General features: G+C 38.2%; 2 protein-coding genes and 1 non-coding gene across 6 annotated transcripts; 1 reads left to right on the plus strand and 2 right to left on the minus strand.

The window, feature by feature from the left end:
* Window positions 1–13,821: 13,821 nt before the first annotated feature.
* Window positions 13,822–13,925, minus strand: LOC111762911 (U6 spliceosomal RNA). Its single transcript, XR_002795907.2, has one exon. It is a non-coding gene; the product is annotated as a U6 spliceosomal RNA (small nuclear RNA).
* A 9,319-nt stretch (window positions 13,926–23,244) lies between these two features.
* Window positions 23,245–35,958, minus strand: ANKRA2 (ankyrin repeat family A member 2). Of its 3 annotated transcripts, none has more exons than XM_023587253.3 (9): window positions 35,458–35,958; window positions 32,023–32,417; window positions 31,255–31,413; window positions 28,765–28,830; window positions 25,920–26,017; window positions 25,296–25,421; window positions 24,964–25,030; window positions 24,345–24,425; window positions 23,245–23,763 (listed from the first exon to the last, which is right to left on the minus strand). In XM_023587253.3, exons 2-9 carry the CDS (start codon window positions 32,309–32,311, stop codon window positions 23,708–23,710), a joined length of 942 nt encoding a protein of 313 aa, XP_023443021.2. In that variant the 5' UTR covers window positions 32,312–32,417; window positions 35,458–35,958; the 3' UTR covers window positions 23,245–23,707. The 3 variants fall into 3 exon arrangements, with proteins under 3 accessions (XP_023443021.2, XP_004447139.2, XP_004447138.2); XM_004447082.5 differs by having other exon boundaries at window positions 35,083–35,476; XM_004447081.5 differs by having other exon boundaries at window positions 34,934–35,476.
* Window positions 35,479–57,452, plus strand: UTP15 (UTP15 small subunit processome component). 2 transcript variants are annotated; one of them, XM_004447079.5, is made up of 14 exons: window positions 35,512–35,668; window positions 37,009–37,099; window positions 42,550–42,722; window positions 44,098–44,190; window positions 44,293–44,477; window positions 47,677–47,855; window positions 48,474–48,599; window positions 50,135–50,270; window positions 51,660–51,744; window positions 52,591–52,740; window positions 53,840–53,941; window positions 54,125–54,258; window positions 54,429–54,487; window positions 54,874–57,452. In XM_004447079.5, the coding sequence occupies exons 3-14, from the start codon at window positions 42,633–42,635 to the stop codon at window positions 55,089–55,091; spliced, it is 1,557 nt and encodes a 518-aa protein (XP_004447136.1). In that variant the 5' UTR covers window positions 35,512–35,668; window positions 37,009–37,099; window positions 42,550–42,632; the 3' UTR covers window positions 55,092–57,452. The 2 variants fall into 2 exon arrangements, with proteins under 2 accessions (XP_004447137.1, XP_004447136.1); XM_004447080.4 differs by lacking the exon at window positions 37,009–37,099 and having other exon boundaries at window positions 35,479–35,668.
* The last annotated feature ends 7,248 nt before the right edge of the window (window positions 57,453–64,700 follow it).

Here is a 64,700-nt window from a genome sequence, read left to right on the forward strand (position 1 = left end):
CTACAACTACCCTCCAGATAAGGCTCTCCGTGAGCGAGAGTCTGGGAAATCCCTACTGATACTTTTTGTTGTCCTTCAGCCATAGATTGAAACAGAGAAGAGGGTATCGGGTGGTTTGTGGAACATGATGAATGATTCCTGTTTGTCAGGGCCCTTTTATTAATTTCTGAAAATGGTAGAAATGTCACCTTTTTCACGATTCAGATCTGAAGGCATTTTCTTTGCAGTGGAAAGAGAAGAGACTCCTGTCACCTACAAGAGAAAGGACAGTGACTCATTTTGGGTAACAGGACACATTGGAGTCAGTATGCCTTATCAGTGAGAGTTCTCTGAGGGCCAGTTGACCTGAGGGTCATGGGGTCTAGTTCTTAAGAGGTGCTCAGTGAATGCTTGTGGAATGCAGGGAGGGAGGGAGGGAGGAAGAAGCAGAGGAGGGAGCATTGGAAGAAGAAAATTGGCAGGGTCCAAGCCTTTGGGAAGCAAGTGTCAGGCTTAGTAGGAATAATTTATCTGGAAAGATCTTTCTTGAAAGTGATTGAAAGGACAATTTAACCCCCAAAGTAACTCATTTTGAAGTGTTTAGGTGATTCTAAGCTAGGCACAAGTTGTGTTCTAGCCTGGCAGTCAGGGCATGATGGATGAATTAGTGGAACATGGGGTTCCTGAGGTCTGTAAGAGGAACTGTGCTGTATGCTGTGGCAGTCTGAAGCTTTTATGGACCCCAGAAAATCGTGTCCTTAGGGTTAATTTATTCCTGTGCATGTAAACCTCTTGCAGGTGGGAGCTTCTGATTAAATCACTTCAGTTAAAGGCATTTGATTGGATTGCATGACCTAGGGTGGGTCTTAATCCTCTTACTGGAGTATTTTATGAATGGAGGAACAAAAAGCTGCAGGTAGAGAAACAAGCTGCAGAGACAGAGAGGAACTCAGAAGCTGAGACAGAGTCCCCAGGAACCAGAAGCTGAAATCAATGAAACATAGAAGCTGAGAGGAAGCCACTTTAGCCAGCAGCTGAAAGCAACATGGCCCAGAGGAGCAGGGCAGAGATGAGCAGATACTGCCATGTGCCTGATTGCCCAAAGCTGGAGCTCGGGGAGAAAGGATCTCCTGATGATGCCTTAATTTGGGCACTTTCATGGTCTCAGAACTGCACACTTTTAACCTAATAAATCCCATTGTAAAAGCCAACCCATTTCTGGTATAGTGCTCCTAGCAGCTTTATAACCTAAAGCATATGCATATGCAGAGGAGGCTCTTCCCGGGGAAGTTGAGTAGGTGAAGGAGGGGGAGAAAGTGTGGTGAATGGCTATGATGTAGGCCCATCAACTGGGCTCCTGGAACATGGCTTCACACCTGAGTGGCTGAGAGAGAAAGAGAAAGAAAGGGAAAGAAAGAAAGAGAGACTGAATTAAGAAGCTTTTTTCATGAAAGTCTCTTACTGCTCAGGGGGCAAAGTGGTACTCAGAGGCTGGGAAAGGCAACTGTCAAAATTCTTAGCATCAGAAACCAATTCTGGTTAAACAGAAAAGGAACTGACAGAAAAGATACAGAAAAGATACTCACAGAAACACCAGGAAATCTTGAGAAGGAGTCTCAAGGAACAGCTAGGAAAAAGGGAGAACTGGCTGCTCAGGGCACAGCCCAAATCTCACCAGAGAGGACACAGCCATTGCCACTACTGATCGCCACAATTTGTCCAGCACCGATGCTCTCCCAATCTGGATAACACTGTGGTCTCTGCTGGCACTGCTGTGACCATCACTGGTCTTACTGCTTTGGGTAGGTAGATACTAATGAAAATTCTGGGGCAAGTGCATCTGATAGTGTAAGTCTACATCATACACTTGCTCTGTAGCTACACGGGAGGCTGGGAAGGGAGAAGATGAAGAGGCTAGGAAAGGGAGCAGCTGGTCTTTTTGCTTCTTCCAATGTAGGTGAAGAGTTAGGAAAACCCTCCAATGTCCACCACTTCCTTTTCAGAACACTGTGGTTCTCCAAGGACAATTTGAGAAATTGTTTTGGGAGCACTAGGGAACTGGTAAATTCAACTATGCAAAAATTTCAAATGCCTGCTCTGAAAATATAACAAAGTCAAAAGGCAAATGCCAATTGGTTGTAGTTGCTGGAATAAACTTCCTGGAACACATTGTTTTATGATGAATCACTAAGCTATTTACTTGTCTTTAGGTACAAAAGGAGAAGAGAGAAAGATGGAGTTTTAAGACTATTCTTTTTAACAAAAAAGAATCTCAGTTTACATCTTCTAGAGTTACAGATATCAACTTGAATAGTTATCCATGACTACCATTTAGCATACAAGGATTTTAGAGATTAAATGCTACATGTCACAGGAATGAAAAAAAAAAGTTACACATCAAACTTTTGAAATCAGATATCTCAGAAAAGTATTTTTATAGACAATCTTACAAGGAAACTTTTTAAAAAATTGTGTTGTGATAAAATATATATAATGTAACATTTGTCATTTTAACCATTTTTAAGTGCAGAATTCATTGGCATTAATTACATTCACGATGTTACACAACTGTCATCACAATCTATTTCCAAAACTTTTTTTAATCGGTCCCAACAGAAACTCTCCCACTAAGCCATAGCTCCCTATTCCCCTTCCCACAGTCCCTCATAACCTCTAATCTACTTTCTTTCTCTAAAAATTTACCTATTCTAGATAATCCAGATAATTGGAATCATGCAATATGTGACTGTTTTGTGTCTGGCTTATTTCAGTTAGCCTAATGTTGTCATGGTTCATTCATGTTGTAGCATGTATCAGAACTTCATTTCTTTTTTTATGGCTGAATTGTATTTAGTTGTATGGATATACCACATTTTGTTTATCCACTCATCTGTTGATGGATGCTTGGATTGTTTCCACCCTTTGGCTATTGCTAATAATGCTGCTATGAACATGAGTATGCAAGGAGACTTTTATGGTTACTATATAAAACAGAATTTCCTTTTTGTAAATGTTTCAGTCTCCAAAGTTATTTAAAATTATTTTCCTAATTATGGCTTAGAATGGCATCTCCTTTGCTGACATCAACAGCTCTTTTCTCTTTTAAAACCATAAGAATTCTATTTGTCACAACTGAGCACAAAAGTGCAGGAGTTAAACCAATCTAAGACTTGATAAAATTATAGGAGTCTCTGAGGCTGTACTATTCTGCTTTTATTTACTGGACGTCCATAACCTCTTCCCCCTGAAATTAACAGTTGTTGATATTCCTTTGGGGATTTTTCTATCTCCTATATATTTATATACTTTGGGTGTAGGGTGGATTCTAATTAACTTAAACTTCCTTCTTCCTTGTGTAAAAGGATCAGATCAGGAATGGGCCCTAGTCAATATAAGAGAGAGTGAGAAAAAGCCCAGGACTTAGGTAGGAAAACTACTAGAGGAGACAATCTCTCGCCTTCTGGAAAACAGAGAGTGAGGATGTGAGGTTTGAAAATTGCTAGAACCCATGTATGAAGCCAACCCTGTGGAAGGCAAAAGAAAGAGAAGGAAATCATAACCTTTTTGATATTGTTCGGCTGCTGGATCAGCCTGTACCTAAAGTTGTGACTACATATGGACTTGTTGATTATGTGAGCCAATAAATGTCCTCTATTATATAAATGAGTTGAGTTCTATTCTTGCAACAGAATGATTTCTAATTAACAGACCAGGAAAAACACTTAAAGCATTTCTTAATCTAAAGAGAATTAAATATTCTTTAGTACATCAACTATTCCTTAGTATATATATTTTCTTAATATAGAAAGAATTTTTAAAATTAATAAGAAAAAGAACACTAGTCTAATGGAAAAGTGAACAAAGAACCCAAATGAGCTATTCACTTAAAAAGAAATGCCAATGGCTTATGAACATGTGAAAAGGTCTTCAACCTTGTTTGAGATTAAAGAAACTGTAAATAACAACAGAAATGAGCTGCCATTTTTATCATCATAATGATGAAGATAAAAAGTTAGACACTGCACAGTATTAGTGAAGATGTACTCAGAGTGCTGGTGGGGGCAGGGGTGTGGGATAATAAATTGGAGGGCAAATGGCAGTATCTGTCAAGATTATCGTTAATCATTTTCTTTGATCCAGCAATTCTGCTGCTGGGAATTTATCCCATAGATAAATTCTTACAAGTGTACAAACATATATATAAAGAGTTCATACAGCATTGCATGGGATAATAAGATACAGAAAACAACTAAATGTCCATCGATAGGAGTCTGGGTCACTAGATTATGAGACAGTCACTTAGTGCCATTCCCTTAGGCACCCATAGCAGCACTGGGAATGCAAGCTCTGCATACTAGCTGGTCTCTCTTGACTCTGCCAGAGAGAAAATCACTAACCATTGTTAAATAAATATATTCTCATACTACTCCACTGGAGCATACTACAAAAGATTTACCCACATAAAAAGTAGCTCCATTACAAATGTGCTTCTCTATATCCCTCAGTTCTAGGCACAAACCTGAAGTATAAAGCTTGATATATTTTTACATTTATATGTACCCATGTAACTACCACCCAGAGCAAGATCAAGAACATATTCAGGAGTCAGAAGTCTCCCTCATGCTCCTTCCCAGTTCCTGAACTAACAGGTAACCACTATTTCTGATTTTTATCACCATATATTAATTTTGTCTTTTCTTGGACTTTATGTAAGTGGGATCATATGACATGTAGATTTTGTGGTGATATCTAAGACTTATCCATGTTGTGAAGAATAGGAATAGTTCCTTCTTGATATCTGTTTTACTGTTGATGGTTAGTTAGGTTGCTTCCAGTTCTTAGTTATCATGAATGAAACTGCTATGATTGTTTTTAATATATGTCTTTTGGTGGATGTATGTACTCATTTCTCTTAGATACATATGCAGAAATTGAATTATGGAGCCATAGCATAGGCAAATGTTTAACTAGACTCTTTCTCACAAGACAATACTGGTTGATATGTTTAATTTCTTCCCAAGTAGGATGCATTCTCTTTGGGAGAGCCCTATAGCATCTCAATAGAGACAAGGCAATATCTTCCAAAGAAGTGAATTGTTTTCTAGAGAGGGCAGTGAGGCCAAATCCTGGCTCAGCTGGTTGGTGGGATCTTCCTTACTACTGACAACCTGTTCCTGAAATGGCTGAAGAAATTCTGGGGCAAGGCCTCATTGAGACAGGGACACAAGGCAACTGACCTCATTCCTTGGGAGAAGGCTTGTGACATTTTGAAGCTGAGTGGATCCCAGAAGATCATGTTCTTAAAAGTAATCCATTCCTACGGGTGTAAAACCTATTGTAAATGGGACCTTTTGATTAGATTCGGTTAAGGGACCTTCCTTTTAGTTAGCTCACTTCAGTAGGTTATGAGCCAGGGTGGGTCTTAATCCTCTTACTGGAGTCCTTTATAAATGGAGGAATAAAGAACTGCAGATAGAGGAAAAAAGCCGCAGAGACAGAAAGAAGCCAGGAGAGGCAAGCTGATGCTGCCGTTGTGCCCTGCTATAACCTGATAATGCAAGCTGAACTCTGGGAGATAGTGAGCCTGGAGGAGAAGGAGAAGCCAGCAGGCTGCCCTTGTGCCTTGTCACACGGCCGGAGCCCAGGATCACCAGCAGCTGAACTTCAGGGAGAGAACTTTGCCCGATGCCTGAACATTTTTCCCACCCTTGGAACTGTAAGCTTTTAACCTAATAAATTCCCATTAAAAGGCCAACACATTTCTGATCTATTGATCCCAGCAGCTTTTAGCAAGCTAAAACAGGGCCTAACACCAGGCTGTGCAAGTAAGAGGAGAAAGGAAATTTCAAAATGGGCATGAATCATGGAGGAGGAGGGGTTACTTGGCTATGCGGATGAACCCTGCGAGCTGGCATGTGTTCTGCAGGGTTAGCCAAGACTTGTGTCCCAAAGGAAATCCTAGAATGAAAGAATACCAACGCAATCTCCTTAGCTTTTGTTGGTACAAACTGTACTCCTTTTTATCCAAAAGGTAAGCAATGTAAGTAAACAAACTTGCAGCCTGAGAAGTGGATTTCTGTCCTTCAGAAACTGGATTAATAAAGACTGTTCAATCACAACTAACAACTCATTGAGTGACAAAAGGCGAATTACTCACAAAAGGTAGGTTTTGAAATTTTTTATCACATAGGCTTAAAGTGGAATGTGTTTATCTTTATAAAAGAATTAAAGCAGGTATCAGCAGGTCAGAGACAAAGACTCAATGACGAAATTCTTTCTTAGGCAGAAGGCAAGAGGCCAATGTCAACATGTGGTTGGGATTCAACTGGTTCCTCCTGCTGGAGCTAATTGCCCCCAGAGCAGTGGTTCTCAATCTTGGCTGCACATTACAATCATGGGGGAGCAATTACAAGTCCCCAGGCAGTACCCCAAACTAATTAAGTCATATTCTCTACGGGTGAGACCCAGGCCTCAGTTTATTTTAAATCTCCCAGATGATTCCACTGTGCATCCCAGTTAGAGAACCAGTTGCCCTGGGAGTGGAACTTGCTTCCACCACTCTGAATCCACTTAGGAGATTGAGGGTTCTGCTGTGTCAGTCCAGAGCACTGATGGTGACAGCAGAACAGTTAGCATATGGCAAATCCAGTAATAAGCATATTGAAGCTTCGAACATACTTCAGTCAGTACAGGGCATGTTTAGCTGGTTCTTAGGATATATGGGGCCAGGGGAGACACTTCTGAGCAAAATAGCCATGGCCTCAGCTGGGAGCAGATTCATTCTTAGATTATAGCATCCCAGGGCAGGGAACCATGTATGTGTTGAGCCCCAGTCTAACCCCAGGGCTCAGCTGGTATCTAGCACTGAGTATAGGTTCACTCAATGTGGGTTGAATGACTGAAAGACTTTAGGTGACATGTCCTGTTTCAACCTTTAAACTTTTGGCTAAGAGATGGTGAACAGAAGATCAAAGGAGCAACAGGAAGGCATTTATGTCACACCCCACAAATTGTTTCTGAGATATGGAATATACTAGACATATCTCACTGGATTTGATGAAAGAAAATGACAGAAACACTTGAAAGGTTTAGGATGTCTCCCAGGCTTATGAAATCAACATGAGTGAAGCTGTCTGAATGGAAAACGATTTCATTGTAATAAAAATTAGGGGAGTGATGTGCCTCAAGCAATTGGGCACGCACCTCCCACATACGAGGTCCTGGATTCGGCTCCCAGTGCATCCTGAAGAAGATGAGCCGACAGACGAGGGAGCTAAGGGGGAAGGGGGGAATAAATTTTTTTAGAAATTCTTCAAAAAAAAATTAAAGCATGGCACAAATTTATCATGCCCCTGGCCTGTGCTGCATTTCGTCGAGATGGGAATCCAGCAGACAATGCATTTGCTGTGGTCTATCCTCAGTATGATAATTATACATCTGATTGTAATTTCAATTCCATAGAACAAAAATCACCAATAATAGAATTTCTTGCTTCAAGTCACTGCCATGGTAGTGATGCAGTCAGACTGTTTTCCCATGCCCTCAGCTAGTATCCCACAGCTCTCCCTGCAACAGAAAGGGCTTTACTGCCTGTGGCAGTTTGATATTATTGACGAATTCCAAAAAGAAATATTGGATTGTGTTTGTAAAGTGGTCTTTTCCTCTGGGCATATGAGATTATATTGGATTTACTTAATCAAGTGAATGTCTTGTGTCAGTAGGGGGTTGAGTACCTGCCCCTCGGTGGGTGGGGACTCCCGGATAACAGGCATGGCCAAGGACAGAGCTGAGGGGTTTTGATGTTGGAGTTTTGATGCTGGAGTTTGATGCTGAAGCCTTAAGCTGAAGCCCCAGGAAGAGAGGAATCCTGAACCCAGAGAGAAGCAAGACCCTGGAAGGGAGGAACCCAGGAAGCCTGAACCCTCACAGGCATCAGCAGCCATCTTGCTCCAACACATGAAAATAGACTTTGGTGAGGGAAGTAACTTATGCTTTATGGCTTGGTATCTGTAAGCTCCTACCCCAAAAAATACCCTTTATAAAAACCAGCTGATTTCTGGTATTTTGCATCAGCACCCCTTTGGCTAACTAATACACTGCCTGAAGAGGAAAACTTATACAAAAAATCAGAATAAACCTCTGCAGTTTATTTAATCAAAGAATATTTATACAAGTCTCTTTGGATTGCACCTTCTTTCTTAAATGAATATTTCCTGTCTAGAAGCACACCTAAAAGAGCTGTACTCAAGTTAGTCTTTTTTATTCTCTACTGTTATTTTTTTTATTATGAAATCAATACCACATATTGTAAACATTTCTAAAACAATACAAAAATACAAAAAGTTACTGCCACCCTTTTTAATTTTATCAAGAGTATCCACTCCACAGGAGTCAGGTGGTGAAATTTGGAAGCTCTCATTAGCAATGTAAATGAGAATAAATATCCAGACTTTTAAGAATGAATCAGGAAAATCTCTTTTATATTGATCATGTTTAGAACATATTAGTGTTTCATTTAAATCCATTAGCCATACTTCTTTTGCCTTAATAAATCATTTATAGAGTAAATTATTCCAAGCATGAAAATTTTAAATGTTAGAGAGAAAAGAACATTTAAGAATTTTGTATAGCCAGAGTTTATTCTGCCTTTCATTCTTTTCTTTTTTATTCAATTCATAAATATCAGATTTGTAAAACATTTTCTTTATCACACAGCAAATCATTTAACAGATAAGAATCCATAGGAATGTAATCTACTGGAAATAAAAATATTCAATTATTTAGTTTGCATAAAACATCTATATAAAATGTGTGCATCTATAGCCCAGTTTTGTCTAGCAAAAGAATTTAAGTATTAGCTTTTTGTATATTTAAATATAAAAAAAGCTATGGTAATAAAATCATTGAGAGTGTTTTCTAAAAATCAGTAGGCTAACTGACATTTTAAAGAAAACATCAAAGCTACAAAACTTTAATTTAAAAATCTATAGTCTAGTGGTTAAAATCATTAATTATATTTTCCTTAAAAACTTATACATTTATTTAAGCTATTGTAAATATTTTTTAAGGTTCAAGAATATTAAAATTATTAACCTTTTCCACTGAGATCTCTAATCCACAGCTTCTTTCACTGTAGATAATGCTTTGGTGAACTATGCAGTCTAGTCAGAAAGGTAGTGTCACAGAAGTGCTGTCACCAACACTTTGGGACACCTTTATTAGTTGGCCTCTCAGCTGATGAAAGAAGAGTAATTACAAGAACAATTCCCCTTAATCCCAGCAGGCTTTGGCTCAAGGGCTGAAAGTCTGAAAAGGCCACTGTACCCACCCTCCTCTCAAAGGGGTTTATTTCTTCTTGATGTGTTTTAGCAACCAAATATTTCAAATAGTGGGCAGTTGTCCAGTGAAGGGTGATCACTATTTACTACAGTTGATGTAGTTTTTCCTTTTCATCATTTTCTATTTTTGTGTCTTAACCATATTTGCCAGGCTGTGGACCCAAGCACAAGCTGGTGCCTAATCTTCTAAAAAATATTTTCTTTTTACTGTGTTTAATTTAAAAATTACAAATTGTCTTTGTACCTGTGGTAGTTTGAGACTGTAAGTACCCCCAGAAAAGATCATGTTCCTAGAGCTAACCCATTCCTGTGGGTGTGAACCTACTGTAGGCGGGACCTTGGCCTCACTAGTTTTTGTTTGTTTGTTTTTAGTAGGTACTAGGGATTGAACTAGGAACCTCGTATATGTGAAGCAGGAGCTCAACCACTGAGTTACACCTGCTCCAGGTGAGAACCCTTTTAATTAGATCACTTGCGTTAAGGACTTTTGATTAAATTACTTCAGTAGGGCAGGGAGTGACCCAGATTGGGCCTGAGTCCTTTATAATATGGGATGTAGGAGACATAGAGACAGAGAGAACCACTCTCCACTGCCACCCAGAAGCTGACAGAGGCAGTCCTGTAAGCCAGAAGCTGAAATCAATGCAACCTGGGAGAGACGAAGCCACAGGAGCAGAGAGAAAGCTGGAGGAAGCTAGAAACTGAAAGCAGCTGAGCTTGGAGTTGAAGGCAGTCCAGCAGACACCACCATTGTGCTCCGCCATGTGACAAGAGACCAGGATTGCTTGCAGCTGGTCTTTGGGGAAAGAGCTTCACCTAAAGCTTTAATTTAGACTTTTTTCTGAGCCTTGGAACTGTAAGTTTATAAGTTAATAAATCTCCATTATAAAGCCATCCCTTTTCTGGTATATTGCCTTGGCAGCCTTTAGCAAACTAAAATAGTACCCATACATTTTTCCTTCAAAATATTTTTTTTATTCTGGAGATTAAAGACACTAAATCTTTTAAGTTTGAAGGGAGGGCAAAAGGTAGGTTATGCTGTCAACATTGAATACAGGGACCATTTTTTTCTTACACATGCAGTTGCTTTCCAGATTACTCTTCAGTTCCTCCTAGGGGAAGAGTCCAGTGGCAGTCGGTATGGTCTTCAAGACTACAAGGGATATCTGTGTCCAGCTGGTCTCCCACCATGGCAGTGCACTCCCGGTTGATGTGTATACCTGGAACATGCCATCAAAGATGACGTATCTGGGCTTGTCTTTGATGTCAGCATGACACTGGGTGGCCCAGCCATGTACTCATACTTTTAATTTAAAATTCCGAAAGGTTTTTTTAAGTACATTAAGTTCATCTTTTTGTAATTTACAAATATTATTCAACACAATAACAAATTATCATTAAAAAGAAATGGATTATCATTTTTACAAAGGGTTATAGAAAGTAACAGATCAAAAAGTATATTAGTCAGCCAAAGGGGTGCTGATGCAAAATACCAGAAATTGGTTGGTTTTTATAAAGGGTGTTTATTTGGGGTAGGAGCTTACAGATACCAGGCCATAAAGCTTAAGTTACTTCCCTCACCAAAGTCTGTTTGGAGCAAGATGGCTGCTGACATCTGGGAGGGTTCAGGCTTCCTGGGTTCCTATGTTCCTGGGGTTTACTTTTCTCTGTGTTCAAGGTTCCTCTCTTCCTGGAGCTGACTTCTCTTTCCTCTGGGAGCTTACTTCCCGGGGCTCCAGCTTAAGACTTCAGAATCAAACTCCAACATCAAAACTCCAACATCAGAAACCCTCAACTCTGTTCTTTGCCATGGCTTTTATCTGCGAGTCTCCACCCACCAAGGGGTAGGCACTCAATGCCCTAATCATAACTCAATCATGCCCAGGTACAGATCAGATTACAAGCATAATCCAGCATCTATTTTTGGAATTCATAACCATATCAAACAGCTACAAAAAGTAAGGACCAAAATTATATTAAAATGGACTTGCTTTCATTTTGTTAAGATTATGATTGAAACATTGATGAGTCAATGTAGAGAACATACAACATTACTATATTAAATATACTGCTACCACCTTGCTTACAAACTGATTACAGGAGAAATTAGAGTGTCACAGTGTGCTTCTGTTAACCATGGGCTTGTGCTTCTCAGGCTGTAATGTACATACCAAATACCCAGAGAGCTTGCTAAAGTGCAGATTCTGATTCAGGCAGTCAAAAATATGAAATGCCAGGCTTTTGGGGAAGATGGCAGAGTAGAGAGCGCTAGGAATCTGTCCTTCCATGAAAACAACTATTATACAGGCAGGAACTGTCTGAAATAACTATTTTGAAACACCAGAGGCCAAGAGAACACTGTACAGCATCCAGGGAAGAGAAGGAGGTAGAGGCTGATAAATTATGGTAAAGAACTGCACATTTTTCTCTCTGTGTGGGGCTACTGGTGCTCAGCCCCCATTCTTGCCTCAGGCTGCCATGGGGTTCAGTCCCTGGCTAGCTGCTGGTGACAGAAAGGGACTTAAAAGTCCTTTTCCCTAAGAAGAGAGGTGGGCATGGCCAATCAATTATTACAGCTTTTGATTAGAGAATTTGGATTGTTGGGTCTCGGCTTTGAGGGCAGCCATTGTTTCAATCCCAATCTGGGTGACAGCCATTGTTTCAACACTCCCCAGACAGGGGCAGAGGTGGTGGAGATTTAAAAATATAGCACCTCCTCAGGGCTGTGGGAGACAGTTAACCAAATGGCTGCATTTGCTGGGAAGGCCAGGAAAGCTCAGCTTTGGGGAACTGTCAGAAAAGTTCTTGGCACCCTTCCTGATCCCCTTCCCAGGACACTTTGGAGCTGGTCTGCATCCCCTTCTTGACTCCCTGAACCCATTTTGGCTGGGAAATACTGACTTGGGAAAATCCTCTCTGGGGTGACCCTTCTCCCAGAATTTGCCCTCCAGGCAAAAGCAACCTGAGATAACAAAAGTAGTGAAAAAAACTTTAGAGGCAGACAATCTAGGTCAAAGTCTTGGCAGTTTCAAACCAGGGAGAGGAGGTCTGTATCCTGGGAAATAGAGGGCACAACCAAAGTCCTGAAAATGGGGAACTCCAAAACAACAAACAAAATAGGGAACTTCAAAACAACTAACAAACAAAAGCTCAGGACAAGACAGAGGCCCAGAAAGACAGGGAAACCCCTGTACACTGCATTTGCCTTGGGCAGATCTTCCTAATAGGAGAGCTAAAACTCAAGAAAGTGTCTGTCTTTTCACTAGCTGGTTACAAATCCAGGAGACTGACATCCCAGAGAGTAAATCTCAGAGTTAACATTTTAAAATATTAAAATGAACAATGTGTAACAAAAGAGTACAAGGCAAACAAAGTAACAGGAAATGGTGGCCCATCCAAAGGAAGAGGGTAAGAATAGGGAAAACACCAATGACGAAGATGAGGATGTGGACATACCGAAAAAACCTTTTTAAAAATTATCTTGAAAATGCTTGAGGAGATGAAGGAAAGTAGTAGAGAAAGAACTAAAGGATAGCACAAAAACAATGAATGAATAATATAAGAGTCTCAGTAAAGAGATAGAAATTTTACAAAGGAACCAAAGAGAACTACTGGAGTTGAAGACCACAGTATCTATGAAAAATACCAAGGAGGGTTTCAAGAGCTGATTGAAGCTGGCAGAAGAATCAGTGAACTTGAAATCAAGACATTTGAAATGAGTCAGGCTGAAGAGCTGAAAGAAAAAAGAAATATTAAAAGTGAAAATAGCCTAAGGCAGCTATGAGACATAAAATGCACCAATGTACAGGGACTCAAACAGATGTTTGCACACTGATGTTCATAGCAGCATTATTGACAAAAGATGGGAGCAACCCAAGTGTGATGAATGGATAAACAAAATGTGGTATATACATACAATGGCATATTATTCAGCCATTAAAAAAATGAAGTCATGATACATGTGACAACATAAATGAATGTTGAAGACAAACCAGACATGAAAGTACAAATATTGTGTAATCTCATTGTTTTGTAACAATTAGAACAAGTGAGCTCATAGAGTCAGAATCTAGAATATAGGTTATCAGGGGATGGGTGGGGATAGGAAATGGGAAGTTAAGGCTTAAAATGTACAGAGTTCCTATTTGGAATGATGTAAATGTTTTGGTAATGGATGGTGGTGATGGTAGCGCAACATTGCAAACCCAATTAACAACGCTGATACATATGTCTGAATATGAATAAGAAGGGAAATGTTAGATTGTATATATGGTAACAGGACAAAGTTAAAAAAAATCCATTGTACAACTCTACACAAACTGGGAACCCTAAGTTAAATCACAGACTATAGTTAACAGTAAAATTACAAAAATGTGCTATCATCAATTTTAACAAATGTTCCACATACACACCAAAGCAAGGTGTTAACAATAGGGTGGTATGTGGGGAATTTGCACTTTATGCGTGATTGTTCGGTAAACCCACAACTTTTCTAATAAAAGAAAAGAATGTGAAATGCCACATGAATTTGCATGTCACCCTTGCATGGGGACCAAGCTCATCTTTGTATTGTTCCACTTTTAGTACATATGCTACTAACGGGAGCACAGTCCCTAATCTTTTATTATGAGGTTGAAGGAAAAGCTTATAAGCAATAGTACAACTGACCTTTTTATTCCAAAGACTTACACCAATATTCTGAGTACAACGAGAGTTTAGTTCAAATATTCTTTTTTTTTTTTTTTTTTAAAGATTTATTTATTTATTTAATTCCCCCCCCACCCCCGGTTGTCTGTTCTTGGTGTCTATTTGCTGCGTCTTGTTTCTTTGTCCGCTTCTGTTGTCGTCAGCGGCACGGGAAGTGTGGGCGGCGCCATTCCTGGGCAGGCTGCACTTTCTTTTCACGCTGGGCGGCTTTCCTCACGGGCACACTCCTTGCGCGTGGGGCTTCCTCCACGCGGGGGACACCCTTGTGTGGCACGGCACTCCTTGCGCATCAGCGCTGCGCATGGCCAGCTCCACACGGGTCAAGGAGGCCCCGGGCTTGAACCACGGACCTCCCATATGGTAGACGGACGCCCTAACCACTGGGCCAAAGTCCGTTTCCCCAAATATTCTTAATGTGGTCTATGAAGTAAGGGGAAAATTGGATTCAAAAGTGTATCTGGTTGCTGGATGCATGTCTGAGTTGTGTAACCTTAACTACCAATCAGAGTGAGCTGCCTAAAGCATGGATAAAATAGATTTCAAAGTTTCAGTCTGTGTGCTGTGCAAATAAGGCATTTCTGGCAGTAAACTGAACTTCATTACACACAAAACATAAAAAGAGAAAAAATGAACCATCACAAGTGGATTGAGGACCTTTGAAAATCTGGGAGGCAAATTAAAAAAAAATCCGAAAAATTCCTCCTCAAATAGTTTTCAAAGCTCTAAGTCAGAGGGATGGCGCTAATAAGACCTGTTGCTCATGGCGAAAGGGAGAAATTTTTACTCAGCAGTCCTTAACACAAACAGCAGGTCTTAAAATTTCCCAGGAATATAAAGTTTCGTTTCACTGAAAACAGTAAGGAAGAAGATAGTGGAATGACCAAATTGCACTTTTTCTTCTTTTTTCCCCTTTTTATGCTTTCTCCTTTATTTTTTCTTCAAGGTAGCAAAATAAATAGACTGCACTAGAATAACTGAACTCACTTAGCTGTACAAGGAAACTGGCTCAGATTATTTTATTTTAGTATTCAGAAAGCTAGAGACCCCAGGCAAAATGCCAAATATGGCAGAATTTTAAGAACATTTTTTAATTTCTTTAGCTTTTCAATTTGAAATAATTTCAGATTTACAGAAACATTGCAAAAACAGTAGAATGAATTCCCAAATACTGCTCATCCAGACTCCCCAAATGTTAACATTTCATATCGCCAAAGTACAATTATTAAGAACAGGAAATTAATATTGATACAATCGGCTTAATTTAATGTTTCAAATTTGTGTGTTAATCCAGTTATAAAAAATTAATACCACTACCCCTTAGTTATGACCCAACCATATGATTTGGGTGTACTGTACTTAAGAGCAGAACTCCATGAACATGATTGGTAATCTATCCCATGATGCCAACTAGTGCAACAAAAGGGTGGATTGGATGTACCAAGAAGGTACCTGAGGGTGTGTTACATAAGACGGCAACTGTATTAAAGAAAAATCAAGGGGAAAAAAAGGTCTACAGACCTTGTTCAAATTTTGCCAATTGTCCCACTAATGTCCTTTTTTTTCTGGCCCGGAATACATCTAGGATCACATTCTACATTACCCATGTCTTCTCAGTCTCCTTTAATCTGTAACAGTTCCTCAGTTACTACTTTTCCTTTTCTAATCAATAAATGCCTTGTAAGACTATCTAAATATATTCCTTGGCATGTTTCTCAGCATACTTTCATCACAGAGTTGTTGTTTCCTTTCCTTTTTATTCCCTTTAAGGGCTCCACTTCTAGTTCCTCCTTCTCCTCCAGTACCCATACCATTTAGGCTTGTCTCATCAAAAATCCTTTCTCTCCCTTCTGTAAAGTCAGAATCAGGATTTTTCTCAAAAAGCAAACAAACAAAAGCTCCAGTTTAATTAGGCAAACTCTAATAGCATGATTAGTGCTAGCAAAATTGGATACCAAAATTATCTAAAACTTGGAAATAAGGCAAAAAGGTGGCAGCATGTCTTTGCAATTTCATATGGTTATGAAGGCACCCAAAAATTACCTAGGGAAATTTAGTTTGACTCACTGTTTACTATGTATTAAAGGTCTCAGACTTAGTGAAGCTATGTGCTAATTTGGAGATTTTTGTCCTGTAGAGAAGCAAATAATTTCCCTGATGGCAAAGATGATCCCAAAGATTATAATTTCCGGCCCTGCCGGACATCAGCCAGAAGTGCACATACCCCAGAAGTCATATCTTAGCGTTTCCTTTAAATACCTAGCTACTCTAGCACTCTTGGAACTCATTTTAACAACTCACTAGTTTCCTCAATTAATAAGTTGAATAAAATCTTTGAAATGTGTTTATTTGTATGAAAGTCATGTTTTGTAACTTTTTGAAAATTGTATTTGATCAATTTTGAAGGGCAACCACTGAGTTTCTTGGGGAGTTAACCTGGTGGTGCTAAGTAAACTGAATTGCCTACACATCTTCTCTTGGCTTTTTAAGTGAATCCTAGGTGGCAACAGAACTTTTGTGGATTTCTAGTTCTTTTTTCCCTTTCTATTGATTTTATGTTTTTGTTGTTTCTGTTTTATTTACCTTCAATAATGTACCTATTGGTGGCAGTGATGACTAAGAATTTGGTTTTGTGGTCCATTTGGTGGCCTCTGTCAGATGTGTCATAGAGATCTGTTCTCTGTTGGGCAAGAGATAACAGAGAAACAAATGTATTGGCTTTTTCCCTTTCCCTTTTCCTTTTTTTGGCATGTTTGTCTATTTGAGGCCTGAAATCAATTACAAATTACATGCTCTCTAGAAAAGAAATCAGTTCTTTGAAGTTTTGTTTTTCTCTGTTCACTTTTGTCCTGTGGCTGAAGTTAGAGAACTGAAGCTATTTGTTCTCTATATTTGCATGTCTGTATTTGAGAAAGGCCTTTGCCTCTCATTGTGTAAGTATGAAATATTTTCCTACCACTGGAAGGTATCAATAAGCTAGATTATAATGTTCCTTAAACTGAAGGAAATTTGTTCTGACTGGCTTATAGAAATAAATAGGCAGTTATGTAAACCAAATCTTCCCCAAATGCTAGAAAAGACACTATACCTCAATACTGTAAATATACTAGATTTTTTTTTTTGTATCATTTATTTATTTATTTAATCCCCCCCCAGTTGTCTGTTCTCTATGTCTCTCTGCTGCAGTCTTCTTTTTTTGTCCGCTTCTGTTGTCAGCGGCATGGGAATCTGTGTTTCTTTTTGTTGCGTCATCTTGCTGTGTCAGCTCTCCATGTGTGCGGCACCATTCCTGGGCAGGCTGCACTTTCTTTCGCACTTGGCGGCTCTCCTTACGGGGTGCACTCCTTGCGCGTGGGGCTCCCCTACGCAGAGACACCCCTGCGTGGCACAGCACTCCTTGCACACATCAGCATTGCGCATGGGCCAGCTCCACACAGGTCAAGGAGGCCTGGGGTTTGAACCGCGGACCTCCCATGTGGTAGGCGGACGCCCTAACCACTGGGCCAAGTCTGCCGCCTATACTAGATTTTAAGAACAAAAAGTTCCTATACAAACCAATAGCTTAGAGATATTTTAGGAATCCAAGTTCACATAATGATTTACAAGATGATTTAAGGGAAAAACAAGAATGTGTAAAACCTAACAAATTTTACGTTAATACAAAGCTACAATTTGACTTTCTGTTAAAATAAATTGGTATTAGAGCTTTTAACTAATGGTAGTAAGATGTTATTTTTTACCTTTTGTGTAATATGCACAGATAGAAGAAATTCCAGGTCTCACCAGAATAATTGCTCTGTTTTGTGTTGGCTTTATCAAGTTCTTGATTATTTTTAAAAAAATAAATAAATAAAAGAGCAGATTCCTAACTTGTAAAAGAGCTAAGTTTCCTTATGTTTGCTTTGCCTTCTATATTTATTTCAAAATATTTTGTCACTTTAAGTAGATAACCAGGGAAGCGGACTTGGCCCAGTGGTTAGGGCATCTGTCTACCACATGGGAGGTCCGCGGTTCAAACCCCGGGCCTCCTTGACCCGTGTGGAGCTGGCCCACGTGCAGTGCTGATGTGCGCAAGGAGTCCCGTGCCATGTAGGGGTGTCCCCGCATAGGGAAGATCCACGCGCAAGGAGTGCGCCCCGTAAGGAGAGCCGCTTAGCGTGAAAGAAAGTGCAGCCTGCCCAGGAATGGTGCCGCCACACACACAGAGAGCTGACACAACAAGATGACACAACAAAAAGAAACACAGATTCCCATGCCACTGACAACAACAGAAGCAGACAAAGAAGAACATGAAGCAAAACAGACACAGAGAACAGACAACTGGGTGGGGGGGGGGAGAAATTTTAAAAATAAATAAAATTAAAAAAAAAAAAAAAAGGCCCAGAATCTTCCCCTGTCAGTGTCTTAGGGTCATAGGGTCATAGGCGCAGCAGGACTGCCATTCGCTGCACCTGGAAGTGGACATTAGTCCAGCGGAGAACAATTTTAAAAAAATTAAGTAGATAACCAAGTATGGTTTCTCAGCCCACATGCTACTATTTAAGTAGAGTGGCTAAATCTTTTCTGATAACACTTTTGATATTGCCTTTCCAATATCAGATCCTAAATTTAGGGGGAAAAAATTCCAGAATATCTAGTATATGTAACACAACCTTTGATACTTTTCAGAGGTCCCTTGGAAAATCATGGGGATTTGTTATTTCACTTTATAAAGAGATATGCTAGAAACATCCAGGCTTATTTAGTGTGTTCTATATTTCTTAATAAGCTCAGTACTATTATGAGTTGCATGGGAAGAATGGTCAAATCAGAAGAGATGCTCAACCTTCCCTAGGTTAAGTTTGTACGTAAATTGTTATAATATAAATATTTCAGATATTGTATGCTTAATGGAAAGGTCATTGATATTTATTAATGCTCTTGCTCTATAAGGTTCTCGCCCTCAGGGGAAATAGTGATCAATTTTTTTGTGTGAAAAAATTATCTAGAGTACCTGTATTAGTCAGCTAAAGGGGTGCTGATGCAAAGTATGAGAAATCTGTTGGCTTTTATAAAGGAAATTTATTTGGGGTAAAAGCTTACAGTTACAACACCTTAAAGAGTCCAACTCAAGGTGCTATAAGAGGTACTTTCTCACCCAAATCAGTTGCCACGTGTTGAAGCAAGATGGTGGGTGATGTCTGTGAGGGTTCAGCCTTCCTCTTTCTCAGCTACCGACTGGCACAGGACTTGTTTCTTTCCAGGTTCAGCTGCAAACCATCAGATGAATGGCTCATCTCTTTTCTTAGGGCCACAGGATCAAAGTTCTCTCTTCTGCCATGTCTATGGAGTACTTTCCCTCTTCCTGTGTCTCTTCTTCAGTGAGTGTCCATTTTTATCAGCCCACCAAGGAAGTGGGGACTTAAACTGAGTTACACCCTACTGAAGTTGTCTAATCAAAGCCCTATTCCTAACATAATTTAATCAAAGACATCTCAACTGAATCTAACACAATCAAAGGGTATCATGCCCAGAGGAACAGACAGTTTACAAACATAATCCAACTTTTTTGGAATTTTGGAATTCATTAATAATATCAAACTGCTACAGTACCCCAAAAGAGATTTTCAATCTCCTCCATTCTGATATTGTTACTGTAAGAAATTAGTCTTTCAGTCTTGTGATCATTTCTCCTTTTATCTGATACTTGTCTGAAGGCTCTGCTGTAAGCTACAGTCTAGAATTTGTATCTTCAACAACAAAGGACAGTGCCAAAGTATTCTTAACTGCTGAAACTTCAAAGAATAGGCTCAGGTAAAAGCTGCAGAGTTGACATCATTTAGATACCTTTCAAGTGGTACCAATGCACTATTACTTTTTCTAAGATTCTTTTAAGTCTAGAAACAGATGTACTTCATCTACTTGACCCAAGATCCAGGGGAAAAAAGAATTAACTACATGGGACTGAAGGAAGTGATGAGAGAAATTTTGATAGTGGTTGTGTGGAATATTGTTGTATTATTTTTAATGTGTTTTTAAATGGATACATGAAGAAGCCCCTTCTCTTTTTAAAACTAGCCCTAAACTTTAATTTGATATCCATTATAAACTGAAATGGAACATTTTAAAATGATATCTGATTCTCATCAATCCCTTTAGAATTCAGAAACACTTATATACTAAGTCCCCTAACTTCTCATGACAAAATTGTTATTTGCATAGGTTCAATAAGAATCTGTCCTCCTTTTTTTTTTAAACCAGGATATAATTGGACAAGATTATTCAACTAAAGCCATGCCCAGAGGGTCATATTTGAGAATGATGCTCATTTAATCAGGTATAGAAAGTTCATATTAAGGAAGAAGGGTTGACTTTGTACATGGAGCCAATGCCTGCAAAACCCTGCCAAGCAAACTGGCCTGGTGCTTGCCTCCAGGTCCTAGTCCTACCAGTGGTGAGGAAGGTCACATCCTGGAAAACCAAGTACCTTACCAAATTTTGCAGACCTCAGGAAGAGAGGATTTACCCTGACTTATTGGTACTATAGGTGAAATCTGGTAGACAGAGTTTCTTAGGCTTAGGCCCCTAACCTCAGGATGGAGCAAATAATAGAAGTTTTTAAACTCTGAGACTCCTTATGAACACTTTTGGATAGAAGATGAGTTTTTTGGCCTTAGTAGTTGATCAATATTCTAAGGCTCTAGATTTGCAGAAAAAACTTAAGGAGGCCAGTTTGGTTAAATTGCTGCATGTATGTAAATAATCAGGCCAAACAAATCTAACAAGACCAGCTTTTTTTGTGATTAAGAATTATTTTTGGATATTATTTATGATTCCAAGTCAGGAGACTGTGAGAAAAATCATTCAAAATTAAAAAACAGGGAAACAAGGCTGGCACATCCTTTCAACGTAATGCTGGAAAGAAGGCCACCTAGGGATAATTTAGGATGGCAATTCTCAAAATGAGGTCCCAAGCAGCATCAGCCTTACCTGGGAACTTATCAGAAATTATAGCCTTGACTTCCTGAATCAGAAGCTGTGGTCAGGCCCAGCAATCTGTAGTTTGACATGCTATTCAGGTGATTCTAATGTACACTTAAGTTTGAGAACCATTGATCAGGGGAAAGTACTTAGTTCAACTCACTGTTTACTATTGATTAATGTCCCAGACTTAGCGAAATTACACATCTTTTAGATTTTTGTCTGGAAGAAATGCAAACAATTTCTGTCCAGTGGAAAAAGTAACCTCAAACGTTACGGTTTATGCCCTTGTTGGACTTTAAACAGATTTGCATCTAAACCAGCAATCATATCCTAACATTGCCTATAAATACCTAGCTTTCTGAATGCTCTTGGAATTGGTTTTCTCATTTTACTGGTTTCCTCATTAACAAGTTGGATAAAATCTTTGACAAGCGTTTATTTTATATTTATATGAGAGTAATATTTTTAAATTTTTGAAAATTATTCTTTATCAGTGTTTTTAATTTAACACTGTGGTGACAATGAGCCCTAACAGTAGGCTGTGAGTGCTTTGATGGCAGGAACTTGTGTTTTTGTTCTGTACTTTATCATTGCAATAAGCACAGTTTCTGGTACATAAGCTCTGAATAAATATTTGTTTCATCAATAAAACCTACCTGAAAGGTATTTGATTTTTAAGAGAGGAATCTGTGAACTGGCCCTTATGCATCACTTTTGTTGTTTTAATTGACTTGTGTTAGTGTCCATGTTCACTTCTTAAGGGATTTTTCTGGGGCTTGTTATCAGGCATCCTGAGGCTAAAAGATGGCAGAATTAGAAAGGAGAATTTCCTTCAAGATATTAGCTGAGATCTGTTGATTATCAACTGTAAGAGTCTGGCTAGGAGTGGTTATTTTAGATTCAACCCCAGTATAGGTTTTTTGAACCAAACAACTTTGTGCAGGAAGGAAAGTGCTTGTAAGCAACACTCAGTGATTTGCCCAAATGGATCACTGGATTTTGTTACTGATAATATGAACAGGAATTATCACTTCATGGAAATTTGCCATTAATCAGAAAAGGAATCGGAGTGCATGTTACTCAAGCAGTTGACCGCCCGCCTATCACATGGGAGGTCCCGGTTCAGTTCGGTTCCCCGTACCTCTTGAACAAACAAAAACAAAGAACAACAAGCAAAGCAAATGATAAAACCAACTCAGGGAAGCCAGTGTGACTCAGTGGCTGAGTGCCAGCTACCCACATACAAGGTCCCAGGTTCAATCCCAGCCCTGGGGAACTTAAAAAAAAAAAAAGGAACCAAATGGAAGGGTGAATGGTTTTAGGTGCTAAAAGTCAACTTAAAGTATATACCTTATTGACAACAGGTGAGATACTAGTACTGTTTTCACATACTATTTTGATGGTATTTGGCGTAAACATCTTCTGTTTTTCTTCCCCCACTGCTTTTTGTTTAGACAGCCTTTGCCTTCTGCATTCCAGGTGCTACTGGAGCAATGATGCACTGTTAAGCATCCCTTCCTTCCCCCAACTCCATTTATATCCCACACTGAACAGAGTTCTACCTCTTGAGAATTTAAATCCTGAGCAATATTTTAAACATTATAATAGCAGCATCCAAAATAACTGGCCACGATTTCCTGAGCGAGATTCCTAGAGTTGCTCTAGTTTCACTCCTTGGTATTGCTTGTTTAGCATTTCCTTCCATTCTTTATCTTTTCATTAATTCCCTTTTTGCTTAAATTAGCCAGATTAAGTTTATGTGGTTTACAACCAAAGTATCATAACTGATATTAACACATTTAATTCTGAAGACATTTTTCTATATATTATCTTCTTATTTGGATCCCCACTCCACCTGTTATGTAGAGGAACATCTGTAATAAGCTCTATTTTCCAGATGAAACAATTTAGCTCAAGTCCCATAGTGGTCAAATCAACTTGTAGCCCAGTCTTCTGTCTTCTAGATTTTGGTGTAACATGAGTTCATAAGTGCTCCTTTAGAGGAATTAAAAACCACCTGAATTTTATTAAGAATTAATTTCTTTCATGCAGGACTTTTCCTACTGAAAAAATTATTTACAAGAGAAACATTATAGAAATACTTCTAGAAATGAGAATAAATCTTTGTTGATTGATTTATAGTCAATCTGTCTTAATTATATTGCATGATCTAATGAAATATCCTGGCAGGACAGCAGGTTAAAACTAAAATCCCAAAGAAATCCCTAATTATCTTATGGGGGGAAAAAAAGCATTCAAATAGACCAAAAACAGTATTTTATTTATTACACCATATTGTAAACAATCACACAGTGCATTTTAAAATTCAACAACAAAATTTGTTTTCTATGGATTTTTATAGCAAACCTTATATAAAGTCAATGAGTTAATACAGGAGTAAAGATGAAGAATAGAATAATTTCTGAAAATGTCAAATTACAGCACTTGATACAAAGACAGATAACTATCTGTATCATAAAATTTTACATGCCACAAAACATTAACTTATAATTTTAAATATGCAGTAAAACATTTATTTTAAAAAAACATCAATGTTAATTTTATTATAAACCAGTGAATTACTCAGAGGAATATTTATTAAAACTTATTAAAAATCAGTAAATATTGCAACTGAGGTAAAAACTCTTTAAGTAAACAACACTATCTTTTATTGCAGCTAAAAAGTAAACAGAAGGGTAGACAACATTTTCTGACAACTTAGTCTACTCCTTGATATTCTGAAGCAGATTCAATAAATGTGATTCAATAACCTGTTGAACTAGAACAGATAGGTATTCAAGATCATTGCATTACTGATTACAAAATGTTTTTTAAAACCTATAGAATTCAACTTAACATACCCCACTTTATCCTAAAATAAATTTATTTCTAAGTAACATACACTTATAGTCTGAGGGCAATAATGGAATATAATATTTAAACTTCCAGAAGCTAGAACTTAGTCTGCCACTAACTCTGTAACTTTGTCCAAGTTACTGGACTTTGTGTCTTTCTATATTTGTGAAACTGAAGTTAAGCCCAGAGTATAAAGTTGTTTTAAGAAATAGAAAAAAGGAAATTATAAAGCATTTTAAAAATATGAAAATGTTAAGCACATCTTTTAAATAGACATGCTTTTATCCTTCAGTGACTAGTTGTTTGGGTTGGTAAAAAGTAACGGTAACAAAGTCATTTCTAGATTTTATAGGAATTTGTTGACTTTACCTACAGTTAAAAGTATATATCAGGAGGTAGATAAACTGCAATGATTTATGACTACAAATAATGAAAATGGTTTGGGCTACTGTAATATTTATAAAACTTTACTATAACGAAAACTGAGAGTTCTAAAATACTTACCACTTCTATAGCCCAGGGCTACAGCTAAATCCATAGAATTATATCCAGAGTCGGTTTCAATTGTTGGGTCAGCTCCATTTTCTAGACAAAAACAGAAAAAAAATCTACATAAATAAAATGAAAATTTGGATATGTGTGCCTATTGCTGGCTTATGTGCAAACTGCTAGGCAGAGTTTCAGCAAATTCAGAGGGTATGTTCAAGATGGTCTGACAAAGTACAGAGTATATGGAGTGCACAGAATTCATTTGGGGGTTGGAGAGAAGATACTTCAAGGAAATAGGTAACATACCCTAGAGCAGTGGAAACTCATAAACAACTAAAAACAAAACTTAAGCAGAAAGACATTCTGGAGAGAGCACACAAATAGTGGATTTAAACATGATTCCGAAGATAAGAAATTAGCTAGACAAATGCTCCAAGTGCAGATGAGATGTATGATGGAGCTACTTCTCACTGGGTAACTATGATGGTAGGTGCTCTAGGGTGAATAGCAGCAGGATTAACTCACTTAACAGTAATGATTCTCCTGAGTAATATCAGGGTAAGCTGGGTTGTAAAAAATAAAACGAAGATCTCACATGGCATTTTCTAAATAATTTTCACTTTTATCTGCTTACCTAAGAGCATTTTTACACATTTCACATGATTTCCATGTACAGCATAAAGCAAAGGTGTCCCCCCATTCTGCAAAAGAAAAAGATACTTTAGTTTTTCAGGGTGAGCAAGATTCAAATAAGTTCATGCTGTTTTAAGAAGTTTTACTAAGAATTGTACATCAAAAAGTAAGTTAATTTTAATGCTTTGTAAAGAATATTTAAATCAGAACTGAATATTGAGTTTAAGATATTACAAGTTAATTTTTCTTCCATGTATTTAGTAGAAGTACATCCTCCCAAAGCCATATCAACTCCAGAGTTTGCTAATTTTAAAATCAGTATTACTGACTCACCCAATCATATTCATTTACGTCAACTCCACAATCAAGCAGCATTTTGACAATATCTGTGTAGCCTTTACTACAGGCCAATGACAGTGCACTTTCTCGACCTTTTCCTAAAAGTTGGGGATCGGCACCCTGGCATAGAAAATGGAGGTAAAAGATTTTTCAATTAATTTAAACAAGAATATGCTTATTTCTGTCAATAATAATTACTGTTCAACACTTAAGTCCGGTGATATTCTGGAGTTAATAAAGAAGTAAGGCAAACTCTTTTATGGATGCTCTTGGTAACAAGACTGTCTGGATGCCCCTCCCCACTGCCTGAATCTTTATCCCTTCACTCTGGAGTCAAGTCACACCTCCTCCATGAAGCCTTCTTCTAAAACCCTGACAGTAATGCCATAGCCACTGCACTTTAGAGGGGGCTGGGCATTAAATTATCCCTTATTGAATCTTGTATGATGAGTCTCGACTCCCCAACTAGATCCCAGTTCCAGGAGAACAAGAAACACTCTTTATATATTTTTGTAGTCTCTACCATTGTATACTGGTATGGAGATAGAAAAACTTTACCAAAGACTTAACTGAACTTAAGTAACTGTCCATATACATTTTCTGAGGCATTTTCCTTACATTCTGAAGTAGAAACTCTACCACAGCTATTTGCCCATGTGCTGCAGCCCACATCAGAGGAGTAAATCCTTCTTCATCCGTGTGGTTGATAATGTTTTCTATTTAAAAGATAAGCAAAGTTGGTGATCTCATTAAACAGTCACATATTAATATCACTGTTAAAACACTGCCACTCTGCATGATATTGCAATTACAGATATAGGCTATTATACATTTTGTCAAAACCTAGAAAACTGTATGGTGCAAAGTGCAAACCATAACATAAACTATAGACCTTGGTTAGTAGCAATGCTTCAATGATTTATTCAGCAATTATAACAAATGTACCACACTAATGTAAGATGTTTAAATAAGGGACAATGTGGGAGGGGGAAAGGGTAGGTTATATGAAACTCCTCTACACTTTTTTTTTTTTAAGATTTATTTATTTAATTCCCACCCCTCCCCCAGTTGTCTGTTCTCTGTGTCTATTTGCTGCGTCTTGTTTCTTTGTCCGCTTCTGTTGTCGTCAGCAGCACGAGAAATGTGGGTGGCGCCATTCCTGGGCAGGCTGCACTTTCTTTCCCGCTGGGCGGCTCTCCTTACCGGTGCACTCCTTGTGTGTGGGGCTCCCGTACGCGGGCACACCCCTGCGTGTCACGGCACTCCTTGCACGCATCAGCACTGCGCCTGGGCCAGCTCCACACGGGTCAAGGAGGCCCGGGGTTTGAACTGCGGACCTCCCATGTGGTAGACGGATGCCCTAACCACTGGGCCAAGTCCGTTTCCCCGTCTACACTTTTGAAGTAAGTATTTTTTGAAACTTCTTTTAAAAATAAATATTATTATATGAAAAAAATAAAATGATTATATCACTTAATGAAGTTCGCTTTGTGCCAACTTTTGCTTGCTGAAGTTCTATGAAGTGTTATTTCAAAGTACAGTCTGAATATATTAAAATGTGCCTCAATGTACTTAGCTGCTTTGTACACCATATTATTAGAAGTAAAAACTACAAGATATAATATAATGCTCAGTACAATACAGTCAACAGAATGTGGGACTAAGAATCAGGAGACCAGAGTTTGAATCCTGGCTGTCACTTTCTAACAGTGCGAAACTGTGTTTTTGGATATGTCTATTACCAGCTTATGTGCAAATTCCTCCCATAAACCCTTTTCTCCAGTACACAGATGATACTTTTCCTACTTCAATGTGCAGCTGGGAAGGATCACAATAAAAGTGAGATTATATGATAGCCCTTAGCATTACATAAATATGATATTATTATTCTAAAAACTCCCAAATCTTATCAAATCTATATTCTATTCTATAGCTAATACTGCTACCTTTGAATTCTCTACTTCCTATGGTTTGCTAATGTAATATATGAATTAAGATTGAATAATCTGAAACAGTACCATGCAATTCCACTTTGAATCCCATTTTAGTCCCTAGACATAATCTATTAGGTATAAAGTCCATATTCCCACCCCACCCCCAATTTATTCAGATTGAGAACCAAAGCTCCATATATTTATAAATAAGGAGATAATTAATTAAGTAAGCAAGCCTTCCTTATAAGAGAATGAAATGACTAAAAAAACAAAACTCTTTTAACATGCTACTCTCTAGTCAATAAACAGTACTAGGAAAACTGGCTAATTTCTTGAAAAATGAAAATAAAATTTATCTTTACTTCTTTACACCAAAACACATTACATATGGATCAAAGATTGAAATATAAAAGAGGAACCCAGAGAAGTCCTAGAATAAATAATGGTTGACATTTTTTATAATCCTGGAGTGGGAAATCCTTTGTAAACAGGATATAACACCCAGATGCCATACACACACAAAATACATTTGCATGTATAAATTTTAAACCTCTGTCTATAAACATCATAAAGTTAAAGAAAAAAAATGACAAACTAGAAAAAATACATGCAGCAAAACAGAGAGCTAAAGTCCTTAATTTAGAAAGAGTTCAAGGAGAAAGTTTAGCTCAGTGGAGAAATTCCTGCCTTGAATATTCAAGGTCCCTGGTTCAATTCCTGACTCTTAGAGAAGTGATCCACTGGGTTATCAGACATCCAGCTGATAGAAAAAATTCATATAAATCAATATGTAACAGGCAAGTTACACAAAAAGAAATTCAAATAGACCATAATTTTTAAAATATGAATGAAACTGCTATGATATATCATTTTACCCATCAGATTAGAAAAAATTAAAGCCTGATAATAACCCTGTATCAGTGAGGGTATTGGATAATAGGAACTCTCAAACTGTGGTGAGGTCAAACTTTTTATACCCTTTGATACAGCAAATCTACTTGTAGGAATTTACCCTTCAGATATATTTTAATAGAATGCTGACATTACTGTTACTTAATAGTAACACACTGGAATCAACCACCAACAGAGTTAAGTATATAAAGAAATACTGTATGTGATAAAATGCAAAATTATAGAATTGTTAAAAGGAATGAAGTAGCTCTTTATGTGCTTATATGGAAAGATTTCCAAAACAGTAAGGAAAATAACAATATACAATTCACTTGTGTGAACAATAAAAAGCATATCAAAACTCTCACACATAGCCCAAGATATAGAGAAATTTTCTAGAAAAATTTTCTAGAAAGATAAGAAACTTTTAAGTGTTTGCTTTTGATAAGAAGTCTGGGGTAGTGAAAGAAGCTATAAGTTTTATACTTTAAAAACAATATCCATTGGGTCTTTTGCCTGGGGATAATACAACCATATATTTTTATTTTTTATACTTTCCTGTATTAAAATGAAACAGTAACAAATATAATAATTCTACTAAATTTGTTTTAAATAAATTATTGAAAATAGACGATTACCTTGTTCAATACGAGTAGCCAGATAGAGCATCTCCCCCTGAGCAGCCAACTGATGAACAGACAAGGCTGAAACAACATAATAAAAATGCTTTACGCATTCTGGAGCATACACTTTCATCATTCCATGGTTTACATTTGTAAAACAATTTACCTTTTCAAAACAAAACTATCACATTATTGTCTTAAATATATAATTCAAAACATATCCTAACATTAAATACCCATTCTGTAACTGAAAAGTGGCTCTTATATGTCATTTAAGAGAATTTTGACATCCACATATTGCTATTACCAATAAAATTTGTTCTAAAGAAATGGTTTAGATCACTTAATTTAAAAAAATCTTCTCTATTACCAAACTTATGAGTAAGACAGGTCTAAAGGACAAAGAGGCAGAGCGGGTGTAGCTCAGTGCTTGAGTGCTTGCTTTTTATGTACAAGTTCCTGGGTTTAATACCTGGTACCTCCTAAAAAAATAAAAATAAAAATTAAAAGACATGAAGTCTTTTTTCTTTCTTTATGGACTCCATCTATATAAAATGTAAACAAATCAATTTATAAAGATAAGATTTGATTAGTGGTTATGTAGGGCTAGGGAAGGCATGCTAAGGGGTGTGGAGTTTTTCTTTTTGAAGTAATGAAATATTTCTAAATTTTTTTTGTGATGATGAATGCACATTATGATTATACTAAAAGCCATTGATTATACACTTTTGAGCAATAGTATGCTATGTGAATATACCTCAGTAAAACTGCTTAATAAATAAATAGTTGTACAAGAATAGCCAGAAATAGCGGATATGTACATCAGGGGAAACAGAGATTGAGAGGTGAAGAATTTTCTTGTTTTGTCTATTTTTTATTTACTATTATTATTGAAAAATAATGAAAATGCTCTAATAATGATTGAAGTGATGAAGTCACAACAATACCACTGATTATATACTTTGGATGAACTGCATGCTTTATTAATATGTATCAGTAAAATTGATTTGTTAAAAAAAAGACATAGTGTCTGTTTTCTTTGTGTTGATTGAAACTCTTAATTTCAAGACATTATTTCTTAATATTAGGACTATGGTCATAAATAGAAAACTGGTCTTGAAACCAAATTCTTTAACCTAGGCCTAGTGGCTAACTAGCCATGTGACCTTGGATGTGTTTAAACATTTTTTATCTGTAGCATGAGGGATGTGAACCAGATGATCTCTAAGTATTTCTTTTCAGTTCAAAAATTCTATTTCTGGAATATTTTAAGATAGTCCTTTTATTATAAGACAATGTCAAACATGCATTATTCTTTGGGATTTCTCTTTAAAAATTAGTATCACATGATCCTTGATTTCAGTTAAGGAAAGGAATCAGGAGTCGTGTGCAAATTCATACGGCTAATAAAGGTGGTGGGAGTGAGTTATAGAGGAATAGGAAGGTTCTTCTAACTCAGTAGCTACAGCATGAAATTCAGAAGTCAGGAGGGATTTAATATTCCCAAAGGAAAGATACATATTTCACCACGCTTTAGAATATGGATATATCTACATTATAGTCTCAAATATAATTCTAACATCAAGTTGCTGCTAGCTAGTTCTATCTTTCTCTCATTAACATATGTATTCTATATAGAATATTTTCTAGTTTATACAGAAAATTTTCAATTAATTTTACTTCTAGAATGAGTCTACATGTTTTAAATGGTGGATTCATAGTTTTAAGAATGGTGGTTCCATAGTCACATTATTATATTTAAATCCAAAATTATAATAGAAACCATTCAGCTTTCACTACAAAATCTTAAGTTGACAAGTGATGTAGTTTATAAGTAAAATGTGAAGCCTTGTACTACACGAACCTCAAAACACAGTGCCTTGATTTGCTATGTTCAGAATAACCCAGTATTTTTATAGTAAAGCTATACAGATCTTTAAAAGTTAATATTTCAACTTGCTTTCATCAGAGAAACCTAGGCCAAGAAGTACTTAAATATCTGGTAACTAAAAAAAAAGTTTTTAAGTTACTAAAACTATTAGGACATCACGTAGGTTTTCAGAAGGAGAATATGTATTTAATAAAAATAATGCTTCAGGGAAGTAATTGTGGCTCAATCAGATGAGCTCCCACCTACCAAACGGGAGGCTCTTGGTTCGTGTCCCGGGCCTCCTAGCGAAGGCAGGCTTGCCGGCATGCGCAGAGTGCCGCCAGCCCACAGACACTGCAGAGAGCCAACTCAGCAAGGTGACGCAACAAAAAGAACGGAGACAAGCGAGAACACAAGAGCCCGCAGCGAATGGACAGAGAGCGGACAGCAAGCAAGCCTCAAGGTGGGGGAAAGGGAAATAAATACAAAGAAGAATGTACAGCTAATGGACAGAGAGAGCAGACAGCACACAAAAAGCAGCAAGGGGGGATAAAAAAAAATGCTTCATAGCCAAACTCTTGAAATCACTGTATTAATAATAAGAATATTTTATTACATCAATGGCAAATACTTACAATTCGCTAATAGAGGTGTGGTAGAGACCTCATTTCCTCTGTGCTTGTTGGTTAAAGTAGTTGACTGTTTTATGGGTGAGAAATGCTTTGTTGTAGAGGGAGTGTATACATGCCTTACTTGAATTCCAGGAGAAGGAGATGTATGGATATTGCATTCAGCTAAGTAAATGTAAACACATTAAGACAATATTTTAACAACAGAGAATTTCTGTAAGAGTTCTATGTCTATATTAAAAAAGAAATACATTAGGAACAATACTTCAATTTAAGTGCTTATCAAGTACATTTGCCATAAAAATATATATTCTCATAGTGAAGGTTTGGAAAAAAATTGTATTATTCTTGAGCCATTTCATTCTAAGATTATTCAAAAGATTATTATAAATTTAAGTCTAGCACGATGACAGACTTCACTGCATTAAAGCATCTGAAGTTACGCAAATTAAATATCCATGGAGCAAAGAATATTAAGTTAATCCATTTCTAAAAGGCACAGGATTTTTTTCTCTTTTGATTTGAAAAGGAACAATAAGGAACTAAGTTGGAGAGAGTCTATAAACAAACAATGCTTAGGCAAGAAATAATAAAAAACATGTACTTCCTTTAAAATAGACATTTATGCATAATTTCAAATTATTTAGTCTTGGTTTTTCTGAGATTCTGGAAAATCAAACTGAAAGATGACTTCCAAACTCAAAGTTTTATGATTAGAAAAACAACAACAAATAAACAAAAACAAATGCAGATATTTATACCATAACTTTCAACCTTTAAATAGGACAGATGCCACCTCCAGGTCAGAGTTAACCTGATCTTGAATATTTTTACTATCCTCTTCATTTAAGGACTTCACGAAACGAGAACAAACGTTCATATCAAATCGGTTAGGCAATATGAATTTCATTCCCATGGCAACACCCTGAGTTGCTCCTTCTTCTGAATTTGAGTCCAGCGGATGTTCTATTTTAATGTCTGGCATGCCAGTTAGACTATAATTGCTGGAACATTCTTCCACTTTCAGCTGGGCTCCAATATCCAGATTTGCTGATGTAGCCATGATTTCAACTGTAGTTTCAATAACTAAAAAACTTCATGATTTCCTCTTGGTTTTATAAGAGCTGTGCTCAAGAGTATCCTTGGAATTTGTATATATTTTTTAAACTCTGAAATCAAAACATTAAAAAAATTTAAAAATTGTATTTAATTTGGTTAAAAGAACACAAAATAATCATTTTCAATGTAGCCAAAAAATGTCTATTATAAGCATATATACATACTAGAAAGCATACAACATACAGAGATAGGGAAACCTGGGTATAAATTCAAGCTTCATCATTTATTAGGTATGTTAGGGGTTCTTAACCAGGGAACCACAGATCCCTTCAGTGGAGTCTGTGAGCTTGAATTGAAAAAAAACATTATCTTTTTCATCCTCTAACTGAAATCTAGCATTTCCTTCACTTATGAATGTATGCAATAAATAAATTACAGTAGTATTCATTTCACCTGACTGGCACAGGAGGTCCATGGACCAAAAAAGATTAAGAATCCCTGAGCTATGTGAACCTACCTATACAAGCCATGTAACCTCTCTAAGCCTCAGTATCATTTTTAAAATGGGGATACCACTATTAACTTCTGGGGAAGACCAAATCTTCCATCACTGGTTTCTAGGAAATTTTAATTATCTTTTTCCCTTTTCATATACCTGAATATTGCCAAATGAACCAAAGAGCAAGCTAAAATTGAAAATAAATTTTTGCGTTAAAACTTTAACCTCTGGGAGTGGATGTAGGTCAAGTGGTTGACCACCTTCCTATGCATGAGGTCCTGGGTTCAATCTCTGCCCTTAGAAATGGGATTGATTAGATTTTTTAGGTACCTCCTAAAAAATAAAATAAAATAAGCGAAACAAAAACAACTCTCACTGCTGAGTTGGCAGTGCTTGAGTGCTTGCTTCCCATGTATAAGGTCCTGGCTTTAATCCCTGGTATCCCCTAAAAAACAACAGCAACAAAAAACTGTAACCTCTCACCTGAAGTTTATTATTTTAACATGCCATATTTACATAAGTGGCTCTCAGGTGGAATTTAGGAAAAGAGATAACTCATGTTATACCCAAGTTTATTAACATTGTTATCTATAATGTCCATGATTTCTAGCAAGTGACAGACTTTACACAGATTTGGTTCTGGTGAAAAGAAGATAAAATCACCAGTTTAGATCAAATATTAGCAACTTAATATAAATAGGAAAATAAAGTAGGTAGATTATGGACTGGTTTCCTTTCCCTTAGCATCTCTAGGACATTAATATCGAAGTATAATTTTTGGATCTCAATCTTTGTAAGTATTCAGAAATAAGAATTGCTGAATAGCCTTTTTTCAAACACGGATTGTCAAGATATGAACTAAATAAAAGCAAACTCTCAAAGCATAAATTATAAGCACATCTTATTGAATCATTTATTATTGTTGTAAAATGAATTTTCAGTTAGGTAACTTCACTGGCACATTCCTATGGACCATAACATAACTTTAAGGGAAATTTTATTACTGTACCTAAAATTTCTTCTTAAAAAATGAAAAAACCAAGACATACATTTGACCAAGATATATATTCACTTAAGACAGAAAGAAAATTAGTAACATCCACTTAATTTTTTAATGCTAGAGTTTACTGCCTTTGTCAGAAGTTACGACAGGTTGTAGGATGTTTTAAAATTGGAATTAAAAGAGAAAAATGCATCAGGGTCACAGAGGAGTAGGGATCAGCAAACCATACATTTAAAGATAACCCTTTTCTGAGGCGGTTTTAAAACATCTTAAAAATTGATCCTTATAGCAAGTAGGGTAGGTTAGCATTACATCCACAAAAAAAAGAGGAGGAAAAGGAAGATCACAGGTTATGAGCTCTTCTGACTTCTACTCTATCACTCTCTTCATTAGAACGAAAAGCAACACTAAACTAATCCAAAACTTCCACTGGGCAGTGGGGGGGTGGGAGGGTTAAAGAAATAGATTAATCTTTGCAAACACGATACTCGGTCCTACCAGGTTCTCAATAAATATTTTCTGATCTCAGCTTTAACAATTTAAAATTTTTCCTATCCTGAAATGATTCCACACGATGTTCAACATCCGTTGATCTGATCTGGCTGTTCATTCTCAACACTACTAATAACTACTCTTCATCCCTGGACAGACAAATCATTAAAGTTTTCGAGATTCACTTTATTTATCTACAAAATGCAGGTGTTGAAACAGGAATCTCTAATATCCTTTCCAACTCTAAACGTCGTTCATGTTATAAACATGGATAGATGGCTTTTAGAGTAAATGCGCTTGGGGAGAAAAGGAATGGTTATCTTGGCATTCCTCTAGGGATGACAAAGTTGAGTAGTAATACTGAAGAGAAGGGGGGGGGGGGGGGGGAGGGCTGTGTGGAGATGTCCCAAAAGAGAAAGTGGCGAGAAAAAGACTGAAAGCCATTTACAGCTAGGATCATTTCGATCTATCAGAGCCCAGGAATGAAGGGAATGATGGGGAAGCCCAACGAGATAAAGTAGGTAATCGCGCTACTTCCTTTCCCAGGGGATGCTCATAACACGGGCCCCGCTCCTAATTCTAGAATTGTCCTGCAAGGAGAGGAAGGTGCTATGAAATGAATGATGCCTCACAGGCGACAAGTGTCCCGGCGTCCCAGGACAGGAGCTCGCCGGTAGGGAGACTGTTGAATGGAGGGAAGTTCGCGCGGTCGCCACCGGCCAGTTCTGCCCGAGAAGTCCCAGCGCGGCTCAGATACAGAGAGGCAGAAACTCTCGCTCACCCGCGACGGGCGGGTCCCAAGGACAGGGGCAGGAGGACCACCGGGTGGGATGTAAAGGCCTCGCAACCACCTTCGACAGAAGAGAGGGAGTCAGGCCCTTCCACCTGCGGCCAGATTCACTACAGGCCCCCAAAATCGAGCCTGTTTTGGCCGCGACGTCACTTCCGATTTCTTCTTTCGCCTTCTGGCAAAAAGAAGTTCCGTATCTTTGCAGCTGAACGGACTTCCAGGTTTTTCATCCGCTGCTACGTTACTACCCGCGCACAACAGCTGTAGGGCCAGCTAAATTGACGTCTCAAGGTTACTTGAGAAAGGTCCAAATCTCTTCCTCCCGTTACACCACCTCTTCCCCATAGCTCCGCCCATCTGACCGACCTCTGCGCCACCAGAACTGAGGGGACCTCCTACGTCATCTTCTCGCGACGGGTCTGGTCGTTCCGTACGCGGTGTGTCATGGCAGCTCCTACGAGAGTCCGCGTGGTTTTCAGCAAGTGAGCCAGTGCGATCCAGGGGAGGGAGCTGACAGAGTACAAGAAACTCTAGTTGGAGGTGGGGTGCCTAGGCATACCCTCACGACCTGGAGAAGGTAGGTGAAGACAGCTCCCATTGGCCCAGGCTCACATTGGGCCTTCCCGTAGTATCCGGCATGCTCTTGTGGGGCTTCAGCCTCCGCAGGTATAATAGGTAAATTCCGTAACCTACCTCTCAGAATTCCCAAAATTTAACTTCGACTCAGATTTCCCTCTTCTAAAACCGCCTCCTTTTCTGTTACCCACACCGTCTTCTGTTTCCCAAACCTCCTTTTCCCTATTAACAGTTCCCAGAATAACTCGAAGCTTTCCCAAGGCAACTGCCATATTGCCATCTGTCTACTGTGTGGAGCCCTCCGTTTCGAATGTTCGCCCCTTGTGTTCCGCCCCCGCCCCCTTTCCGGCCTTGCGCACATCTTAAATGGTCAATCTGTTCTGTTACCTTTCAAGGCCCAGCGGAAATGGCCCCTTTCTTTGCATCTTTCCGGGAACCTCCCAGTGAAAATAAAAAATCTCCCTCTTCTGAGCTCTAAGCCCTCTTTACATTATTCATAGCATTTATTTGGTACTCTGTATTGTTTTGTAGTAGTATCTATTATTCAGTTAATCCCAGTTTCTCAGTTTCTGACCTCTCTCCATCTTCGTTTTCAAAACATTTCTTGCCTCCAGACCTTTGTATAGTGTTCCTCTGACCCCATGAAATGCTGTTCCTCACCTTAATCTGGCAAACCTCTGCTCTTCGCTTCTTCACTGTGTAGCTTTAAACTATTTCAGGCAGAGTTAGGTACTCCTTCTCCTGTGTACTGTATACAGGGATAAAATAAGACCTCGGAGCCACATCTGACCCTTGCCTGTTTTTATGTAGCCAGTGAGCTAAGAATGATTTTTACAGGCGCACATTTCTTTACAATCTATTTGATGGCCAGAAACAAAACGTTTGAGCTCCAATTAAGTGAAATTTTGTCTCCCTCCAAAAGAATTCCATTTTTCTCATTTGTAAACAAAAATTGTACTTCATTAGAATTATTTTTTGCATTTTGTCATTAAAAAATGGGGAACATTCATTTTCTTTCTTGTACCTACGTTCATTTTCTTTCTTGTAACTTGATATTTAACCACATAACATTCTCCATTTTGCTTCTTAACCCATAAAGCCTAAAATATTTAGTCTGGCCCTTTACAGAAAAAGTTTGCTAACCACTGCTCTACAGCATTGTTCATATTATAGACACCACTTGCGATTTTAATTTCTTGTTTTCCCATAGAACTCACACAATGCTTCCTTTCCTTCCACAAACATTCTTTGGACACTTTTTATCTTCTAAACATGAAATATTCAGTTTAACTGGTAAAAGGCCTAAAGAGATCTTTACATTATGATTATGTGCATTAACAGATACATACTGAGTCAAAGAGGAGCATAGAAGACAGGCCCCTGATCCAGCCTAGGGGATCTGAGAAGTTTTTTGGAGGACATGGTCCCTGAGGTAAGCCTTAAATGATTACCAGAAAGTAGATGAGAGAGGGCATTCCTGGCAGAGGGGGGAAATGAGCAGACATTGAAGCAAGAAAAAGCATGTCATGTTTAGGGAATGACAAGAGGTAAGGCAGAAAGGTAGGCATCGGCCAGATCACAGAGAGCCTTAACCATGTTACTGAGCTGGGATCTTATTTTCTTATTTTTAGCAAAGGCCGGGTTTGCACTGTAGTTATATTATTCCAGTGGCTACTTGGAAGATGGATGGGGGAGTTAGGGAAACCTTAGAATAGTGCTGTGCTATTTTGGTAAATGAGAGGGCCTGAATTAGGGCAGTCAAAGACGGGATAGAGAAGAAGACATGATGAAGTTTAGAAAGGTTTGTGGGGAAACCGACTTTGGCCCAGTGGTTAGGGCGTTGGTCTACCACATGGGAGGTCCGCGGTTCAAGCCCCGGGCCTCCTTGACCCGAGTGGAGCTGGCCCATGGGCAGTGCTGATGCGTGCAAGGAGTGCTGATGCGCGCAAGGAGTGCCCTGCCACACAGGGGTGTCCCCCGCGTAGGGGAGTCCCACGTGCAAGGAGTGCACCCATAGGGAGAGCCGCCCCAGCGCGAAGGAGGGAACAGCCTGCCGAGGAATGGCGCCGCCCACACTTCCCGTGCCGCTGACGACAGCAGAAGCGGACAAAGAAACAAGACGCAGCAAAAAGACATAGAAAAACAGACAACCGGGGGAGGGGAGGGGAATTAAATAAATAAAAATAAATCTTTAAAAAAAAAAAAAAGGTTTGTGAAGTAAAATCAGCCAATTTTGTTAACTTTTTTGATGTTAGGAGTGAGGGAGAAGGACAAGTCAGGGCTGAGTCCACATTCCTAGCTGGTGCTAATTACCAGATGAAAAGGAGACTTTGGGAGTATGTACTCCATAGATGTTGAAATTATATTGTTTTCTCACATGGCCCTGTTTCTGAGTAATGTTTAGTGATGTTGGAGGAGCTGGGGTGAGAGTCAGCAGTTTCTTGGGAGTTGAACTGAGAAGCTTGGAATTAAGGTCCTCAAGGTGTCTAGGGCTGCTTGAGCCCATGGACTGACTGACTTTTCCTTCTGCCTTGAGAGCTTTTCACTCAGATAAGTATGTGGCCTGCTGTCTCATTTCCTTTAGGTCTCTGCTGAAATGCTACCTTATCAGAGAACTTTCCTGACCATTCTCATCCCCTGTTCCCTTTTTTCTGGTTTATTTTTGTTCTTAGTATTCTCATTACCACATGTAATTGTTCTCTCTCTTTCTCCTTCTACCAAGAATGTAAAGCCAGAAATTTTGAGAGTTTTGTTTTCTGCATTAGCCCTAGGGCCTAGCAAATCCCTGGTGCACAGGAAGTGATTGGTTAATAGTTGTTGAAGGGGCCAGCCTTTGAGCAACAGTGACGCAAGATGGCAGCCACCATGGGCTCGGGCAATTTATGAAAACCAAATATATAGCCTTAAAATAGAATGTGTTCCTAAATACCCAGAAACATCCCCCTTGGTAAAATTTGTAACAAAAAGAAATATGAGTGGAGTTAATATTTCTGATGGAGTGGTGGCCCTAAGAGCCATATCAGTGCTAGCAAAATCGCAGAATTCATATAGCATCAAAGTTGTCCTACAAGAACACTGGCTCCTAATGATATCTAAGGAAAATATGAAACTCCCTTAGCCACCTAAGGACAGTGTTACAGCAATTAATCCAAAAGAAAAACCATAGGCCCTTCCCTCACCCCATTCGATTTAAGCAGTTTTCAATTTCCACAGTAGTAAGTTTTCTAGATATGACCTGTAGAGCTCAAAGTACTGGCAAGGAAGCTCCCATTCAAAGGTATTTTATCCTAAGATATTGTAAATGATGCTGATTGTTTGCCCATTTGAAATATATAAGATATGCTAGAATAAATCATACTGTCAGTGTAACCACTGTTCATAGAATTGACCTTCTGGGATCAGGAAAGTATACTTAAATTGGTTCCCATCATAATTGGTGGGGCACATCTAATTCAACTGTGAGAATGACACACCACATAATCACCTTGCTGCTGATTAATGGCCTGGGGTCTCTGCCTTCTCCCCCATCCCTTCCTCCTACCTTCCTCCTTCCCTCCCTACCTGCAACAGCCCTCCAGACTGGGGTGGCTTAGAATAGATACGAAGGTTTCAGATTGCAATCTGTGGGACTACTGCTCTGTGTGTGTGGGTGCCTTGTCTCTACCTCCCGGTTCCCCAATTTCTTTTTTTTTTTTAGTCTTAAATGACTCCCCCTTCCAAGCCATGATTCTTTTCCCCCCTCTCTTCCATTACTACCCTTGACTGAAGAATAGATTGTAACCCTGCATGCTCCCTTCTGAAATTGGCCTTTGGTGAGGAATTCTTTCAGGGCTTTCCCCATCTTGTCCCCCTTCCACCCACCTTTATTGAGGGGTGCTGCTTTTCCTTCCTTCTCCTGAAGGCCCTTCCTGCACTGTCACCACTCAGCATTTTCCAAAACACTTCCTTGCTTTGACCAGAAGCCATCAGGTAAGATTGGAAAGAGTCTCTGACCTTCCTTATTTAGTTTTGGAACCAAATTTCTTTATTCTCCACCAGCCTGGGAAATGAAAAGTGTGTCCTCAGGCCTGGCACTCTCTGCCCTTTTTTTTTTTTGGAGTATTGAACCGAGGACCTTGTATGTGGGAAGCTAGTGCTCAACCACTGAGCTATACCTGCTCCCTGGTGTATTTTTCTCAGCTCAGGTTTTTTGTTTTTGTTTTTTGTCTTTATTTATTTTTTTAATATTACATTCAAACAATATGAGGTCCCCATATACCCCCCAACCCCCTTACCCCACTCCTCCCCCTAAAACAACAACCCCCTCCATCATCATGAGACATTCATTGCATTTGGTGAATACATCTCTGAGCACCGCTGCACTTCATGGTCAGTGGTCCACACCATAGCCCACACTCTCCCACAGTCCACCCAGTGGGCCATGGGAGGACATATAATGTCCTGAAACTGTCCCTGCAGCACCACCCAGGACAACTCCAAGTCCCAAAAACGCCCCCACATCACATCTCTTCCTCCCACTCCCTACCCCCAGCAGCCACCATGTCCACTTTCTCCACATCAATGCCACATTTTCTTCCATTACTAATCACAATAGTTCATGAATAGATTATCAGTAAGTCCACTCTAATCCCTACTCTATTCCTCTATCCTGGGGACCTTAGAATGGTTGTGTCCACTCCACATCTATATCAGGAGGGGCCTTAGATTCCACAAGGATGCTGGATGCAATTCTCCTGCTTTCAGTTGTAGGCACTCGTCGCTCCCTGGTGTGGTGGTTGACCATCTTCACCTCCATGTTCAGCTCAGGTTTTGATATGGTGAAAAGAACAATCACCAGGGTTGCTCAGACCTGCCACCTCTCAAAGTCCTCTCAGGTTAAACTTGGAGAAAGGCCGCATAAAGACTTTTTGTAAGCACACATAATCCCTCTGAATTGTTTTTTGTTTTTGTAACTATTTACTTTTAAAAATTGAAAAAGTTTTAAACAAAGTTGTTGAATGAATGAATGAGATCTAGATTTCTTCCCCTTTTCCCTCTTTCAAAATCTCTTTAAACATTTGAAAAAAAAAAAAAAAAGATATACCAAAGCAGGTTTAGAAAAATTTTGTTATATTTTAAATCTCTACTGTTAACAAATTCTTACTTTTAGCTTCCACACAAAATGAAGCCCGGGACAGATAATTTCCTCCAGTGGCTGTGTCACCCCCCAGCGCCCCCTCTCCTTGTGATTTACAACTCTTAATCTCCCTATAAACAGGGAAGTGTTGAGGGATTAATTTGCCTCAAAGAATTTATGAGATTTATTAGAACTGTAGTAGCCGTAGGGTAAGTTACATCTGATTAAGCATTTAGATTCAAATCTTGCCTGTTGGGGTCTCCAGCCCTCCAAGGGTTGGGCCTCCACAGAGCACACCAAGCCTCAAAAGTTGCTTTTATAATGCCAGCATAGTGGGTGAAGAAGTAGGTTGATCCTCTCTTCTTGCCAAAATTATAGCTTTTTAGAATTAAAGGAAATATTAAGGTTCACTTGTCTTCAAGGCAAAAACAGTTTACTGGTTTTAAAAATTTCTGCTTCACATAAGAGGCACTTAGGTCTTTCAGATATGTAAAAGTGTGTCGTATTACCTACCTTGCTTAAACTTCTCACTCTTGTGTACAGGATTCTCAGTGGTCTTACTGCTCTCCAGCGGAATGTCTGATCAGCGACCCTGGGCTAAAAGTGCCTATTGACTGCCTTTCTCTTCTTAGAACCAGCCAAACTCCTTCCTGCCTGTAGGGCTTTGCCCTTGTCCCTTGACCCGGAATACTCACCTCCCAAGTCTCCCCTTGATCAATGCTTTCTGCCACCCCTTAAAGGCCTTTCCTTACCTCTCTAACTAAAATGGCCTCTCTCTGTTATTTCATTGCTTTGTTAATTTCCTCATGGCATTTATTCCAGAGTTCAATGATTATCTTGTATATTTGTTTCATGTATTCTCCATTTTCTCACTCAAGATGAAAAGTTTCGTGTGTACAGAGCCCTGTCTGTTTTACTTCCCATTGTGTCCCCAGTGCCTAGAACAGCATCTTACGCATTGTAGGTGCTTGAATGAACAGAAAGCTTTTCTCCCCTTTTAATCATGATTGCTGTATTTTATCAAAACAGCCTTTAAAATATGGCACACCTATTGATTTGGTGTTGCTGATACACTGTTTCAGGCTCCTGAGAATAGATACTGAGCATCACCACTGGAATCATTCACCTTTATCACAGTCCCTAAATTGAGTTTGTTGTAAATGGATGATTCTGGAAAGACATTTTGGCTTAATCACATGCTAATTAAAAGTTCATTAACTTAGAACTTAATTTCAGGATTTGCTTTATTCTTTCTTTTCCCTATTCTTAAAAAAATAATTAATTTATTTTAAGCTTTTATATCAAATCATTAGCTTTGCTTTCCTTTCTTCTTGGTATTTTCACAGAAAGTCATATCCCTACACTATATTCTTAGATGTTAAATTTAGTTTTTGCATTTTCAGTTTCACCTTAATGTTTTCTAGTGTCAAAAGTGAAAACTATAATAAGCCAGTATGCTTCTCTTTGCTTTAGCTACCAGAAAATTGAGCCATATTTATTCCCAAGTATGGTAAACTGGTCTGTAAGGTATGCGGATATTTGTTTACAGCTTCTTTGTTCAGCTTAGCAGACTGTGCAGTGTGCCAGGCCTGATTTGTATTCTTCCTGCTTCCTTTTAACTGTCTCTTCTGGTTTATAATTAAATGGTTTGTTGGTTACTAGTCTATAAGCTATCACAGAGTCTGTTCAAAGAAAGCAGAAGGAAAATCACAACTATTTGTACAGGTATATGAATAATATGTGTATAAAAATATCTTCTTTTTCAGACTTAAGGCAAAATTACTATAATTATTTCTAATATCAATTCCAAACTATTGACTCTTGGACAACAGTGCAATTATATGAAATCATGGCTGGATATAAGCCTGTAGTTATTCAGACATATCCTATACTTGGTGAAAAAATTACCCAAGATACATTGTACTGGAACAACTATAAGGTAAGTATGAGCAATAATAGGGGGTGAGGGGATTTGCAGTGATGCCAATTCCTCCAGGTTATATTATACTTTGGATAATCTAGTTGAAATAGTCTATAGGCAGCTTAGAGTTTGGGCTGATAATTTGATAACTGATAATTTTCTTGGATTTTATATAAAAATTCACATGGTAAGCCATGCATGTAACCATTTTCTTGCCTAGCACAAAGTAGAGGATTAGTCAACGCCAAATGAATTAAATTTTGGAATTTGACTCTTACACACAAGAAGATATGTTTTTGCCTTTCTTTATCTAAGGAACAAGTAGTATGAAATTTTTCCACACCATCTATTATAAAGATGAACAGCTAAATAGAAAAATGGAAAAAGTTTGGGATTAGGAGGTTAAGGAAAAAATATAAATGGCCAGTAAATACATGAAAAGAATTACAACTTTACACATAATTAAAGAAATAGAAATTATAACAGTAACTCAGATACTATTTTTCTTCTTTTACATTGGCACAAATGAAAATTTTTGGTCACGATTACGACTCAAGGGAGGGAAATAGGGCAGAATTTTTGGAGGGCAATTTGGCAATATCAAGATAGAAAAAAAAACCCCACTTTTTGATCATGCAGTCTCACAGCTTGGAATTTAATGACAATAACAAGTTTGCTGAGATATATATATATATAAAGATGTTCATTAAAATATTACTTATAAGAAATCTTGGAAAACCTATGTCCATAAATAGTGTACTTAAAAGTTAGCCAAGATGTGTTAAGTTAAAAAACAATGCACAATGGCCTACATGGTATGATCTTTGTGTCAGTTAAAAAATATGTGGTTAAATAAATGAACAATACTAATACGTGGTGTTAATAATAGAGAGTATATGGAAAAATATGCTAAATGTACACTGTGGACCATAGTTAGTGGTAATAGTCTGATGATATTCTTTCATAATCTGTAACAAATGTTCCACAACAATGGAAGGTATTGATGGAGGGCTGATATATGGGGATTCTGTACATTATGCATAATTGTTTTGTAAGCTCACAACTTCTCTAATAAAAATATGTATTGAAAAAATACATATATGTATGGTTAAATATATGTTGGTGTAGGCATAACTTTTGCCTCCCTGGGTAGGAATCACTGGAAACTCAACAGCTAAAGAGGAAGAGTGAGGTGTGGCTTTGTAATTGTATATATATATTTTTCTTGAATCTGGGTGCTGGGATTATGGACCATTTTTGAGGTCTTCATACTTCTATATTGAACACAACTTCATAAAAGTTACTTAAGAACAAAAATTGTTAGAAATTATGTAATGCTTAAATTTATCTTATCACTTATAACTACTAATACTGTATACTATTTTTCATTAAGACCCCTGTTCAGATTAAGGAGTTTGGTGCAGTGTCAAAAGTAGACTTTTCTCCGCAGCCTCCATATAATTATGCTGTCACAGCGTCCTCCAGGGTAAGTGTAATATTAAAGTAAATTTTTTTCTCTTATATAGTTTATATATGCTACTGATCCTGAACTGTCTGGTGAAATACTATGTTTTTTATCTTGTGGTAGATTCACATTTATGGCCGATACTCTCAGGAACCTATAAAAACTTTCTCCCGATTTAAAGACACAGCATACTGTGCTACGTTTCGACATGATGGTCGACTGCTTGTGGCTGGCAGTGAAGATAGCAGAGTTCAACTTTTTGATATAACTGGGAGGGCACCCCTCAGACAGTTTGAAGGCCATACAAAGTAAGAGTTGGTTTTTATGTGTTCTTTTTTGGTTTTGTTTTGTTTTAAGCTCTGTTCTTTCTCTGGGCTTTGAATAAAAACAGAGGGCAGTTCTTTGAAGAGCTGTATGTACTTTATTTCCTAGTTATTCTGTCTCTTTATTGAGATTTTCATGTTGTTCATTCCTTGTTTTCCCAATATCCTTTAGTTCTTTCTCTGTTTACCTTTATGTCCTTAAGCAGAGAGAAGTTTTTTTGTTTTTTTTTTGTTTTGTTTTTTGTCTTTTTCCAGTATGTCCAAAGTCTGGTATTTTTCAATGATGGTTTCTAGTTTTTGTCTAACTTCCTTAGATGGGTCCTCATTTCCTGTTTCTTTGACTTGTTAACTTTTGTTATGCCCTTTACATTTTAGTATATTTTTTAAGTGTTTAACTCCAGGATTTAGTTCCTGAGCTGTCTGCTGCTTACATTCCTATCCAGTTAGTGTTATGACAGATTTCCTTGAGTGCCAGGGGCTAACAAAAACAAACCAATGCAAAAACCACCTTTCATAGTTTTTGCAAATTGGCTCTGGTTTGCTGGTATTCTTTGTAGAGTTCATTCAGCCCTTCTATCAAGAAGATGAGTCCCAGGTGAAAGTGAAGTGCAGCAGTCCTCTCTGTCTTTTCTGAGCCTGCCTCTAGTCTCCATTTACTCAGAGACCTGCTGTTTCACTCGCCTGCAGTGAGCCAGAGATGCATTTCCTAGATTGGCATCACATATAGGCACCCCAGGATGCACAGAGTGGTTACTCTGCTCTCTCTAGGCTCTACACAGCACCCAGGAGGGGGATGGGGTAGGACCAGCAAGGGTGCCATGAGCCTTTCCTAACTTTTTTTCCCTAAGCTCCATTTTCTTTATTTAGCACTTGCTCTGTTACTGTAAGCCTTTTACTGTTTTCTGGAGATTTGAGGGAGAGTGGCCTCCTGGAGTGTCTTAGGCTGCCGTCTTGGGCACCTGCTTGAAAATGGCCCTTCAAAGACGGGGTGCTTAATGTGGGTCCCACAGTACAGTTTCATGGGGCTCATGACTTTCCTAAAATGGCATGTAACATTTTAGAAAAGGTACATGTATCTATGGAGATACTCTATAGCTTTCATTAATCTCAAAGGGGTCTGTGAACCACTTGCTATTGTGAGCCACTGAGAGCTCTGTAGGCCTAGACTATATTAGAAGTTCTCTCTCTTTTTTTTTAAGATTTATTTCTTTTTCTCCCCTCCCCCCCTTACCCCCTGTTGTCTGCTCTCTGTGTCCATTCGCTGTGTGTTCTTCTGTGACTGCTTCTATCCTTATTAGCAACACCGGGAATCTGTTTCGTTCTGTTGCATCATCTTGTTGTGTCAGCTCTCTGTGTGTGCAGCACCATTCTTGGGCAGGCTGCACTTTGTTTTGTGCTGGGCGGCTCTCCTTACGGGGCACACTCTTGCGTGTGGGGCTCCCCTACATGGGGGACACCCCTGCGTGGCATGGCACTCCTTGCGCGCATCAGCACTGTGCATGGGCCAGCTCCACATGGGTCAAGGAGGCCTGGGGTTTGAACCGTGGACCTCCCATGTGGTAGGCGGACGCCCTATCCATTGGGCCAAGTCCGCTTCCCTTTATTTTTATTTATTTCTCCCCCGCCCCGCCCCCCATTCCCCTCGTTGTCTACTCTCTGTCCATTTGCTGTGTGTTTGTCTGTGTCTGCTTATATTCTCATTTGACAGCTCTGGGAACTGATCCTGGGACCTTCCGGAGTGGGAGAAAGGTGATTACTCTCTTGTACCACCTCATCTCCCTGTTCTACTACGTCTTCTTATTTTCTTTCCTCTGTGTTTCTTGTTGCATCATCTTGCTGCACCAGCTCTCCGCATCGGCCAGCCCTCCTGCGCAGGGTGGCTTTCCCATGCAGAGCAGCACTCTTGCATGGGACCATGTTCCTGCATGGACCAGCTCTCCATGTGGGCCAGCTCACCGTGTGGGCCACCTTGACGTCACCAGGAGGCCCTGGGCATGGAACCCTGGACCTCCTATATGGCCGACAGGAGCCCATTTGGTTGAGCCACATCTGTTTCCCTAGAAGTTCTCTTTTTGAAGTCAAGTTAGGTGGATTTTCTTTTTTTCATAGATTTGTAGTATTTTGTCTGTTGATGAATTTGATGGTCAGGGCAATTTTATCTTATAACTTTGTTTTCAGGATTATTAAGGTCATCGTTGAAATTTGCTATTAATTTAAAATTTCGAGAGTGTTTTTAAAAATATACAGTGAGGATAGTCTTACTCTATCAATGAAACATTTAAAATACAACAGAAATTCACTTGACATGATCCTACGTAGCGACAAGTCTTTTTAGATTTATTTGAAGAGCAACCTTTAAAAAAAAAAGATGTATTTATTTATTTAACCCCCTTCCCCATTGTCTGCTCTCTCTGTGTCTGCTTGTCTCTTTAGGTGGCATCAGGTACTGATCTTGGGACCTTATGGAGTGGGAAAGGTGCTTAATCTTTTGCACCACCTTAGCTCACTGGTCTGCTGCATCTCTTACTGTCTTTCCTCTGTGTCTCTTTTTGTTGCATCATCTTGCTGCGCGAGCTCTCTGCTCAGGCCATCTTGCTGTGCAGGCCAGCATTCCTGTACGGGTCACCACTACGCTCAGGCCAGCTCACCACATGGGGCTAGCACTCTGTGTGGTCCTGCTCTCCACTCAGGCCAGCCTACCTGTTTATATCTGAGCCAGCTTCACTTCACCAGGATGCCCTGGGAATTGAACCCTGGGCCTCCTGTATAGTAGAAGGGAGCCCAGTTGCTGGAACCACACTGCTTCCCAAGAGCAGCGCTTTTTGAAGTTTTTAAAATTAAGGAAAAGTACCTTGGCTCCAGCATTTAGAACATTGATTTTCATTAAACAGCTAAGTGAAATTATTATATTGGAAAATATAATTTTAAGACTATTATTTAATACTCTTATTAACTTCATAGTACAGAGAGATTTAAATTTTAATATTTGCTTGAAGGACAAACACCTGTTCTAAAGGTTATTTCCTTCCCCTTCTCTCTCATGACCTCTCCCTACAATTATTCCCTGAAATTGACCTGCTTTCTTGTGTTACTTGGAGAAAGGAGAGTTTTGTTTATGTTAGAAGATGTCAGAAATATAAATATTTTTTCTTGCTTTTTGATGTAGTTATCTTTGATCTTTCAGAGCAGTTCATACAGTAGACTTTACAGCTGACAAATACCATGTAGTCTCTGGGGCTGATGATTATACAGTTAAATTATGGGATATTCCAAACTCCAAAGAGATACTGATGTTCAAAGAACATTCTGATTATGTGAGGTGTGGATGTGCTAGCAAACTGAACTCAGATCTCTTTGTAACAGGTTGGTGAACTCTTCTTTTTCTTCTGAAGTAGATAATCTTATTGTGGTATACTTTAATATTGCTGGTATTCTTTTGGAGTAGAGAGGCTTAAATTTTTTTTATAAAGGAATATATTTCTTTTTAGCCAATTGTTTTGTTTTCTTTTTCTTTTGGTAGAGGTTCTTGATGTCCTCTAGATGTGTTTGGAAACATAAGGCTGCTTTGAAAACAGACTGCCAGAACTGTAATGGGTTTAGTACCCTGGTTTCCACAGTGCCTCCAGCAGCCAAGAAGTAGACAGTGTAGTGCAATCTGTGTGGGTGCAAGTGCAGAGGGGGGTGCAAGTATAGGGAATCCCAAACTACTCAGTAGTGAGCGGTAGTCTGAGGATAGGAATGGTTTTAAGATTGAGCAAATGAGGTTCTGTGTAGTACTGTATAGTACTTCTTCAGAAACAATCAGTGGTAGTAGAGGGTTTGAGATGATGTCTTCATAAATGTACATGTGTCTTTTAAAAATTTTATCTAAGGATTTTCCTCTTAAAATTTTTATGTCTCTGTGTGTATATGTATATGTGTATATACATATATATGTTGTAATCATTGAAACCCACAGTAACGTGAAAATTGACATTTTAGGGTCATATGATCATACTGTGAAGGTGTTTGATGCACGAATAAATAAGAGTGTTATTTCTGTTGAACATGGACAGCCAGTAGAGAGTGTCCTGCTTTTTCCATCTGAAAGTCTTCTGGTGTCAGCAGGTATTTGTTTTTAAATGTTTTCACAATTATTGTTCGTCTTGAGTTAGGTATTACACTTGCATTACATAGCTATGTTTTTACTCAGGCAATTGGTAAGTGGATTAGGCGAGCAGTTATTTATTGAGGACTTACTGTGAGTCAGGCACTGTGCTGTTACAAAGATGTCATCTCAGATATCCCAGTGATCCTACAAGGTTGTTACCTTTCTTCCTATTTTATAGCTAAGGAAATCGTTTTAACTAATTTGTTCAAGGCAAAGCTGGTAAAATCACAGATCTGAAATCCCAGAACTTGAGAGAGCCTACTATTTATATATAACTCTTGTGCCATCTTGTCTGACCCCAGAAATAACAGGTCTTATTCCTTTCCATTGCTACCTAAGAGATCTGTGGCAGCTCTTGAAAACAAAGTTGGAACTGAGGTGTTTTTTGGTTATGTTGAGCGTAGTGCATTTTCATGATTGTAATGGAAGAAGTAAATTCGTTTTTTTCATTTGTCAATAAAGTAAAAATTAATGTGTGTTGACATTTGAAGAATTTTTAGGTAGTATGAATACTTGAATAGCATACATGTGGCTGTGCATGTAGCCTTTTTAAAGCTTAATTTTAGGATCCAAGTAGAAATTTATCTGTTTTATACTCTTTTCCAAGGACCTATTTAATTTAATAATCTATCAGTAACTTGTCAGACATACCTATTTTTCTTGCTTTTATTTTGAGAAATGGAAATCAGGTCAAGATGAAGAAGGAGAATAGAAAACTATATGCAAAATCTCTGCTGTGTTACTGGCTAATTGTGTGACCTTGAGCAATCACTTAAATTCTCTAGACCTTGAAAATGAGAAATTGAACTAGATCAGTATTTTCAAACTTAATCCTTCTCTTCTGCTCTCACATGCAAGTAAGGAGATAGGACCCATGAATTGGGTTCCAGGCCCTGGTCCCCAATCAGAATAGGTCTTCAGCTTGAATAAGAACAAACTTAATTTCTCCTCTAACCCTTCTTCTATTTTACCTTCTAGATGTTTGCTTAAGATTTTGTTGAAAGAAAAGATGCTGGATTTAAAATTTCTTTTAAAAATTGAGTTAAATTACTTCTAAGAATCTTTCCAACTCTTAGATTAAAAGTTAAAGGGAAGTTGTTCAGTTTCGTTGGAATTCATAAAATTTTTAGGAAGTAAACTCAACTCTACATTGTATATTTCCATGTTTATATAAACTTTTCTTTTAAATAATGATTTATTATTTTCTTAAAATAATCTGTTTTGGCTATACTTCTATCAGGTGCCTCTGTGCACTTTACAAATATAAAATTATGTAATCATGATAACAGTTCTGTGAGGTAGGTACTGCTGTTATCACCACCACTACTTGCTAGGAGATGGAGCCAGGATTTATCCCTGGCAGCCTGGCTCTGAAATGAAACCCCTCACTGAACTCCATGCTGTGCAGTGTCCAGTGAAGAATGCTTTACACATAATTACAATTTTGAATCTGTAGGCAGAATATCAAATTAATGATTATTTCTTTTTATAGGAGGTCGATATGTTAAAGTCTGGGATATGTTAAAAGGAGGACAGTTGCTAGTGGCTTTGAAAAATCATCACAAAACTGTGACGTGTTTATGTCTGAGCAGCTCTGGACAGAGGTTGCTCTCTGGTTCCCTGGATAGGTCAGCAATTTAATTTTTCTTCTTCATCCTTATTAGCGTATAAGTTTTATACTTGAAGAATGAGTTATGCCCGCAATATTTGTGATAAGATAAATAGTCCATTAATGATTTCCATGGAAACAATGAACTGTTGAGTTGAAAAAATTTTGACCATTTTTTACATATAGCCAACTTATTTTTTCTTGTGACTTAATTTATTGCTTTAATTTATATACTTAAGCAATTTTATTGAACCAGTTGATCATTGGTCTCTTAAAACAGTTTGTTATTCTGTAGTTTCTTTTAAAATCAGTATTGCACAGTCATATAATTTGAAATATTTGTAATGTATATATATATTTTAGTTAGTATTCCCTAAAATTTATAATTTCATGTAAAAAATTCTACACATTTGTATGGTCCAAACATTACTATTTCTGATAGGTATTTAGTATTCTATTAGTTTTTGTTCTGGAACAGCTCTGTTCAACAGAAATATAATATGAGCCACATTTGTAATCTTAAATTTAAAAAGATAAAAAGAACTGGGTAAAAATTTTAATATATGTAACCCTTGATATCTAAAATACTATGTCAACATGTAATCAGTATAAAAATTATTATTAAAATAAAAATTTTAAAATTATTTCCTCATTTTCAGTAACCATATTTCAAGAGCTCATAGCGACATGTGGCTTGTGGTTACCACATTAGACAGCAGTGTTCTAGAATAAAAAGCTAGAAAATGTTTTTATACAAAGGAAATTATTATATAAATATATGGTAAATTCTCCAAAATAGTGTTACTAAGCAATTCAGAACTTAATTTCTAGATGTGTTCCTACAAAGCTAAGTATAAGTTGGTTCTTTTTGTAGTGGTTCTCAACCTGGATGAATCTGTTCCCCAGGGGACATTTGGCAATGTGTGGAGACAGTTTTGGTTGTGATAACTTGTAGGTGGGGTGCTACTGGCATCTAGTGGGTAGAAGCCAGGGATGCAGTTCAGCTTTCTGCAGTGCGCAGGACAGCCCCCACAACAAAGGCTTATGTGACCAAGAATGTCAGGAGTGCTGAGATTGGGAAACCCTGCCCTTTTGACTTCCATGATACTTTCATTGATACGTTTTCTTTATTCTCAAGCTTTACTTCAGATGGCAGTGGTTCGTAGTTTATCCTTTTGTTCCTTTCATAAGTGGTTAAAGTCTTTATACAAACATGGTTAGTGCTGATACTCAGTTCATTTTTTAAGGGATTCAGTGATAGATTAGTTTGTAGTTAAGGTTACTAATCATTCTTTTTCTTAATTGTATAAATTTTAATATTTAAATGTTGATTTCTAAAAAAAAAAAGAATCTTTGCATTTTAACTCATTTCCAAAATAATTGTGACAAAACTTTCTCTTTTTATTAGGAAGGTAAAAGTATATAGCACAACTTCCTACAAAGTAGTCCACAGTTTTGATTATGCAGCGTCAATTTTGAGTCTTGCACTTGCAGTAAGTACTTCAAGCTTTCCCTAACCGTGCCTGTTAAATGAAACTAAAATAGAATTTTAAGATTTATCTTTAGATTTGAATAAGTCTTAATTTCTTCTTATTACTTCAGATGTTTAAGACGATTGCTAGAGTAATATGACTTGTACTAATAATTTGTCATGAATTCAGATTCGGGTCCCACTCACTGTATAACTTCCAACTAAGAACAGTGCCATAGGCCTTGTTAACGCTAAAGGCAGGACTTGGGAACTTGATAAATCTTTCTTCAGCACATTTAGCTCAAGGGTATTGTAATACCCTAGAAAAACAAGTTGGTTCTTTGAGCAAAGAAAGGGACAATGGGGCAACAAAATGAGTATCTCTTTCTCTGTTGACTGCTGTTTCTGGAATGTTTACTTTCAAGAATCATGGGGAGCCATATTTGGAGCAGAAGGGTTTGAACACATTTATAGCAGTCTGTATTGGGGGAGGGAAGACTTACTCCAAAATATTTCCTGGCAGGATTGTGGGAAGTCATGCTACTATGAAGTCTTTTTTTTTTCTAATAAAAGGATGCAGAAAATTTTTTCTGTATGTCATTAATTGTGTATTTATTATTATACAAACTGTTGGTGGTAATTTCCAACATATAGTTAGTTCTATCAATATAATAGTGTCCCAGTGACAAGTTATTTGCTCTAACTTTTTGGCATAGATCGTTGTTAGGTAGGGCATCTTTCTCAATGGAATTTTTGGTGAAGTTATGAGTAAGCATCAAACAACACTATAAATATTATTTTGAAGAAAAAGTACTATATAAATTATGAGTTAGGAATAGACTAACTTATTTTTTCTAATTGCTGTTAGCATGACGATGAGATGATAGTTGTAGGAATGACCAATGGAATACTGAATGTTAAACATCGCAAGTCTGAAGCAAAGAAGGATCCTTTCCCCAGGAGACGAAGGCCTGCATATCGAACCTTTATTAAAGGAAAAAATTACACGAAACAAAGGGTATGTCTATTTTTCATATTTTCTTAAGAGGTGCAATTTGTTAGATTAGCCAACTCTTTCCTGAACATTACTAGAAAGTATAGTTCAGATGGCATTTGACTTTATTTTGCTTTTCTCTACCTTAGCTTTATCTCCAGGTTGCTAGATAGGGGACATTGTTAATGAGGGAACAAGACTACTTTATTTAATAATATTATAATGTAGTTATAATCGTTACCAAACTCTAAAGATTATCTCTCACACACTACCTGATTTGATCTTCTAAACAATCCTGAAAAATGTAAGTAGAGCTAATTATGTCCCAATTTGGCATCTGAGAAGATTGAGCTGTAAGGAAGTTGTGATTTATCTCTGATTCTTGTGTATTTCTCTTTCTATACTGCCTGCCATGCCGTGTAAAGAGAATTCAAATGAGGAATTTTTGCTCAGAAATCAAATTCTTTTTTTTTTTTTTAAAGATTTATTTATTTATTTCTCTCCCCTCCTCCCCACCCCTGTTGTCTGTTCTGTGTCTATTTGCTTCGTCTTCTTTGTCCGCTTCTGTTGTCAGCGGCACGGGAATCTGTGTTTCTTTTTGCTGTGTCATCTTGTGTCATTTCTCAGTGTGGGTAGTGCCATTCTTAGGCAGGCTGCACTTTCTTTTGCGCTGGGCGGCTCTCCTTACAGGGCGCACTCCTTGCGCGTGGGGCTCCCCTACGCAGGGGACACCGCCTGCGTGGCACGGCACTCCTTGAACACATCAGCACTGCACATGGGCCGGCTCCACACGGGTCAAGGAGGCCCGGGGTTTGAACCATGGACCTCCTATGTGGTAGACGGACACCCTAACCACTGGGCCAAGTCCGCTTCCCAGAAATCAAATTCTTGTGTATATGTTGTAAGAAAAAAAAATATCATAGGAGAGTTAAGAACACATTGATGTGGCAAATTATTTGCTTTTTCCCATTATAATTTAATCTACATTATGGACATAGGAATATTTTTTTATGATATCATTCAGGGGCACCATGGTAAGAAAAATTACTATAAAAATTTATTTTGAATGGAACTTTATACAGATTTTGATTTTTCTCTTCTGGAAATATACTTTTCAACACAGGATGACATTATGATCAACAGGCCGCCAAAGAAACACCTGGAATTGTATGACAGGGATCTGAAAAATTTTAGGATCTCTAAGGCACTCGATAGAGTTCTTGATGTGAGTAAGGAGCTTATTTTTAAAAGATTGTTTTATAACTTGCTTGTATATTTCCTTGATTTGGGACTGTGAAGATAAAAAAACTTATTTAAACTTGTTAATTGTTAGTGAATTCCAAGACTATGATTTGTTTTTCTTGAGCTGCCTTATCTGCTCATATTGACTTTTTGAAAATTTTTATAGCCTAATTGTACAATGAAGACACCTGAGGTTACAGTTTCCATTATAAAAGAGCTAAATCGAAGAGGAGTGCTTGCGAATGCTCTTGCTGGTCGGGATGAAAAGGAAATCAGCCGTGTTCTTAATTTTTTAATAAGGTATGTTTTATGTCCATGAAATCTTGAATTTTATATCTGAAATCCTTAATCACCAAATTAAACATTTACTTTTAATTTGAACTTTATAAAGAGCTGATGGATTAAATAAATCTCCTTTAAGGATTTTTAAAAAATGCAAGTTTCTATGAACAGATTTTTTTGCCTTGTAGGAATCTCTCTCAGCCCAGATTTGCCCCTGTTTTGATAAATGCTGCTGAAATAATTATTGGTGAGTAGTTGCTAAAACCTCCTGAAAATATTAACATACTTGCACATACTTTGTAGAGACAAAATGATGACGTCACATTTGGAAATTCCAGTAGATTGAATATATCTTTTTTTTTTTAATCAAGATAAAACAAGGATTTTCATGGAGAAAGCAAACAACAATAGTACATGATACATTTTTAAATGGTGGGACTTTGACTTGGTATTGATGGTGTATTATAATTATTTTATTTAACTTTTATAAGCATCTGTAATGATCATGACTAATTTTTAATGGGAAAGTGAAGATGTCAGAACCTTCATCCTGTACATTTTGTAAAATATTACTTTTCACTTATTTTATAGAAAGGTATTTCTGGTTAATGTGTTTTCTCTTTTTCTTTTCAGACATATATCTGCCTGTGATTGGTCAGTCACCTGTAGTTGATAAGAAGTTTTTATTACTTCAGGGACTTGTAGAAAAAGAGATTGATTACCAAAGAGAACTACTAGAGACCTTGGGGATGATGGATATGCTCTTTGCTACCATGACAAGGAAAGAAAGCACTTCTGTGTTAGAACATAAATCTGATGGATTTCTTGAAAACAAGAAGATAGAATCATAGTGGATGCTTAATAAAAGAGCTGACTTGGAATAGATTTGACTCTGATAACTATTGGAAAGAGAATATCTTTGATACATTAAAAAAAAACTATTTACAGAAGAATTTTATGGAAGAGACAAATAATTATGATTGGAAAATGAGTACCTGTTTTAAGACTTTCCATGTCATGTTCTGGATTATTTTATGGCATCTTCGGCTAGAAGATATTAGTTGTCTTGGTCACTTTGTCTACCTTGGATAAGTTGATATAACTTATACTACAACAAGATTCTGCATCAAAATTTGAATAGGCATTCATATGGGCGTTCAAATACAAACCCTCTGTGGAGAAGGTTTCAACTGGGAATCCTGCTTAAGGTGTGGGGCTTTCAGAAACCGTCCTGGAAAAACAAAAACCGAAACATCAACAACAAAATCTTTCTTCACTCTCGGTGCCTTTGGGATTTCCCGGCCCCTGCTGAGTTTGCCTCCCCTCTCCTTGATGCCGTTACTTGTCTCAGATCACATCCTCTGCTTTAACTGGTAGAACAGGACTTAACCCATTCTAAGTGTGGCAGCTCTGACTAATTGAAACTAGTTGGGTATTTGTTCAGAGAGTGTGATGATTGTGTTCTCCATCCTAGGTTTTTCTTTATATTTCTCAAAACTTGACAATCTCTTTTTATTCTCTAGACCTTACTGGACCACTTTTTTTTTTCCCTTTCCCTAAATATGCAGCCTACCAGGTTTTCAGTTTACTCATGCTAGTGAAATGATAAAATTTGCCATTTCTCTTATAATAAATACCTTTCCTACATATGCTTTGGAATTTATCTTGTACTACTCCTCTAAAAACTATTTTTGTCTCCTCTGTATTTAGAATTTTTTGTGTTCTTCACAATCATCCTATGTATTAGAATCCAAACCAGAGTAACTTGCTTTGAAAAATGTTTTTTTTTAAAGTTCAAAGTAAATCACATTTTTTTATAAAGAGATCCTTATTTTCTTCTTGACTTTCTGAGATGTGTCAATTTCTGGCTGATATTTACTGGCTAGTGACTCTTTAACATTTATTTTACAATCACTACCTCTCCTACCTTCTCCCAAATCTTATCCATCTCATGTAGCTAATATCTGCAAGGAAATAGGTCTTAGGCTAGTAGAACATAAGTTAGAGGAAAATTTCAATTCTATAAATTCAGATATTTTTGAAAGTGGAAAAAAAAAAAGTTGAGCAGATATACCTTAAGTGGTTGAGCACCTGCTTCCCATGTCTGAGGTCTCAGGTTCAATCCCTGGTACCTCCTTAAAAAAAAAAGGATACATCTGTGTTCTAGTAAGGGCATTTGCTCAAAAATAAAATCTCTATTATCTTTCATGAATTGATTTAAACAGAAAGGAGAACTGTTGGGAAGCAATGGCACAGTGCCTGTAAACCAGGAGGCTGCTACTCTGAGTAATTATGTGATTAGTGAAGGTCAGAATCTCTTCAGGTTAAGAGTTAATCTAGTTAAATAAAATTTCTTTTTAAAAACAGTAATTTCATAGACATGATAATTTGCATACTAGTAAAAATTAGCATTCATCTTAAAACTGCCATCATTTGTATACCATGTGACAATAGTCTCACCTTATATTATTTCATTTAAGTCTGCACAGCCATCCAAAGTTGGTAGTGTTATTCTCATTTAACTTTGAATTAACTGCAATGGTTATTTCACTCTTGAATTCCCCAAATAGAGTTCTTCATCATCCCAGCACTCTGAACCAGCCTGCCTGCTGAACCCTAAACTACTCATTTCCATAAAAAAACTTCTGTGACTGCTGCAACTGTCAAAGGAAATGTGTAATGATTACAAATTTTCAAAAAGGCTAGAAAACAATTCTCATAGTTACTTCTACTTTGTATTAAGTTCAGGAAAATTTTTATATTCATTGGGACAAACTGTAATATTTGCTATTTGAAGTATTTAAACATAATTGACAGATATTGGCCTTAAATTTCTAATTTTAATTGTGTAAAAGGTTTTTAGACTTGTGGTTTTTGCATGTACTACCTGCAAAATAATGAAATGTTTCAGAGAACTTTTAGAAAGTCACTATACATTTAATTTATTATATTTATAAGAGTTCAGGGCTTGAGAAGGTTTTGCTTGTTGGGTCAAGTGTTTGAAGGGCTTTTTAAAAAAAATCAAATATCTTAAATTTATAAGTGGTGTTAAGTTTAAAAGAATTTGAATTGTAAATTGGACTGTTTAAGGAAATTTACTCTGTTCAACTTAAATGAACTTGATCAAACATTTATTAAAGGCCCCCTTGAAAATAATGTTATTAGATTTGTAAGTGGAATATTTGTAAGTTAAACTTAAAAGCTTAAGGGAAGTGTTTTGTTGTGTTTTTTTTTCACTGCTTAACTTTAATAAATAACTATAAATAGCCTTTTCTAAGAACAAAGTGCCCTCTCAGACACTAAAAAATACTCTCTTGGGTAAGTAGTTGGATATATACCTATGACCCTGGCCGTAGTTAATTGTACCAGGAGTAGAATGCCTGACTCAAGTCTTCTCTAAATAGGGATTTGTAATTGGTATTTATAATCAAGTTTCTTGATCTGGAAAAATGAGGGCGGCCGGGAATGCTGTTGGGGTCATCAGCAGATGGCGATGCAAATCTGGTCTGCAGACAGAAAGGGTAATGAAGCCCAAGTCCAGAGAAAATAAAGAATATGAGACCATCTTGCTTCATGATCGACTAGAGAGAGAGAAGCCATCTTAGTTCTTGATGACTTTCTGCTGCTTTTATTTGTTCTGGCTTGCTTTCTTCCAGAGATCCATGAGATCCTTTGGAATCCCTCTAATTCTTTTTGCTTAGGTGAGTATGAGTGCATTTCTGTTAAATACAACCAAATGACTCCTAAGACACTAATCTAACCCTGATATTTGAGACACTTGCTAGAGGCCAGAAAATTGGGGTTATAGCAGTGAAGAAAATAAAAATACTTGCTCTCTTGGAACTACTGTTCTGGTGGGGGAGATGTTTAGTAAACAAAAAATGTATAGTGGGTCAGATGGGGATAGAGGCTAAGGAGAAAAATTGGGCAGGGGGGAGAGAGAGGAAGTGTTAGGGGTGGTAAGTGGGTTGAGTAATCAGGGAAGGCCTCAGTGAGGTTAACAAGTGAGCAAAGACCTGAAGGAAAAGAAGATGGAGCTTCGGTCATATCTAGAGGCAGAATGCAAAAATTTCAAGGCAGAAGCTATCTGGTGAGTTTAAGGAATAGCAAGGTGGCAGGATTGGCTGACATGGAATGGGGGAGGGGAGATTAGTAAAATAGAAAATCAGGCTCCCTGGGGCGGGGGTGGGAGTAGATTATTTAGGATCTTCAAGGCCATGATGAGGACATGGGTGTTTAAGAAGAGTGACTTAACCTGACAGACATTTTGAAAGAATAGCTGTCATGCTGAGAATAGACTGGTGGGGATCAGGGCAAAGGCAGGGAGACTTGTTAAGGGACAGCTACAGGAACCCACATGAGAGATGAAGTAGTTTATACCAATAACAAGGTGGTAGAGGTGGAGATGAGAAATGAGCAATTAGAAGGACAGAGTGGCCATTTATTGGAATGGAGGGAAATTGGGAGGAGCAGGTTTTGGGGTCTAAATTTGCGATGGACATACACCCAAGTGGAATTATCAAATGAGCAGCTGTATTGAGGAGTCTGGAGTTAAGGGAAAGATTGGTCGAGAGATAACATTAGTAGATGCTATTTTAAACCATGAAACTAGATTAAGTCACCAACGGAACAGATATTGACAGAAAAGAGAAGTGGAACCCAGATAGAACATAATGAACCATTAAAGTAGATTGAGAAAGAGTGGCTAATGAGTTGAAGGAAATCCAGGGAAGCATGTCCTAGAAACAAGAGAAGAAAGTATATCAGGGAGAATGGAGTGATCAGCTATGGCAAATGCTGCTGATTAGCCTAGAGGAAAGCTGAGACTTGACCTTTGGATTTAGTACTTAGTAATCTGGAGTGGTGGTAATCAGTGCCTGGTTGGAGTGGGTTCAAGAGAGAATCGATACAGAAACTGAAAGCAGTGAGTTGAGACAACTGGGATAGCTTTCCCGTAAAGGGAAGCAGAAAAATGAGGCTATGGCTAGAAGATGGTGGGCTTAAGAGAGGTTAAAAATTGCTTTAATGAGGTAATCGATAATGCTATAAGCTGCACATATTGAAAGTGTTCAATTTGATATGATTTTACATGTTTATACCTGTGAAACCATCACCACAATCAAGATCATGAATATGTCATGTTCATAATCTTGTTCGTTTGTGATCCTTCCATGGCTCTTCCTCTCAGGTACTGATTTAATTTGTCACTATAGATTTGCATTTTCTATAATTTTATACAAATGGAATCAATGTATGCTCTTTCTGGATCTGGCTTTCTTTTTCACTCATTAGGATTGTTTTGAGGTTTATCCTTTTTTTTTTTAAATTGAAAGAAAATATAGAATGTGTGATGATGGGGATAATCCTGTAGAGACAAACTACTTATATAGAAGAAAGGAGGCGCCAGTTGCTGGAGCAATGTCCTTGGGAGGGTGGATGGGGATGAGTGGCCAAGTAGAAGGTTGGCTTAGAGGGGGAGCATGACCCAGTCAGCCATGGTTGAGTAGAGAAGGTAGAATTACAGGCACATGCAATTAAATAGGTGATGCAATTAGATGTAACCGTGGGAGTGTGTGGAAGTTCTTTAGTGGGTGCCTTTATTAGGGGAAAAGAACAAAATTATGAACTGAAACCAAAGTTGGAGGAGGAGGAACTCCTGAAAGTTTGAGAGAGTAGACTATGAAACCATCCTTGAGAGGTCAAGAGCTCACACTTTGGAGCCATCAGCCTGGGTTTGAATGTTGGCTCAGTCACTCTCAGGTGTGTGACTTTGGACAGTTATTTTGCCACTTTGTACCTCATTTTCCTTACCTGTTAATCGGTTAAAACCACAGGATGGTTGTGAGAATTAAATGAGTAAACGTCTGTAAAAGTACCTAGAATGTTTCTGTTGTGTTAGCTAGTATTACTATTGTGGGAGTGAAAGGACTGGAGGAATACAGGATTGCCAGACAGCATGAAAGACCCACATATGGTTAGTGTCATGATTTAAAGCAAGCAATCAACATGATTGTGTGTTTTTCTTTATTCACATTTGACTTTGCAGGTGCAAGTATGGGATAGGCTGAAATGGATTTAACCAGTATTGGGGTTTTCATAAGTCAGTGCAAAATAATTGAAAAAGGGGACAGGGTGTTGTTGATATACAAAGGAGTGATTATAATGATAGATTGTGGAATCTAAGCTGGGAAAGGAAGGAAATTAAATAATGATAGAGTGAGGACAGTGAAACAGCTGGATCAAGTGCTTGTTGGTTTGTGTAGTGTTGAAAGTTGTGTTTTTCATACTAGAGGTGATGTTTAGAGACACAAAAGGTCTTGGTAAGAGTGAAGATGTTTTAAATTGATATTATAGAGGAATTGCAGCTTTTACTAATGATAAGGAGCATCATGACTATGAAATCTGGTGGCTGAGTTAGGATTGGGGACAAGATCATTGGAGAAGAGGAAGTCAAGGAACTGCAAGCCCAGGAGTTAGAAGGAGCAACTGTAACTGTGTGGATATTGGAATTGCCAAGAATTAGACAGGAGTAGTGGTTGAGAGAGGGACAGCAAGGCAGGAGCTGAAATCTTCCAGACGTGATGAGCGTGACCTGCTGAACTATGATGACTGATGAGGCTGGGTCTGGGGTATACAGTCAGATGACATGAGAGTCAAAGGTAGGGCTTTCCTAGAGAAGAGGAGGAAGAGTGGTCTAGAAACAGCTCTGAGAATCACCTACCCACCTAATAGGGCAGTCATATGAGATGTGAGGAAGCAATAGCAGCAGCAGCAGAGGAAGCAGTGTCCTCAGCAGAGAGCCAGTTTCCAGTAAGAGCAAGGGCTTGAAGAGAATGTTCAGAAAAAGAAGAATGAAGTTGGAGAACTCACACTTCCCAATCTTAAAACTTATTACAAAGCCACCATAATCAAAACAGCATGGTTTTGATTGCAGTACTCAAAACACACGAGGTCAGATACATAGACCAATGGAATCAAATTGACAACTCAGAAATCAATCTTCACATTTATGGTCAACTGATTTTTGGCAAAGACCACGCAATTGGGAAAGAATAGTCTCTTAAAAAATGGTTCTGGGAAAATTAGATCTCCATTTGAAAAAAAAAAAAAGAGGGCCCCTACCTTACGCCTTATAAAAAAATAAATTCAACATAGATCAGAGAAACCATATATCCAATAAGGGGTTTAATATCCAGCATACATAAAGAAATCCTTCAACTTAACAAAGAGACAATCCAATTAAAAAATGGGCAAAAGACTTGAACAGACATGTCTTGAAAGAAGACATACAAATGGCTAAAGAGCACTTGAAAAGATGTTTATTTTCATTAGCCATCATGGAGGTGCAAATCAAAATTACAATGAGATACCATTTCACACCCATTAGAGTGGCTACTATTTAAAAAATAGAAAATAAGTGTTGGAGAGGATGCAAAGAAAAAAGAAGGCTCATATATTGCTGGTGGCAATGTAAAATGGTGCAGTCACTTTGGAAGATAGTTTGGCGTATCCTCCAAGAGCTAAGTATAGAACTACCATATGACCAGCCCACCCAACAACTAGGTATTTACCCATAAGAATTGAAGGCAGAGACTAAAACAGATAATTGCACACCAATGTTCATAGTGGCATTATGCACAATTGCCAAAAGATAGAAGCAACCTGAGTGTCCATCAAGCAATGAATGAATAAAATGTATATACATACAATGGAATATTATTCAGGCATAAAAAAGAATGAAGTTCTGATTCATGCAACAATATGGATGCACCTTGAAGACATCATCTTGAGTGAAGTAACCCAGACACAAAGGTCAAATATTATATGATCTCACTGATTTGAAATAATTAGAATAAGCAAACTCATAGAGTCAGAATCTGGACTATAGGTTACCAGGGTTTGGGATGGGGATAGGCACTAAGAAGTTAAGGCTTAACTTGCACAGCATTCCTATTTGGAATGATGGCAATGTTTTGGTAATGGATGGTCATGATGGTTGTACAACATTGTGAACATAACACTGAAATATCTATCTGATATGATTAAAAGGTAAAAATGTTAGGTTGTATATATGTTAACAGAATAAAAAATTTTTTTAATTCCATGGAACTGCACTACATAGTGAACCCTAAATTAAATCATAATCTATAGTTAATAGTACAATTATTATAACATGCCTTCAACATTGTTAACAAATGTTCCATACCAATGTAAAGTGTTAAGAGGGTGGTATATGGGAATTATGCGTGATTGTTCTATAAACCTACAACTTCTCTAATAATGAAAAAGAGAGAGAGAGCATTCAGAGAAGAGTTGCAGCTCTAAGGAGTATTGCTGATGAGTGAATGTGAGACCTTTTTACAAGGCAGAGGCAAAAGGGTTTAGGAAGAGGATGGAAATGAGGTAAAAAGAGTGTCTGGGAGAAAAAGGACAACCTAGGGATCCTGGCTGCATAACGAGGGCTAGAGGGCATTGTGACATTACCCCTGATGGTCTTAAGGTAGATGTCGGAGGTGAGGGCTCTGTGTGTGATATCTTCCCAGGGGCTCATAGAATTCATGGCATTCTTCCTCACCCCTCCTGCACAGATAGTGTGGAGGCTGGGAGAGGGGCAATCACTTCTAGAGAAATAGGAAAACCAAAGTTAAGTAATTTTATCCCGGTCACTCTGTTTGCAAGTGACAAAACCAGGATTCAGGGCCAGAAAGCATGCCTTCACAACCGGAACCACTTACCACTAGCTGAGACTGCCTCATCCTCCATCTCTTTCCTTTACCAAACCCTCAGATGCCACCTCCTGCATGTCCTCTCACTCTCGTTTCTCCTTTCCCAGGGCCACTGCCTTAGATCAGGCCCTAGCTACTTCTCCACTGGACCCCTGCAGGGGCCTTCCTCACAGCTGTCTCCAGTTTGGCTGCCGCCAGTTCATCTTCCTTATCATTGCTCAAGTGGTCTTCAGAAACACACATTTGATCTCACCACCCCTTTGAGTTAATATATTGTGGTGTTAAGGAGACTTAAATGATCATGGTAACTGTATGGTGGTGGTGGGGGTGATGGAGATGACGTGATAAAATCCTAAACCCTCCTTCCATCCTTCACTTAGGCCCAGGCAGTGTCCACGTGGAAGGTTCTCTGGTTTGGGCTACTACTGATGTTTTCTTTTCCTTGGTTGGAAATTCTTCAAAGACATTGATTTTAGTTTGGAGCCTTTCTCCATTTCTTTTTTCCTATGGTGGCTTCCTCTCCAAATGTGTTTACTTCTGCTCAGTTTCATTCCCAGCTTTTATTTACACTGTTGGAACACTGAACTGTTCTCAATGCTGACCTGTAAGAACTTGGGGGTGGGGCAGGAGGTAGGGTCTCCAGCTGGGGCACATCACAGGTATATTTTCAGGTCTCAGGTTAAGGAGTTAGGTTCCCCACTTGGGTCCCCGGTTTTTCTAGCTCCTTCCTGTACTTCCAGTGTCAGACCCTCTACCCACATGTAGCTATTTAAATTAAACTTGATTAAAATAAAATGAAAGTGAGAATTCAGTTTCTCAATCACACCAGCCACATTTTGAGTGCTCAGTAGCCACGTGTGGCTAGTGGCTGCCATGTTGTACAGCACAGACAGAATATTTCCATCCTTGCAGAAAGTTCTTTAGGTAGCCCTGGGCCCTTGGAGAAGTGTGATCTCTTCCCATCTGGGCCCTGGTCGTCTTCTCTGATTTGGTCTGAAACAGCCCCTTGGCAGCCACTGGATCAACCGACCCAGCCACTGGCCTTGGTCCTTCCTGGCTAGGGATCCCTGCTCCTTACTCAGTCCCCTGCCCTGCCTGCCCCACATCTGGCCTTGAGCTTTCTTCCTCTCACCAATTCTTGTCCCTAAATCTCCCTGTAGCTTCATTCTCCCAGCCCTGCAGCTCTGCATCGGTTCACCAGGCATTTTCCACAGCTCCTCAAGGATGAGAAGGGCTGAGGGCTCCTGCTGCTTGCTCTGCAGCTGCCCTGGGCTGGCTGGAGCACCCTCCCCACCTTGGCAGCACCTTAGAGGATGCCAGGCAGCCTCATATCTCATTTTCACACACTAGCATTTTTCTGACTATTCTTTTAACAAATATGTAAACTATGCTTCAAGATTCTGGGAATTTGGTGAATGAGGCAGCTCCCTGCTCTCTTAGGCTGCTTATGTTGAAGTCAGCCATAACCATGCCCTAGGAGCTCTCACCACTCTGCTCCCTGATTAGTAAAGCTTAGGGAACATCCCCTCCCAGTTGAGTGCAGGCCATCTGGTTATTGAGATGGAGCTTTCCTAAGCAAGATCCAGTGAAACAGCTGGGTGACTGCTAGGCAAACTCAGGACCCTGATGCGTTTTTTCCTCATTTTCCCCAACCTCCTTTTGGAATTTTCATTGCCTTCCTCTCCTTTAGAAGAATAACTAATGCTTTCAGAATCTTTAACCCTCTTCTTTTTC

The sequence above is a fragment of the Dasypus novemcinctus genome, chromosome 2 (assembly GCF_030445035.2).
Source record: "Dasypus novemcinctus isolate mDasNov1 chromosome 2, mDasNov1.1.hap2, whole genome shotgun sequence".
Lineage (NCBI taxonomy): Eukaryota > Metazoa > Chordata > Mammalia > Cingulata > Dasypodidae > Dasypus > Dasypus novemcinctus.

Bases quoted from the DNA above. Each gene is read 5' to 3' on its own strand.
- ANKRA2 (XM_023587253.3), bottom strand. From the start codon at position 32,311: ATGGCTACATCAGCAAATCTGGATATTGGAGCCCAGCTGAAAGTGGAA. The intron at 31,414-32,022 runs GTTGAAAGTTAT...ACATTTACTTAG, and splicing joins GGCATCTGTCCTATTTAAAG to CTGAATGCAATATCCATACA. The intron at 26,018-28,764 runs GTAATCGTCTAT...TCTTTTAAATAG, and splicing joins GGCTACTCGTATTGAACAAG to AAAACATTATCAACCACACG.
- UTP15 (XM_004447080.4), top strand. From the start codon at position 42,633: ATGGCTGGATATAAGCCTGTAGTTATTCAGACATATCCTATACTTGGT. The intron at 44,191-44,292 runs GTAAGTGTAATA...ATCTTGTGGTAG, and splicing joins CTGTCACAGCGTCCTCCAGG to ATTCACATTTATGGCCGATA. The intron at 53,942-54,124 runs GTGAGTAAGGAG...AAATTTTTATAG, and splicing joins CACTCGATAGAGTTCTTGAT to CCTAATTGTACAATGAAGAC.